At 42.4% G+C, this 71,705-nt stretch overlaps 4 protein-coding genes and 1 pseudogene across 4 annotated transcripts; 4 read left to right on the top strand and 1 right to left on the bottom strand.

Moving 5' to 3' along the window:
• Positions 1 to 5,950: 5,950 nt before the first annotated feature.
• Positions 5,951 to 8,070, top strand: LOC128043283 (gamma-crystallin B). The gene is made up of 3 exons (XM_052635609.1): positions 5,951 to 5,959; positions 6,057 to 6,299; positions 7,795 to 8,070. Exons 1-3 carry the CDS (start codon positions 5,951 to 5,953, stop codon positions 8,068 to 8,070), a joined length of 528 nt encoding a protein of 175 aa, XP_052491569.1.
• A 9,685-nt stretch (positions 8,071 to 17,755) lies between these two features.
• LOC128043288 (gamma-crystallin C) lies at positions 17,756 to 19,967 on the top strand. Its single transcript, XM_052635614.1, has 3 exons — positions 17,756 to 17,764; positions 17,870 to 18,112; positions 19,695 to 19,967. Exons 1-3 carry the CDS (start codon positions 17,756 to 17,758, stop codon positions 19,965 to 19,967), a joined length of 525 nt encoding a protein of 174 aa, XP_052491574.1.
• An 11,466-nt stretch (positions 19,968 to 31,433) lies between these two features.
• On the top strand, positions 31,434 to 33,115 carry LOC128043294 (gamma-crystallin D). The gene is made up of 3 exons (XM_052635620.1): positions 31,434 to 31,442; positions 31,522 to 31,764; positions 32,843 to 33,115. The coding sequence occupies exons 1-3, from the start codon at positions 31,434 to 31,436 to the stop codon at positions 33,113 to 33,115; spliced, it is 525 nt and encodes a 174-aa protein (XP_052491580.1).
• Positions 33,116 to 38,390: 5,275 nt separating this feature from the next.
• On the bottom strand, positions 38,391 to 38,808 carry LOC128043384 (ubiquitin-60S ribosomal protein L40-like; annotated as a pseudogene).
• A 6,864-nt stretch (positions 38,809 to 45,672) lies between these two features.
• LOC128043410 (gamma-crystallin F-like) lies at positions 45,673 to 48,122 on the top strand. The gene is made up of 3 exons (XM_052635753.1): positions 45,673 to 45,681; positions 45,761 to 46,003; positions 47,850 to 48,122. The coding sequence occupies exons 1-3, from the start codon at positions 45,673 to 45,675 to the stop codon at positions 48,120 to 48,122; spliced, it is 525 nt and encodes a 174-aa protein (XP_052491713.1).
• The last annotated feature ends 23,583 nt before the right edge of the window (positions 48,123 to 71,705 follow it).

The following is a 71,705-nucleotide window of genomic DNA, read 5'->3' as shown; positions in this document are numbered from 1 at the left end:
GGTAAAGAATCCACCTGCCAAGCAGGAGACTCATGTTCGATCCCTGGGTGGAGAAGATCCCCTGGAGAATGAAATGGCAACCCATTCCAGTATTCTTGCCTGGGAAATCCCATGGACAGAGGAGTCTGGTGGGCTGCAGTCCATGGGGTCTCAAAAGAGTTGGACACGACTGAGCAACTAAGTAGCAATAAGAGTTACCTGAGGCCTGTTAGAAGCCTCAGTGGAAATAGTGCATTACCTTCCCTGCCACGCAGTCTCATACAAATGTTTTAGTTTGTCAACTGGGTTTTCTTGAAGCATCTGCAGACTCCTTTCTCTGGTGGCCACTGGCATGTCTCCCAGATGAAACCTCTTGAGCTCATTAGCACATCATTGACACGACCCTGCTGAAGGAAGCCACGTCTGCTCTCACTTGAGTGGGTACAACTGAACTTCCAGCATACATTACATCACTTATTTAGCTCATGATGATGAAATAGTAGTAGTTGGTAATGAAAGCCTACCTTATGAAGAGTGTTGTATGTGTTCCAGACATCATACCAGAAATCTTAGAATACATCATGTGGCTAACATAGCACAGTTATTATCAAGAGTTCCCCAAATATTTGAGGGATCTGGGACAAGAGCATAAAGAGCCCCATCACCACTCCATGGCCCGCCCTCCTCCCTGCTCACTCCTGCACATGCCCAAGCTCCATCCACATGTTCCACCTCCCCTCACCCCTGATCACATCCCCCAAACAGGCTCCCTTTTGTGAACAGTGTCCTTGGGTGGGTGGATGAAGATTCTCTTCTAGGTTTTGGAAGCAAGGATGTAAATGGAGGAAATTCTGGAACTCCAGGTACAAGGAGTGTGGTCTCTTAAGAAGTGTGGGCATGTCCCCATTGCCACCAGACATTCCTGTCCTGTGAGCAAGACAGCAGCTAGAGGGCGCCAGAGGATGCTCTCTGAACACCCAGTCCAGGCCAAGATTCCCAAATGACCAAGTCTAATCACATGCCTATCACTGTGAGAATCAAATTTTAAAAAGTACACACAACCCCAGTGTTCATCACAGCACTGTTTACAATGGCCAGGACATGGAAGCAACCTAGGTGTCCACCGGGAGATGAATGGATAAGAAAGCCATGGTACATATACACAATGGAATATTACTCAGCTATTAAAAAGAATGCATTTTTATCAGTTCTAATGAGGTGGATGAAACTGGAGCCTGTTATACAGAGTGAAGTAAGTCAGAAAGAAAAACACCAACACAGTATACTAACACATATATAAGGAATTTAGAAAGATGGTAACGATGACCCTATATGCGAGACAGCAAAAGAGACACAGATGTAAAGAACAGTCTTTTGGACTTGGTAGGGGAAGGCGAAGGTGGGGTGATTTGAGAGAATAGAATTGAAACATGTATATTATCACATGTGAAAGAGATCGCCAGTCCAGGTTCGATGCATGAGACAGGGAGCTCAGCGCTGGGATGACCCTGAAGGATGGGATGGGGAGGGAGGTGGGAGGAGGTTCAGGATGGGGAACACATGTACACTCATGGCTGATTCATGTGAATGTATGGCAAAAACCACTACAATATTGTAAAGCAATTAGCCCCCAATTAAAATATATATTTTTAAAAGCAAAAAATAAAAAGGTGCACACAGCTAGGAAGTAGAGGAACTGGGAACTGAGCCTGACAAATCTGTCAGCCTTGAAGGCCTATAAACTAATTGTTTCTGCATAAAACATGGCTTGTTTTAGAAGTTATCTTTCTAGATATACATATCTTATACACTTCACATAGTAGGTTCAATGTCATCCTTTTTTTTTGAAATTTGTAAAGCTGTGCAACCTCGAGAATCTTTGGCTTTAACAGGAATTCTGGTAAATTATAGTTGCTGTTCTGGTTGCTAAGTTGTGCCCGACTCTTCGCAACCCCCTGTACTTCCCACCAGACCCCTCCATCCATGGGATTTCCCAGGCAAGAATACTGGAGTGGGTTGCCATTTCCTTCTCCAGGAGATCTTCCAGACCCAGGGATTGAACCCATGCCTCCTGCATTGGCAGGCGAATTCTTTAGCACTGAGCCACTCTCCTTCAATTGACATTGTTGCCAGGCTGATTTCTTCAACCTGGCTCTAGGATCTCAGCATTAGCTGACTGTAAAGGGTTCTTTAATCCCTGAGTAACTGATTTGGGTATGGTGGCTCAGAGGTTAAAGCGTCTGCCTGGAATGTGGGAGACCTGGGTTCGATCCCTGGGTCAGGAAAATCTCCTGGAGAAGGAAATGGCAACCCACTCCAGTATTCTTGCCTGGAGAATCCCATGGATGGAGGAACCTGGTGGGCTACAGTAAACAGGGTTGCAAAGAATCAGACACGACTGAGCGACTTCATTTTCTTTCACTTTCCTAAGGCTGCAGTGCAGGGGGCTGGTGGGCTACAGTCCACAGGGTCGCAAAGAGTCGGACACGACTGAGTGACTTCACTTTCTTTCACTTTCCTAAGGCTGCAGTGCATGTGTGCATGCTCAGTCGTCTCCAACTCTTTGGGAGGGACTGGAGCCCACCAGTCTCCTCTGTCCATGGGATTTTTCAGACAAGAAATACTGGACTGGGTTGCCATTTCCTTCTCCAGGGGATCTTCCTGACCCAGGGATAGAACCCAGGTCTCCTATGTCTCCTGCATTGCAGCCAGATTCTTTACCAGCTGAGCCACTGGGGAAATGGTAACCACCTAATCTCTGTCATCCCATAGAGGGTCATGCCAGGGCCAGTATCTGCTGGATACTGTGTTGGTTCTATTCCAGTAGAGGGACCCCCTACCCATGGTGGGTTTCTCTTTTTATAGGAAGAGCCTTAGGTAATAAATCTATTAGATGTTAACATAAATAATGTTTTATGAATAATAACCATGTTTTCCAAAGCAAAAAGCAAGTGATGAAAAGGCTGAAATTGCTTTGCTGCTACTGCTAAGTCACTTCAGTCATGTCCGACTCTGTGCGACCCCATAGACCGCACGCAGCCCACCAGGCTCCTCCATCCCTGGGATTCTCCAGGCAAGAATACTGGAGTGGGTTGCCATTTCCTTCTCCAATGCATGCATGCATTCCAAGTCACTTCAGTCTCTTTCATGTCATACAGCCTCTGGAAAAACTCAACTGCACACTTGTGAAGGAAGAAGAGTGAAAAGGGCAAATAACATCTTGGAGGCTTCCCCAGTGTCTCAGCCGTAAAAAAAAAAAAAAATCCACCTGCAATGCAGGAGCTGCAGGAGACACGGGTTCAGTCCCTGGGCCAGAAAGGTCCCCTGGAAGATTAATCCACTCCAGGATTCTCACCTGGAAAATCCCACAGACAGAGGAGCCTGGTGGACTACAGTCCCTAGGGTTGCAGAGTCTGACATGACTGAAGCGACTAAGTACACATACACACATTGTTATGAAAACTGTTCTGACCATATGAACCCCTTGGAAGTGTCTTGGGGACTTTAGGGGTCCCCGTACTGCACTGTGAAGTCCATACTATGAAGATGCTCTGTTGTCTAGCCTGGGTGCTGTCTAGCATCTCAAAAGTCTGAGAAAGTAGGGGATGTGGCACCTTGAGGGTTTCTACATTACTACTTGCTGTTGTTCAGTCAAAAAGTTATGTCTGATATTTTTGCAACCCCAGGGACTGTAGCCCACCAGGCTTTTCTGTCCATGGGATTTCCCAGGCAAGGATACTGGAGTGGGTTGCCATTTCCTTCTCCAGGGGATCTTCTTGACCCAGGGATCAAATTCACACTTCCCGCACAGCAGGCAGATTCTTCACTACTGAACCACCAGAGAAGCTCCCACATTACTGCTTCAGTTCAGTTCAGTTCAGTCGCTCAGTTGTGTCCGACTCTCTGAGACCCCAGGAATCGCAGCACGCCAGGCCTCCCTGTCCATCACCAACTCCCGGAGTTCACTCAGACTCACGTCCATCGAGTCAGTGATGCCATCCAGCCATCTCATCCTCTGTCGTCCCCTTCTCCTCCTGCCCCCAATCCCTCCCAGCATCAGAGTCTTTTCCAATGAGTCAACTCTTCGCATCAGGTGGCCAAAGTACTGGAGTTTCAGCTTTAGCATCATTCCTTCCAAAGAAATCCCAGGGCCGATCTCCTTCAGAATGGATTGGTTGGATCTCCTTGCAGTCCAAGGGACTCTCAAGAGTCTTCTCCAACACCACAGTTCAAAAGCATCAATTCTTCGGCGCTCAGCTTTCTTCACAGTCCAACTCTCACATCCATACATGACCACTGGAAAAACCACAGCCTTGACTAGATGGACCTTAGTCAGCAAAGTAATGTCTCTGCTTTTCAATATGCTATCTAGGTTGGTCATAACTTTTCTTCCAAGGAGTAAGCGTCTTTTAATTTCATGGCTGCAATCACCATCTGCAGTGATTTTGGAGCCCCCCAAAATAAAGTCTGACACTGTTTCCACTGTTTCCCCATCTATTTCCCATGAAGTGATGGGACCAGATACCATGATCTTTGTTTTCTGAATGTTGAGCTTTAAGTCAAATTTTTCATTCTTCACTTTCACTTTCATCAAGAAGCTTTTTAGTTCCTCTTCACTTTCTGCCATTAGGGTGGTGTCATCTGCATATCTGAGGTTATTGATATTTCTCCCAGCAATCTTGATTCCAGCTTGTGTTTCTTCCAGTCCAGTGTTTCTCATGATGTACTCTGCATATAAGTTAAATAAGCAGGGTGACAATATACAGCCTTGACGTACTTTTTTTCCTATTTGGAACCAGTCTGTTGTTCCATGTCCAGTTCTAACTGTTGCTTCCTGACCTGCATACAGGTGTCTCAAGAGGCAGGTCAGGTGGTCTGGTATTCCCATCTCTTTCAGAATTTTCCACAGTTTATTGTGATCCACACAGTCAAAGGCTTTGGCATAGTCAATAAAGCAGAAATAGATGTTTTTCTGGAACTCTCTTGCTTTTTCCATGATCCAGCAGATGTTGGCAATTTGATTTCTGGTTCCTCTGCCTTTTCTAAAAGCAGCTTGAACATCAGGAAGTTCATGGTTCATGTATTGCTGAAGCCTGGCTTGGAGAACATTACTCCTTATATTAACTCAAATCACGCTTATCAAGGGAGCAGGAATTTATCAAGGTGAAGAGGAAAGACAGATCTTAGGACATTTGAAGGAGGCCAGGAACTCCCTCAGAAAGCGAGCAATGTCTGGGCAGCACCAGCAGAAGGAAGGATGCAGGCTCCCAGGGAGACATGAAGAGAGGAAGGCCACAACCATCTGCTTTCATTCAGGTCAAAGCCAAGGACTGAGGGCCTACTCTGTGCCCATCCCCTGCTCTAGGGCTCAGGGACAGAAAAGAACAAGTATCATTTCCAGCTTCAGGGAGCCCACAAATTTCCAGCCAAGTGTCAATTTCACTCAAGATAGGCCTCCAAACAACAACATTGATAATCACAGAGTCTTGAATTTGAACTAACTTTATGCTTTTCAAAGCATTTTCACAAATTACTTCATTTGATTCCCTCTTCCTTAAGATATTAAAGTTCTCATTTTCAAGAATTTTTTGTAAACACCAGTCCCTAAGCAGAACATGTTTAATTACCTTTAAGGAGTCAGTTAAGCAGAGTAGGCTATAAACTAAAAGCATGGGGATAGAATTTTGCTCATCCTTCTAAAGAGGAAAGACTTTTCATTTTGGTGGCAACAACAGCTTTTGTGAATTAGAAAAACCCGAACCTACCAGAAAGAATGAGAGTAAACATTCAGCTAAGCCCAATGACCAGGGGGAGGGGGAGCGGAGAGCTTGCAAATCCCCTTACTCACCGAAATAGGCCCCTTTTGTGTGATTTCCTGCGGAGGCAGCAGTCAGGGCTGCTATATATACAGCGGCCCTCCCCCTAGTCCCACACAGCACCCAGCGAACACCTCCTGCTCCCTTTCGCCAACATGGGAAAGGTAAGTGCGGGGTACTTGACGCTCCACCTTTGCCCCGTCGCGGCATCCTCAGCGGGGCTGCAAATCGCTTTATGCTCCCACATCTTCCATTCTGCAGATCACTTTCTACGAGGACCGGGGCTTCCAGGGCCACTGCTACGAGTGCAGCAGCGACTGCCCCAACCTGCAGCCCTACTTCAGCCGCTGCAACTCCATCCGCGTGGACAGCGGCTGCTGGATGCTGTATGAGCGCCCCAACTTCCAGGGCCACCAGTACTTCCTGCGGCGCGGCGACTACCCCGACTACCAGCAGTGGATGGGCCTCAGCGACTCCATCCGCTCCTGCCGCCTCATCCCGCAAGTGAGCCTGGTTCTGTCTTTGTCTTCCGTCTCTTTGGACATCAAAGCCATTAAAAAATAGCATTCCTCAACCAAATCGTTCTAACTAGACAGCAGGAAGTGGGAGTGAGCCCAGGGCATGCAGTCCATTCTAGAGGGGTGTCTCAGATGGGAAGCCATTCTTCATGAACTCCGTGGTGTTTTTTTTTTTTTTTTCAAATCACAGATTCCCAGTGTTTTATGTTTTAAATGTAGTCAAAGATAAAAAGACGCATTAAGAGAAAGCATGTCATAGAAGAAACTGAAGTTATCTATTCAAGATATCATTTCTTTTTTTTTAAGTATAGGTGATTTAAAATTTTGTGTTAATTTCTGCTGTACAGCAAAGAGATTCAGTTATACATACAATACATTTTTATATTATTTGCCATTTTGGTTTATCACGGGATATTGTATATAGTTCCCTGTGCTGTATAGTAGGGCCTTCTTGTTTATCCATTCTAAATACAATAATTTGCATCTGCTAACCCCAAACTCCTACTCCAAGATATAATTTTTTTTTAAAGTGGTCATTGCAAGCTGTGTCAACTCAGAAACCCAGTATATCCAAATTTATAAATACAATCTGTCTGTTTAATTGATAAAAATACTTTTGCTTGCTTTGACTTACTTTTCTATTTGATTATCTTCCTAGAGAAGACAGGCCCCCTGGTTTCTATTCTAATTTTGTAATCGGTACCTATTAGCTTGTTTAGGGGTAGGAATCAGAGGAAAGCCTCATCAAAACTAAAGTTTGAGATCCAGTATTTCCCTGAGAGTGATTGCAGGGTTCTTAGAAGTACGTGTGGGAGTTGGGGGTTGGGGGGTGGGATAAGTGTCATCCAAACTTCACAAAACATCCAAGTTTCATGAAGATGATTCCTGCTGCTGGGGGTGTGAGGAAGGGGAGGGTAGGAGGTCAGAAAGGAAGCTTGATTGTCACATAGGTTGAAATTTGAACTGAAAATGAGGTTACAAAGACAGAGGTAGAAAAAATGTGCCATCTTTTTTTTTTTTTTTTTTCACAAGAGCCTCATAATCGTTTGTTCCAAAGTAAACATGAAAAGCAAAACATTGGTCTTACAGAAATAGCTAAATTTTGGTTCCTTTTTAACAAGAGTAATAGATCAAATGAGGCTTCACTTTCCAATGATGCTTACTTTTCTACTTTAAGAGGAACTTTCTCTGATAAGAAGCCCTAAAATAATCAACCTTGTTTTAGACCAACCTTAATTCTCAAGGAGAGGGTGCCACATAGCAACTGAAGGGCTGCTGTACTCTGTTTCTAGCTTAGCCCAGAAGTTGTTAGATTCACAAGTGGGCAATGAGGGCAGGGAATGCACCTTAACCCTGCAAACATGGTTGTTGTAGACTTGGACTAAGAGAGCTCTGGGGCAGGTGTGACCAGGTAGCGCAGGGGCTAGAACTTTGATTTCTCTCTATTTGTATCCATTTACTTTTTCTTTTCTGTCACCCAGCACACTGGCACTTTCAGAATGAGAATCTACGAGCGAGATGACTTCAGAGGACAGATGTCAGAAATCACAGATGATTGTCCCTCTCTTCAAGACCGCTTCCACCTCAATGAGGTTCACTCCCTCAACGTGCTGGAGGGTTCCTGGGTCCTCTATGAGATGCCAAGCTACAGGGGAAGGCAGTACCTGCTGAGGCCAGGGGAGTACAGGAGATATCTCGACTGGGGCGCAATGAATGCCAAAGTTGGTTCTTTAAGACGGGTGATGGATTTTTATTGATGTTTTAAATTCTCCACTTTTCTCCTTTAGAATCTAATAAAAGATTTAGCTTGTGTTTCTGGCACAAATAGAGTCCTGCCTTTCTTTTCATGTATGGGGTCTTCATAAGCAATTAATGGCATTTGGCCAGATATGATGACATGTTTTCAAGATGGGGAACAACATCTCATAAGGGAAATTAAGTAGAGGATATTTCTGCCAGCATTCTTTTAAAGTCTAGACCATGTGAAATTGTAGTCGCTCAGTCATGTCTGACTCTTTGTAACCCCATGGACTGTAGCCCGCCAGGCTCCTCTGTCCATGGGATTCTCCAGGCAAGAATACTGGAGTGGGTTGCCATTCCCTTCTCCAGGGGATCTTTCCGACCCAGGGATTGAATCCGGGCCTTCCACTTTGCAGGCAGATTCTTTACCATCTGAGCCACCAGGGAAGCCCTAAGCTAGACCACGTAGGCTCAAAGTTCAACTCAACTGGGTCAACCCATTTGTGGTTAACCTTACAAGGATATATCTACAGTTATAATAATATTAATAAGTACTTGTTGAAACACTTCAAGTTATCCCTCCAGGTTATCCCACCATCTTCCCTAGTTAATCCAAATTTTACCTAATCAACAAAGTCATCCTTAGCATCTTGACTCTTACTTTAGCTCCATAAACAAACAAACTGGTCATTTCACCTACTTCCCTCCTTGTCTTTCTAACAGCCTCCAACCATTTCTCCCAATTCTATGTCCAATATCTCATACCTCCATGATATTTTCACGGAACTAGAACTCACTGTCTCTTTGCAGTATGTGCTTTGCAGAAATTTTTCAGGATTTTTAGCAAAAACACCAACATATAGAAAAATTCTGCCTCCTATCACTTTAATAGGGGTAAAGTATTATGACATGTGAAAAATAATACTAAATCAAAAATAAAGCACTGGGAACTTCCCTGGCAGTCCAGTGGTTGGGACTCTATGCTTGCATAGAGTCAAGGGTTCAATCTCTGGTGTGGGAACTAAGATCTCACATGCCACTCAGCAAAGCCAAAAAGAAAGAAAAGATGAAAAAAATAGAAGATTGAAATTTTCTGGAGAAGTCTGATTAATTGGAAGGGACATATATGTACTTATGGCTGATTCATGTTTATGTCTGACAAAAAACAAGAAAATTCTGCAAAGCAATTATCTTTCAATTAAAAAATAGATTTACTAAAAAATGAATTAAGGTCACTAATAAAAAATTACAACATAATACATTAAAGAAAGTAAAAATAGATGAATGAGGAAATTTGGTCATAAGAAAAATAAGAGAGAGAAAGAGAGATGGAGCTAAGAGTGAAGCTTAAGCCCAAACTGGGTGTGATAAGGCAATTTGGTGGCTGAAGATAGAGCCAGATTTGGACCCAGCAACCAAGATACAGAGGCAAGTAAGATCACCTCCATGACTGACTGAGTCTATAAAGCAAATAAATTAATTATTCAAAACTAGCCTAATCATGCCCAATAATGAAACCTAAAAGAAGATTTTCTTGTGGGTCCTAGTAAAGACGATATTGAGTAAACAATGTCCTATGATAATTAAACACAGGTCTTAGGACTCTTTTAAAGTTCCTCAGGATTTCCCTAGTGGTCCAGTGGTTAAGAATCCACCCTGCAATGCAGGGCATGTGGGTTTGCTCCCTGGTCAGGAAACTAGGATCCCACATGCTGTGAAAAGGCTAAACCTGTAGGCCACAGCTAAGACCTGATGCAGTAAAATAAGTAAATATTAAAAATAAAAAAGTTCCTCAATGAGCTGTCGGCTTCAGGTCAAAATGCATCTGAAGTATCCCATCCTTTGAGAATCTAATAAACGGCTCAAATCTCATCTTACAGGGGGTAGAAGATATGTACCACTTCTTCCAACACACATATATACCCAACGTATCTTGTCATTCTGGAGAGGAAATGAGTTGTTTATGGTTTCCCCAGTTAGGGAGCTGACTGTGGCTCAGATCATAAACTCCTTATTGCCAAATTCAGACTTAAATTGAAGAAAGTGGGGAAAACCATTAGACCATTCAGGTATGATCTAAATCAAATCCCTTATGATTATACAGTGGAAGTGAGAAATAGATTTAAGGGACTAGATCTGATAGACAGAGTGCCTGATGAATTATGGACAGAGGTTCGTGACATTGTACAGGAGACAGCGAGCAAGACCATCCCCATAGAAAAGAAATGCAAAAAGCAAAACGGCTTTTTTTTTGTAAGGAGGCCTTACAAATAGCCGTGAGAAGAAGAGAAGCCGAAAGCAAAGGAGAAAAGGAAAGATATACCCTTTGAATGCAGAGATCCAAAGAATAGCAAGGAAAGATAAGAAAGTCTTCCTCAGCGATCAGTGCAAAGAAATAGAGGAAAACAACAGAACGGGAAAGACTAGAGATCTCTTCAAGAAAATTAGAGATACCAAGGGAACATTTCATGCAAAGATGGGCTCGATAAAGGACAGAAATGGTATGGACCTAACAGAAGCAGAAGATATTAAGAAGAGGTGGCAAGAATACACAGAAGAACTGTACAAAAAAGATCTTCACAACCCAGATAATCACGATGATGTGATCACTCACCTAGAGCCAGACATCCTGGAATGTGAAGTCAAGTGGGCCTTAGAAAGCATCACTATGAACAAAGCTAGTGGAGGTGATGGAATTCCAGTTGAGCTGTTTCAAATCCTAAAAGGTGATGCTGTGAAAGTGCTGCACTCAAAATGCCAGCAAATTTGGGAAACTCAGCAGTGGCCACAGGACTGGAAAAAGGTCAGATTTCATTCCAATCCCAAAGAAAGGCAATGGCAAAGAATGCTCAAACTACCTCACAGTTGCATTCATCTCACATGCTAGTAAAGTAATGCTCAAAATTCTCCAAGCCAGGCTTCAACAATATGTGAACTGTGAACTTCCAGATGTTCAAGCTGGTTTTAGAAAAGGCAGAGGAACCAGAGATCAAATTACCAACATCTGCTGGATCATCAAAAAAGCAAGAGAGTTCCAGAAAACCATCTATTTCTGCTTTATTGACTATGCCAAAGCCTTTGACCGTGTGGATCACAATAAACTGTGGAAAATTCTGAGAGATGGGAATACCAGATGATCTGACATGCCTCCTGAGAAGCAACAGTTAGAAGTGGACATGGAACAAGACTAGTTCCAAATAGGAAAAGGAGTACATCAAGGCTGTATATTATCACCCTGCTTATTTAACTTCTATGCAGAGTACATCATGAGAAACGCTGGGCTGGAAGAAGCACAAGCTGGAATCAAGATTGCCAGGAGAAATATCAATAACCTCAGATATGCAGATGACACCATCCTTATGGCAGAAAGTGAAGAAGACCTAAAGAGCCTCTTGATGAAAGTGAAAGAGGAGAGTGAAAAAGTTGGCTTAAAGCTCAATATTCAGAAAACTAAGATCATGGCATCTGGTCCCATCACTTCATGGCAAATAGACGGGGAAACAGTGTTAGACTTTATTTTTTTGGGCTCCAGAATCACTGCAGATGGCGATTGCAGCCATGAAATTAAAAGACGCTTACTCCTTAGAAGGAAAGTTATGACCAACCTAGAGAGCATATTAAAAAGCAGAGACATTACTTTATCCACAAATGTCCATCTAGTCAAGGCTATGGTTTTTCCAGTGGTCATGTATGGATGTGAGAGTTGGACTGTGAAGAAAGCTGAGCACTGAAGAACTGATGCTTCTGAACTGTGGTGTTGGAGAAGACCCTTGAGAGTCCCTTGGACTGCAAGGAGATCCAACCAGTCCATCCTAAAGGAGATCAGTCTTGAGTGTTCACTGGAAAGACTGATGTTGAAGCTGAAACTCCAATACTTTGGCCACCTGATGTGAAGAGCTGACTCATTTGAAAAGACCCTGATGCTGGGAAAGACTGAAGGCAGGAGAAGGGGACAACAGAGGATGAGCTGGTTGGATGGCATTACCGACTCAATGGACATGAGTTTGGGTAAACCCCAAGAGTTGGTGATGGACAGGGAGGCCTGGCATGCTGCAGTCCATTGGGTCTCAAAGAGTCGGACATGAGTGAGCGACTGAACTGAACTGAGTTACCCTCTACTCTGAACTCCTGCCTCATGACTGAGTAGATCCACACTGACCTAAATTGGTGACATACTGCCTTTTCCTTTAACTCCTGAACCATTTCTCACATAAAGCAATAATGTGTGCAGCCAGCTTTGTTATAGAGGTTGTGAGGGTGAGATACAAGTTTAGATCATAACAACACAGCAATATCAAGTTTAATATTAAGTGGTCCTGCTCTAGTCTGCCAGAGAAGGCAATGGCAAGCCACTCCAGTACTCTTGCCTAGAAAATCTCATGGACAGAGGAGCTTGGTAGGCTGCAGTCCATGGGGTCGTGAAGAGTCGGACAAGACTGAGCGACTTCACTTTCACTTTTCACTTTCATCCATTGGAGAAGGAAATGGCAACCCACTCCAGTGTTCTTGCCTGGAGAATCCCAGGGACGGGGAAGCCTGGTGGGCTGCCATCTATGGGGTCGCACAGAGTCGGACATGACTGAAGCGACTTAGCAGCAGCAGCAGCTCTGGTTTGCAAGCTCCAACCTGTTCTTGGGTGGCCTGGTCTTTCCCATCCCTGCTCCTCTCTTCTCTGTTCCTAGATATACCCACATGGTGGTTCACTTTTTATAGAGCGTCCTCCCATCCACACCCTCAAGGCCTCCACATCCACTGCCCTAGTGGCTTATTACCAGAGCAAGCATAGAATTTGTTACTTAACCTGAGTCATTTTTGAGAGTGAGATTGTGTTTTATTAAGGACTGCACTGGGGCAAGAGGCATTAACAGGGACTGTTCCAGGCAAACGGGGGCACATGGTTAGGCTTTTCATAAAGTTTCCTTCCCTGGAGGTTGCTGCATTATTTGGTATTAATTGTTCCTAAATTCCAGTTCCTTTAACCTTTAAACTCTTAAGAATTGTGTTGGCTTCCTGGAGATATTAGCCAGGATCCTCTGTTTGCCAATAATAATACAACAAACATGAATGAGAAAGCCAAAAGCTTCTTGGAGTGCTGAGCTTTATGTTATTTGCTTAGTAGAAATAAAATCACTCACTTCACATATGGAAATTATCCTGAAATACTGGAACTGAAAGCACATAAAATTAGAGACACTGCTAATTCCTACCTCAGGACCTTTGCATACAAAGTTCCTTTGGGCTTATAATGACTCCTACATGATCTCTACAAGCTGGCTTCTTTTGGACAATAGGTCCCCGTACAAATATCAACTTCTCTGGAGATGTCATATGACCATTCTATCTGTTGATTATAACTCTCGCTCCATCTGAAGTGGATTACACCCAACTCGCTCCATCTGAAGTGATTTACCTGAAATTTTATCTTTTACTTGTTTAGTGTTCCTCAATACTATCTGAAATGTTCTCTTTTACTTTCTTAGTGTTTCTCTTCATTACTAGAATGTAAAATACCTGTGACCAGCTGCATACCCACTGTCTGAGTGCAATCAAATGTTAATTGAGTGCTGTGTGAATAAATGTGAGAATCAAATGAGGTATAATAAATGGAAATGGTTCTATAAAAAAAATAGAAGTGCTTCACTGAAACCCTTTGGGGACTTTGGAGTTTAGGGGGGCATGAGCCACCTGTCTCCCTGCATGGCCCTGCAATAAACCTTTCTCTGCTCAAAAAAAAAGAAAAAGAAAAAGTTAGAGACCTTGGTTCTCGTTGATCAAGTCTGCAAGTTGTTTCCCTTCCTGAGGTGCAGGCAAAGGGAACACTATCCACCTTCTAATCCCAAAGTAAAGAAAAAGTCAACAATGGGGAGAGGCTGGGGGAAGACATTATGCTCAAACTAACTCCTAATCTACCCTTCCTCCTTCTCTCTGTCCTCTCTCTAAACACTGGGATCTTGAACAGATGAGAGTCTGAGGTGAAACAAAGAAGGGATAATCCTATAGGAACTCACTAACCTTCTCCCCATGAAGATGAACTACCAATTTGAGAAAACATTGATATCAGCTTACATACTCTACACACACAAGTATTTCCTATATGTCCTTGTTTGTAACAAGTTCAGATTTTAAATCTTTTCCTTCTATCTTGTCCTCTTTTCTCCCTTTGAATCCCCAGCATCTCTGGCCTGACTAACCTTACCTTATAAAAGTTCCACCAAACAAATAAACTGAAGTAGCAGCTATTCCAGAAAAGTGTCAAGTCTCAATTTACCAAGCCACACCCTCAAAACTTTCTCCTCTCCACGGCTTCCCTCCCCAGTTTTCCTGCCCTGCTGCCAAGGGGTATGTCCTCATGTTAGCAAGTATCTTATTCCATTCCCTCTGGACTTTTGGAATTCAAATTTTCTTCCTTGTGAAGTCTCTCAGTCGTGTCCGACTCTTTGCAACCCCATGGACTGTAGCCTATCAGGCTCCTCCATCCATGGGATTTTCCAGGCAAGAGTGCTGGAGTGGATTGCCATTTCCTTCTCCAGGGAATCCTCCCGACCCAGGAATCGAACCCAGGTCTCCCGCATTTCGGGCAGCTGCTTTACCATCTGAGCCACTGCAAAACTGATGATCACAACCACCTGTTGCTTAAACAAAATAACATCGTTTTCGTCAATGAAAAATTAACCAGTCAACCTAAGAAGGAATTGGAAAATTTTTGTTTGAGTCAAATTATAACCTGGGAAGAGCATCTCAGGAAGTTCTGAGAATAGTTCAGCCTGTTAGAAGTCAAGACACTATTTATATAAGTTTTCTGAGGCTGGTGCTACGATGATCATCTGTGGGCTCTTACCCAGTCTCCTTCTTTGAGAATGCTTGGTCTTCATGGCCACCAACCAAATGACATCTTCTCATTTAACCAAGCAGGTATACGATACAAATGCTACATTAATTACTAGGAAGAAAGCAGGCGCATGGTAAGGCCAATTGTCGACTGGACTTCAGACACTAGCAAAACCGTGGAGTTGGCCCCTGCTGCTGTAACACTGATGCGGCATCTCAGGAGACACAGCCATTAGAATTATGAAGGAGCGGAGGACTTAGGGGACAACACAACTTTTGTTTTCTCTCTTTTGCTTACTCATTGTGCCTATTATAAAGGGAGTGTGTAGGCCTGTTGTGCTGAGCATTTGAAATAGGTCCTGTGGACTACTACAAAGATGAATTTCAGATGAGGGAATAACATTCATATCCCCCAGACATTTACTGAGCAAACTTTCTGTGCCAGTCCTTTCTGCCAGTTAGTAAGAATACAGAAGTAAAGATGGATAGGGAAGAGGGAGATAAATTAGGAGTTTAGGATAACATATACAGATTAGCACATATAAAATAGTATGCAAGGGCCTAATATATAGCACAGGGGACTATACTCAATAATCCATAAGGGAAAGCATCTGAGAAAGAAGAGATACAAATATACAAATAACTGACTCACTATTCTTAAAACTAACAACATTATAAATCAACTATACACACACAGAAAGAAAGGAAGGAAGGAAGAAAAAGAAAAAAAGAAGGAATAGATCAGAACAGTGTTTTTCAAAGTTTGGTCCAAGAACAACCTGGTGCTGCTGCTTAGAAATATAAACTCCTAGGGTTTTTTCTAGATCTAATAATGCAGAATCTTGGACAAAAGTAGAGCCTTAGCATTTTTAATAAGCACAGTGTGCATATGCACACTGGAGTCTGAAGAGCACTAGGTGATTTCTTTTTTTTTTTTTTTTTTTTGCACTTTTCTTTTTGAATGGGGTTATAGCCAATTAACAATATTGTGATAGTTTCAGGAGAACAGCAAATAGACTCAGCCATATATATATAAATGTATCCATTCTCCAGGAGAAGGAAATGGCAACCCAGTCCAGTATTCTTGCCTGGAGAATCCCATGGACAGCAGGGTCTAGCGTGGTATACAATCCATGGGATCACAATAGTCAGACACGACTTAGCGACTAAACCACCACCACCACCATCCATTCTCCCCCAAGCCCGCCTCCCATCCAGGCTGCCACATAACATTGAGCAGAGTTCCATAGCCTTAGGTGATTTCTAAAGTTCCTTCCAAATCTATACTTTCTTTGTGGTGGAGACGTTTTTTAAGGCATCTTTGAAAGGATTGAACATCTTTGAGAGAGATGAATGGGTTGAAGTCATCCTTAATAATATCTCACTATGACTAATACAAAACAGTTATTCAGTGCTCATTTGTGCCATGTACATGCCCAACACATTAAACACATAATCCCATTTATGCATGTCAATGTCCTTCAGCCAAAGACCACCAGAAACACGTGCATGAAACAAGAGGGTTTGTTACTGGTAACAGCAGCAGAGAGAACATACTCCATGGGGAAGCATGGACCGTCTTTGGAGGCTTAGAAAGAACTATGAAAGGATTTGTACTTTGGTTAGGTGAATTGGGAAAGTGTCTAAAAAACAAGAATTGACTTGATTGGGTGGGGCAGCAAGGGTAATTTTATGATTGAATATCTTAATAAATCTACTCGTGGGGAAGGGAGCAAAAAACAAAGATAAAGCTGCAACTAATAAAGAAGTAGCAGTTAATCGTTTTGACTGAGAGAGGGGGTGCTGGTATGTTGTGGGTGGCACACTGGCTTTGTTTCCACCTATGCTGAGACAAAATTATGAAGTGGCCTTATTTTGTCTCATTTCATCATGATCTCAGGGTAACCTTTCCTGAAATTGGTATTTTGTGAGATTCTTTTGTCTAGCAGGGAAATATGGCCTAGCTCTGAGGGCCAGGCCAGGTCCCAACTATTAGAAGCTACCCTTCCTTCCTTTCTCATTCCACATAGTATATCCCATGAGGTAAGTGTTATGAACTAAGTCCTGCTTTGAGAAGTCGTAAGGCTTGGCCAAGTTCACGTGGCTACTAAGTGGACAGTCCGAGTCCATGAAGTTTTACCACCTTCTCCCGGCAAAGGGGAAGCAATCTGTAAAGCAATATACTTCTCAGCCTTGAACCCAAATGGCCACAAAAACCTTTCTTTTGGTCTGTATCACAACTTGGCTGCCAGGGGCTGGACTCCAGTTATATGAAGTGTACTCACCAAAGAGGAAGTTTAATAGCTATGTCTTCACAGGTCAGCCCAGTCAAAACTAGCAAAAATCAGAATCCAGATTTGTGTCCTGCACTGGCTTGACAAGTGCTGTGAAGAAAGAAGTCTTAGATAGAGTGGTCTCTGTCGTCCAGGAAAGTTAGTGCTTGTGGCATTCTGCTTCACCCACAGCCTCTCTGGAATTCTGGGGGCCCGTCCATAAGGGCATAGATTTTTTCCTAGAAAATACACGGGGCATAACTGAATCATATGTATACAGATGTGAGTCTCAGGTCAAAAGTTCAGCCTGATGTGCTGATAAATTTATAAAACACCAAGAATCCAAATAAAAGCAACTCTAGGGACTCACCCAGAACCCGTACAGGACAGCGTTAGAATATACCAGAGAATGAGGGCAAGCTCGACAGGCATTTCCACTGAATGCAGCACGTAAAAGGGATCCAAAAAATCCCCTTACTCACCCCCCCCGGGGCCCCTTTTGTGTTGTTCTTGCCAACGCAGCAGCCGCCCTGCTATATAGACCCGGCGCGCGGCTGGGGCCTCATAGCACTGAACTCGCATCATCCGTTGTCAATCAGCCATGGGGAAGGTGAATGGAACACAAGGGAAATAAAATGGAGGGGGGGAAATGCCTTTATACAGGATTTATTACGGGGAGCTAATGATTTAATTTTGAATTATTCTTCCTTTGCAGATCACATTCTACGAGGAACGGGGCTTCCAGGGCCGCTGCTACCAGTGCAGCAGAGACTGCCCCAACCTGCAGCCCTACTTCAGCCGCTGCAACTCCATCCGCGTGGACAGCGGCTGCTGGATGCTGTATGAGCGCCCCAACTACCAGGGCCACCAGTACTTCCTGCGGCGCGGCGACTACCCCGACTACCAGCAGTGGATGGGCCTCAACGACTCCATCCGCTCCTGCTGTCTCATCCCCGACGTGAGTTCCGCTTGATTCCAATCCTGCCACCTGAGTGTCCTGCAGTCTATTACCGATGGGTGTTAAGGCATGGAGGTTTCCTTTAAATAAGAGTTAAGTGGCCTTTCGGAAGCTGACAAAGCCCAGTTAGATCTAGGCGCGCGCGCGCACACACACACATACACACACACACACACAAACCAGCAGAGAATTTACGAACGAATTCACTTAGGGAAGGAGTCAGTTTTGTTTTTAATTTTTACTGCCATTAGGTCAAACAGAGCTTGTCTGTAACAAATGTTAATATCACTGCAGGATTTAACACAAGTGGGGAGCCAGTTGGGCATAAGAAGGCAGTATTTCTAACAAATCAGTTTTTAACCTATAGTAAAGGAATTGATCGGAGAAGGCACTGGCAACCCACTCCAGTACTCTTGCCTGGAAACTCCCATGGATGGAGGAGCCTGGTAGGCTGCAGTCCGTGGGGTCACTAAGAGTCGGACACGACTGAGCGACTTCCCTTTCACTTTAAACTTTCGTGCATTGGAGAAGGAAATGGCAACCCACTCCAGTGTTCTTGCCTGGAGAATCCTAGGGACGGAGGAGACTGATGGGCTGCCATCTATGGGATCGCACAGAGTCGGACAGGACTGAAGCGACTTAGCAGCAGCAGCAACAGCAAAGGAATTGATAACGAACAAATTTGATAGTTTCCAGTACACAGACTAATAAATATGGACAAGTCTATTATTAATTAAGCTGTTCAAAGATACTGTCCAATTCTGGGGAAAGTAATTTTTCTTAATTTGGAAAGTCAATTGAATTCTGGTTTCAGACTATTTAAACAAAATTTCCACCAAAGTTGTGGTTTTAAAAAATCTTATTTTAGTGGTAAATTTATGTGTATATGAATATACATTTGGGTTTCCCTGGTAGCCCAGCTGGTAAAGAATCCACCTGCAGTGCAGGAGACCCCGGTTCCATTCCTGGGTCAGGAAGATCCACTGGAGAATGGATAGGCTACCCACTCCAGTGTTCTTAGGCTTTCTTTCCTGGTGGCTCAGCTGGTAAAGAATCTACCTGCAATGTGGGAGACCTGGGTTCGATCCCTGGGTTGGGAAGATCCCCTGGAGAAGTGAATGAGCTAACTACTTCAGTATTCTGGCCTAGAGATTTCTATGGGCTGTATATTGCATGGGGTCCCAAAGAGCTGGACATGACTGAGCAACTTTCACACACTCCCATATACATTTAGCAAATAATACTCATATTAAAATATTAACAAAATACCTAACATTTTCCTCCCAAATATAAATTTGAGTTATCACGTAGGAATCAAGAAATTAGGGAATTAAGTATTAGGAATCAAGATATTTGATTTCTTGATGGAGTCTAATCCAGACCTTGAACCTCTTAAAAATTCCACCTCCCACATTAAAAAAATGGAAAATGAACACACAAATATTTGTTAATATTTGCTAGTAGAATACAGATCACAGCAATTTCAGAGTCTCAGTTCTCACATTGCCCATCTCATGTCCCAACCTGGCAAGTTCATCTGTTTGGTTGCTTTTTCTGCTCCTTCTCTGCTTGGACCAAGCAGACAAGCTCCCATAGGCTGCGGCTGTATGAGAGAGAGGACCAGAGAGGCCTCATGGCGGAGCTGAGCGAGGATTGCGCCTGCCTCCAGGACCGCTTCCGCCTGAGCGAGGTCCGCTCGCTGCACGTGCTGGAGGGCTGCTGGGTCCTCTACGAGATGCCCAACTACCGGGGGCGGCAGTACCTGCTGCGGCCCCAAGAGTACAGGCGCTACCAAGACTGGGGGGCCGTGGATGCCAAGGCAGGCTCTCTGCGGAGGGTGGTGGATTTATACTAAAATAGGTTCACACTACTATTTTCTTATTTTGGAATCTAATAAAGTATTTAGTCTGTATTGTTGGCAATCGCTGGCTTCTGTTTTTCTTTCATTGTGTGCCAGTTAATCCACCTGTAAATGCTCCCTGTTAAAGGTTGAGAAGTGGATAAGGTGTGTGTGTGTGTGGGGGGGGGGGGGGGGGGGCAGGGAGGTCTCTTCCGGGTAGAATGAGTTTTGAACGAGGGTCAAGAGTGGAGGTGGAGAAAGCAGGGAGCCTGACTGAGAAGGAAATTGAAGGAGAGAAATGGGGGATTTCCCTGGTGGTCCGGTGCTTAAGAATCTGCCTCACAATGCAAGGAAATGGGTTCATCCCTGTTAGGGGAACTAAGAGCCCACACGCAGCAGACCAACTAAGCCCTCATAGGGCAACTACAGAGTCCCTGTACCTCATGGAAAGAGCCCACATGATGGCAAGGAAGAACCTGAGTGCCTCAACTAAGACGCAGCTAAAGAAATCAATAAATATTTAAATGAGAGAAATGGGAGGGGGGTGACTGGGGAAAAGCAGCATTCAACGGAGAACCTAAGGAACAGCATTACAGCAGTTTCCTTCTGACCCAAGAAGTAGTTGTGAGCCACAGAGAGTCACAGATGAATGGTGAAGGGCAGCCCATTTGCAAAAAGACTGATTAGACTACATAAGGAATTGTAGCTTTGTTTTACTTTCAAGTAGAGTATTATATAACTAATGCCAGGGCTGCCATCAATCATTGGCATAATTTTGGACTCAGTTGAAGACCCTCCTCCTTATTCCAAAATAACTCCTGATTAGGGTGCACCTCTTGGCCTGTTCAGCTACTGGACCAAACACTGTGTGAATTTCAGAAACTGCACAGCTGTACACAGTGCCCAGCTAATGCAAGTAAATTAATGAGATAGACATTAGCATTCTAAATAGATTTGCATAATATAGTGTGCTGCAAACAAAAAGAAGTTCTTTACCAAAAAAAAGCTCAAATTTAAAGGCACATTAAACAAAGCCATAATTTCTAGTGTTTTGAAGTAACATCTGCTTGCTCTGCATATTTTTACCTATAGTAAATATGCAGCAAAGCCCTGCATCGTTTTTAACTGAAAATACTTTAATCAGAGAAAATTGTTAATATTTTTAATTTGAAATTTTGCCTCCAAAGTGAAAGTCTCTCATAACCTTACTACTTTATGCATCCTATAAAGAAAGTGGAGGAGTCCTTCTGAGTCCCACTTTTCATTCCTAGCCCTTTTTTACACTTAGTGGGTACGCCTCTCAAAATGTTCCCTCATTTATATAGCTGTCTCATGAAGCACATGCTTTTTTTCTCTATAAGAATGAAATTATGCTGTACATATTAGTCTGCAGCTGGCTTTTAAAGTGTAATGTGATATGGATAGCTATCTAGGTAAGCACCTTGTTTTGTTAATGGCTGCATTGTGATCCACTGTTGGAGATCTGCTGGATTATTTAATAATTTATTCATTGGTAACTGGGCTGTTCCAGTTTTGCTTTTACAAACAAGGCTATAATGAATATCATTGGATATATATCTTTATCTATGCATGCATGCTGCATGCTAAGTTGCTTCAGTTGTACCCTTTGCAACCCCAGGGATGGTAGCCCACCAGCCTCCTCTGTCCAAGGGGTTCTCCAGGCAAGAATACTGGAGTGGGTTGCCATTTCCTTCTCCAGGGAACCTTCCCAACCCAGGGATCAAACCTGCATCTCTTTATGTCTCCTGCACTGGCAAATGGGTTCTTTACCACTAGTGCTCCCTGGGAAGCCCCATATTTACACATGCTATAGTTTCTGGAGCACAGAGACCTAGGAGTGACATTGTCACTCATAGCACAAGTTATTTTTTCTTTCAATGGACTGCCCAATTATTAACCACCAGCGAGCCTAACTCCTTGAGTTAGGAGTGTCACTATTTACTGAGCACCTACCATAGGCCTGCTGTGTACAGCACTGGCAATGAAAAAAGAAAGCAAACAGAAGGCATTGTCCCGCCTGCGACAGAACCCTACACAAAAATACTAAATACTAACAATAAACAATTAATACATGATCACTTTTTTTGGTCCAGTGCTTCCCAAGTACTTCCCAAGTGTATTCCTAAATAATACACATACACGTGTAATCACTTATTTAACAAGTACTGTTACTGCCCAGTTTTAAGGCATCCCATGACACATTTCTAAGGGAAAAAATGGACTAATGTTTATTTCTATGTTTTTTGTGATACCTGTTTTTATTCCTTAACATTTGTGGAGGGAAAATATTTTCCTGGTATGATACACACATTTAGAACTTCCTTACATACCTTGGGCTTCACTGATAGCTCAGTTGGTAAAGAATCTGCCTGCAATGCAGGAGTCCCCGGTTCCATTCCTGGGTCAGAAAGATCCTCTGGAGAAGGGATAGGCTACCCACTCCAGTATTCTTGGGCTTCTCTTGTGGCTCAGCTGGTAAAGAATCTGCCTGCAACGCAGGAGACCCCGGTTCCATTCCTGGGTCAGAAAGATCCTCTGGAGAAGGGATAGGCTACCCATTCCAGTATTCTTGGGCTTCTCTTGTGGCTCAGCTGGTAAAGAATCTACCCTCAATGTGGAAGACCTGGATTCGATCCCTGGCTTGGGAAGATCCCCTGGAGAAGGGAAAGGCTACCCACTCCAGTATTCTGGCCTGGAGAATTCCATGGACTGTATAGTTCATGAGGTCCCAAAGAGTTGGACACAACCGAGCCACTTTCACTTTACATACCTTAGCTTTCTGTGACACTTTTTTCTTTTTTATGGAACAACAAGTCCAGTGAAAACAGTTTTCAGTGAATAGGAAAAAAAAATCAGTTTTGACACAACAAACAAAAGATTGCATGGCAGGAGTAGCTAATTCCAGCCTTTGGCCCTTTGGCTACTTCTACCCCCATCCCACTCGTACCTTTCTGACCCTTTTTCTAGCCCACTGGTCTCTTTTTCATAAAGATTTTTGTTTTATGTGGGCCATTTTTTAAAGTGTTTATTGAATTGATACACTATGGCTTCTGGCTTATGTTTGGGGTTTTTGGCCATGAGGCATGTGGGCTCGTAGTTCCCTGACCAGGGATCGAACAGGCGCTTCTTGCACTGGAAGCAAAGTCCTAACCACTGAACCACCGGAGAAGTCCCTAGCCCACTAGTCTTGAGGCACAAACCTCCACTGAAATCCTCCTGTCCTAAGGAGAAATGTTAACAATCCAGAACTGCCCATTTCTTGCGCTAAAAATAAACATGCTTGAGATGCACATATAGCAATTCTAATAATAATCCAAACATTTTACAAATGACTTATTTTCTTTCTTTTTTTTTTTTTTTCCACACAAAATCACAGGGAGCTTACAATCCAACATGAAGTGGACTTTTTCTCCTTTATAAGTCCAAAAGAGAAATGTTGAGGAACCAGGTTTTAACCACTTTTACAGTTGGTTTTGTGTCTTTACTCATGAATCATAGATCTTTATTAAAGGATTATGAGAATAGTAAAAACTCACTATAGTTAATTAGTTTTAGGTGTATAGCATAGTGATCCAATCTTTTTACAGATTATACTGCATGAAAAGTTATTACAAGATAATGGCTATAATTCCCTATGTTGTACAATATATCCTTGTTTCTTCTCTATTTTATATATCGTAGTTTGTATTCTTTCCTTTCTTTTCTTTAGAGCCACACTGCCCCGCATACAAGATTTTAGTTCCTGACCAGGGATTAAACCTGTGCCCCCTGCAATGAAAGCTTGGACTCTTAACCACTGGGCCACCAGGAAAGTCCCACTAGTTTGTATTTCTTAATCCCATACCCCTAATTTATCCCTCCTCCCTTGGAGGGATAAGTTCTGAAATAACTCTAGAATAGGATTTGAAAGTATTATAACAGACTCTTTCACCAGCAATTGCTTGCTGTATTTTTCACATTCTTGAAAACAAGCGGTTCTCAATATTTTAGATTTCTCAGACTAATTTTCTTTAAATGGGAATTAACACAGGATTGCCAATTTTTATTTTGCTGAGCAAGAATATTTGAAATTAAAAACAACAGAAAATCAAAACTAAGCACCATTTATTATTGAATCATTTTAAAAAACACATTTTAAAAAGAATATTTTAACCCCTTCAAATACATAAGTTTCTAATAAAGTGTGGTTCAGATCAAGAAAATATGCATAGGAAGATTGCTTCTATTTATAGGTGTTTTTTTTTTTTTTAATTTGGCAAAAAACTGGTAGAAACTGGGCAGAGTTTGAAAACTCTTGTTTGAGGTTATAGTTCAGTGCCTTCAAGGGACAGGGAGGTGATATAAATACAAGCATACCCCAAAGACATTGCAGGTTCAGTTCCAGGCCATGACAATAAAGCAAACATCACAATAAAATGAGTCACAGGAATTTTTTGGTTTTCCAGTGCATATAAAAGTTATATTTATACTATACTATAGTCCATTAATAAGTGCAATGGCATTATGTATAAAAACAATGCAAAAAAGAGGATACATGTAGATGTATAGTTGATTCCTTTTGCTATACACCTGAAACTAATACAATATTATAAATCAATAAATTTACTATACTCCAATAAAAATTAATAAAAGAAATATACATATCTTAATTTAAAATACTTTATTGCTAATAAAGGCTAACCATCATCTGAGCCTTCAGCAAATCATATTCTTTTTGCTAGTGGAGGATCTTGCCTCATGCCAATGACTGCTAACTGAACAGGCTGGTCGTTGCTGAAGGTCATAGTGGCTGTGGCGTTTTCGTAAAATAAGACAATAACAAAATTTTTTACATAGATTGACTCTGTCTTTTACAAGCAATCTCTGTAGCATGTAATGCTTTTTAATAGCATTTTACCCACAGTAGAACTTTTTTCAAATTCTACCACTGCTTTATTGAATTTATGGTATCAATTTCATATAATAGTCTAAATTCATTTTTGTCATTTCAAGAGCCTTCACAAAATTTTCCCCAGGAGTAGATATCATCTCAAGAAATCACTTTCTTTGCTCATCCATAGGAAGCAACTCTTCATCCATTAAGGTTTTGTCATGCAATGGCAGCAATTCATTTACATCCTCAGACTCCACTCCTAATTCTAGTTCTCTTGCTATTTCCACCACATCTGCATTTACTTCCTCCACTGAAGTCTTGAACCCCTCAAAGTCATCCAGGAGGATTGGAATCAACTGCTTCCAAACTCCTGTTATCACTGATATTTTTATTATTTCCCATGAATCGTGAATGTTCTTCATGGCATCTAGAATGACAAATCTTTCCAGAAGGTTTTTAATTGACTTTGCCCAAATTCATCATCAGAATCACTGTTTATGGTAGCTAACGGCCTATGAAATATATTTCCGAAATAATCCGTGAAAGTCAAAATCACTCCTTGATCCATGCGCTGCAGAAGGGACGTTGTGTTAACAGGAATGAAAATAACATTAATCTCATTGTACGTCTCTATCAGAGCTACCCGGTGACCAGGTGCCTTGCACTGACAGTACTATTTTGAAAAGAATCTTTTTTTGGAGCAGTAAGTCTCAACAGTGAGCTTAAAATATTCAGTAAACCATATCGTAAACAGATGGTCTATCATTCAGGCTGTGTTGTTGTTCCTTTTATAGATCACAGGCAGAGTAGATTCTGAACAATTCTGAATGACTAGGATTTCTGAAATGGTAAATGAGAAATGACTTCATTTAAGATCACTAGCTGAATTAGATCCTAAAAAGAGAGACTGTCCTTTGAAGCTTTTAAGCCAGGCACTGACTTCTCTTTAGCTGTGGAAGTGCTAGGTGGCAACTTCTTCCAACATAAGGCTGTTTCATTTAAATTGAAAATCTGTTATTTAGTGTAGACACCTTCATTAATTATCTGAGCTAGATCTCCTGGATGACTTGCTGCAATTTCTACATCAGTACTTGTTGCTTCACTTTGAAGTTTTATATTATAGAGATGGCTTCTTTCCTTAAACCTCAAGAACAACCTCTGCTAAATTCAAGCTTTACTTCTGCAGTTTTCTCACCTCTCTCAATCTTCATATAATTGAAAAGAGTTAGGTTCTCTTTTACTCTCGTGTAGGTTTTGGCTTAAGAGAATGTAGTGGCTGATTTAACTGTCTATCCAGACTACTCAAACTTTATACATATGGGCAATAAGGCTGTTTCACTTTCTTCATTAGTGTGTTTACTGGAATGCGTGTGTGCATGCATGCTCAGTTGCTCAGTCATGTCCAACTCTTTGCGGCCCTGTGGACTATAGCTTGCCAGGCTCCTCTGTGCATGGAATTTTCCAGGCAAGAATAATACTGGGGCCATTTCCTCCTTCAGGGGATCATCCCCATCCAGGGATCGAATCCATGTCTCCTGCACTGAGCCACCTGGGAAGCCTGTTCACTGGAGTAGCACTTTTAATTTCTGTCAAAAACTTTCCCTTCACAACCACGCTTTGGCTAACTGTTGGGAGCAAGAGGCTTAGCTTTCAATCTATCTCAGCGTTCAACATGCCTTCCTCACTAAGCTACTTAAACTAGCTATACAAATCATTAACCCTACATGCAACAAAATCCAAACCTGAACTAGTCCCTTTTTTCTTCACTTTTGTTTGAAACCATGTGACTACTTATAGAGTGACTAAGGGTACTTCCTGGATCAGAGCCCAGGAAACAGGATGTTTCTTCTTTCTTGCTCTCCCTCCAAAGACAATTCCCAAGCAACTGGTGCAGAGCTCTGCTTCTGGCCACAGGTGCGGGGAGTGTCAGGCCTTAACCTATGTTCACTTAGCATACGACGGTATTGCGTACATTTGCCACTCCTACAATTTTCTGTGAAAGTGATAGTTGCTCAGTCATGTCCATCTCTTTGTGACCGCATGGACTGTAGTCCCTCCAGGCTCCTCCATCCATGGATTTTCCAGGCAAGAATACTGGAGAGGATAGTCGTTCCCTTCTCCAAGTTATCTTCCCGACCCAGGGACTGAACCCGGATCTCCTGCATCGCAGGCAGATTCTTCACCATCTGAGCCACCATGGAAGCTCCAGAATTTTCTGTAGAGCACTGAAATTAAACCACATTTTGGCACAAGATATTTACATTTCAATTGTATGAGAAGTGGTGGGAGGAGGTTCCCTATTTCTTCCCCCAGGCTAAAATAAAGCCTTTCCTTTTCCCAGTTAATGAAAAAAGCCACACCCAAAATGTCCTCATTTTGGTCCTTCAGTTGGAAGTGGAAGTGTTAGTTGCTCAGTCGTGTTTGACTCTTTGTGACCCCATGGACCCCCCAGGCTGCTCCATCCATGGAATTCTCCAGGCAAGAATACTGGAGTGGATTTCCATTCCCTTCTCTAGGGAATCTTCCCGACCTAGGGATTGAACCCAGGTCTCCAGCATTGTAGGCAGATTCTTTACTGTCTGAGCCACCAGGGAAGTCCCTTGGGCTTTCAGTTGGATCCTAAATTTCAGCTGGAGCTGCATGTCAGCTGAGTCACTCGTCCCCACTGACATCCCCATACTGCTTCTCTAGGTAATCTCTGGGACTCCGCATTGTGGTTGTTTCTCATATTTTGCTGTTTTCACCTCTCTACACTCTCCCCACAGAAACAACTCTGAGCAAAATGATGATTAAAAAGGATTTTTCATTTTTATTTAAAAAATTTTTCATTATCATGATGATTTTGATTCTTTAGATTCTGGCTGAGTATACTGCACTAGGCTAACATAAGTAATTCTGCAAACACATGACTTTCATACTGGATAATGAGAACTGAAACATCATATTGTGCTTAAGTGGTATCTGATCCATAAATATCAACTTACAAAGATTTAAGACCCAAAGTAAAGACAAATATTTCAATGAATCAACACAGAACTGTGACTAATTCTTTGAACATGGAAGAGGCTAAAGGCACAGGTCATCTTCCATTCCAGTGCTCTTTCCAGTTCATCAGATTATCCTTTTCCAGACTGATAAATGCTTTTTAAAGCAGAGTCCCAGCTTCTAGATATTTATTCCTCATTCTACCCACACCATTCCAGCTATAGTTCCTCTTTGTGTTCATGCAATTAATTTCCTCTAAGTCAAAAGCTTTGTTTAATCTTGCTCCCCATCGAACAAAAGTGTATCTAGAGCCCACCAGAAACAGGTTTGATAGGAATTTGATTTTCTTTTACAATAACCTAAGGGGTAATCTAGGCCATTCAGGTATGACCTAAATCAAATCCCTTATGATTATACAGTGGAAGTGAGAAATAGATTTAAGGGACTAGATCTGATAGACAGAGTGCCTGATGAATTATGGATGGGGGTTCATGACATTGTACAGGAGACAGGATTCAAGACCATCCCCATGGAAAAGAAATGCAAAAAAGCAAAACGGCTGTCTGGGGAGGCCTTACAAATAGCTGTGAAAAGAAGAGAAGCAAAAAGCAGAGGAGAAAAGGAAACATATAGGCATCTGAATGCAGAGTTCCAAAGAATAGCAAGAAGAGATAAGAAAGCCTTCCCCAGTGATCCATGCAAAGAAATAGAGGAAAACAACAGAATGGGAAAGACTAGAGATCTCTTCAAGAAAATTAGAGATACCAAGGGAACATTTCATGCAAAGATGGGCTCGATAAAGGACAGAAATGGTATGGACCTAACAGAAGCAGAAGATATTAAGAAGAGGTGGCAAGAAGACAGAGAAGAACTGTACAAAAAAGATCCTCAAGACCAAGATAATCACGATGGTGTGATCACTCACCTAGAGCCAGACATCCTGGAATGTGAAGTCAAGTGGGCCTTAGAAAGCATCACTATGAACAAAGCTAGTGGAGGTGATGGAATTCCAGTTGAGCTGTTTCAAATCCTAAAAGGTGATGCTGTGAAAGTGCTGCACTCAAAATGCCAGCAAATTTGGAAAACTCAGCAGTGGCCACAGGACTGGAAAAGGTCAGTTTTCATTCCAATCCCAAAGAAAGGCAATGCCAAAGAATGCTCCAACTACTGCACAATTGCACTCATCTCACACGCTAGTAAAGTAATGCTCAAAATTCTCCAAGCCAGGCTTCAGCAATACGTGAACCGTGAACTTCCTGATGTTCAAGCTGGTTTTAGAAAAGGCAGAGGAACCAGAGATCAAATTGCTAGCATCCACTGGATCATGGAAAAAGCGAGAGAGTTCCAGAAAAACTATTTCTGCTTTACTGACTATGCCAAAGCCTTTGACTGTGTGGATCACAAGGAAATGGAAAATTCTGAGAGATGGGAATATCAGACCACCTGACGTGCCTCCTGAGAAACCTATATGCAGGTCAGGAAGCAACAGTTAGAACTGGACATGGAACAACAGACTGGTTCCAAATAGGACAAGGAGTACGTCAAGGCTGCATATTGTCACCCTGCTTATTTAACTTATATGCAGAGTACACCATGAGAAACACTGGGCTGGAAGAAGCACAAGCTGGAATCAAGATTGCCAGGAGAAATATCAATAACCTCAGATATGCAGATGACACCACCCTTATGGCAGAAAGTGAAGAGGAACTAAAAAGCCTCTTGATGAAAGTGAAAGTGGAGAGTGGAAAAGTTGGCTTAAAGCTCAACATTCAGAAAACGAAGATCATGGCATCTGGTCCCATCACTTCATGGCAAATAGACGGGGAAACAGTGGAAACAGTGTCAGACTTTATTTTTTTGGCGCTCCAAAATCACTGCAGATGGTGACTGCACCCATGAAATTAAAAGATGCTTCCTCCTTGGAAGGAGGGTTATGACCAACCTAGATAGCATATTCAAAAGCAGAGACATTACTTTGCCAACAAAGGTCTGTCTAGTCAAGGCTATGGTTTTTCCAGTGGTCATGTATGGATGTGAGAGTTGGACTGTGAAGAAAGCTGAGCGTTGAAGACTTGATGCTTTTGAACTGTGGTGTTGGAGAAGACTCTTGAGAGTCCCTTGGACTGCAAGGAGATCCAACCAGTCCATTCTGAAGGAGATCAGCCCTGGGATTTCTTTGAAAGGAATGATGCTAAAGCTGAAACTCCAGTACTTTGGCCACCTCGTGTGAAGAGTTGACTCATTGGAAAAGACTGATGCTGGGAGGGGTTGGGGGCAGGAGGAGAAGGGGACGACAGAGGATGAGATGGCTGGATGGCATCACTGACTTGATGGATGTGAGTCTGAGTGAACTCCGGGAGTTGGTGATGGACAGGGAGGCTTGGCGTGCTGTGATTCATGGGGCCGCAAAGAGTTGGACATGACTGAGAGACCGAACTGAACTGAACTGAAGGGGTAATCTGGTTTTGTGTTTCAAATGCATTACCTTTTTTTATTTCCTTGAACTTTTAGACTTTTCCCTTTTATTTTATTTAACTTTTTTTTTATATTGGAGTATAGCCAATTAACAACATTGTGACAGTTTCAGATGGACAGCAAAGGGACTCAGCCACACATACACATGTATCCATTCTCCCCCAAACTCCTCTCCCATCCAGGTTGCCACATAACATGGAGCAGAGATCCCTGTGCATTATGTCCTTGTTGGTTACCCATTTTAAATATAGCAGTGTGCACCTGTCCATCCCAAACTCCCTAACTATCCCTTCTCTCCACCTTTCCCTCCCTGGTAACCATAAGTTTACTAAGTCTGTGAGTTTATTTTGTTTTATAAATAACTTCATTTATATCATAGAAAATTTTCTTTTATTTCTTATTTCTGTTATTAAGCACTTAAAGCTATTCTCACTTTTGAATTATAAGCAGCTAAGATGAAACACCGAATCGTCAGTCTACTTCCATGCACAATGGCAACAAAATTAGACCAAACGTTAAAGACCCGTATATGTTGTTTTTGGTTTTTTACCATACAGAAAGTTTGACATTTTGGGAACTCTCTTGGTAAAACATTATAACTTCTTACACTTTTTAATGAAGAAGCTCTCTTAAAGGACTAATTTGAAATTTTCAATATTCAGTAAAGGCCATTTCTTTCTGATTAACAATTAGCATTCAATATTATGGCACATACTTCTTAGAGCTTAATTTCTATTTGCCATATCAAGACTCTGCTTTTTTTGTTGGGCCACTTACATTTTCTTGTTTTTTTCCCAACTCATAGAAATACACGATTGGAATATATATGAAATGGCTGAAGTTCTACTTCTATTATTAAATAAACAATGTCCCAGATTGCTTTTTTTTTTTTTTCCAAATTGTCTCATTTAGCATCAGCCAGTGATAGAAACTCCAGAGAGAATGGGACCGAACCCCACAATGAGCTCCATGGACTCTGACAGCGAAGAGTAAAAAGAGAACACAAACATCCCCTCCTCACCCCGGGGGCCCCTTTTGTGTTGTTCCTGCCAACGCAGCAGCCCTCCCGCTATATAGACCGCGCGCCAGCCGCACCGCACTGAACTCCATCCCCGCGTCCAGCAGCCATGGGGAAGGTGAGCCCCGCGCCGGCGGGAGGGGCCCGCAGCCCGCCTGGAGGCCAGGCCTCTGAGCCTCTCCTTCCCTTCCTTGCAGATCACCTTCTACGAGGACCGGGGCTTCCAGGGCCGCCACTATGAGTGCAGCAGCGACCACTCCAACCTGCAGCCTTACCTGGGCCGCTGCAACTCCATCCGCGTGGACAGCGGCTGCTGGATGATCTACGACCAGCCCAACTACCTGGGCCCCCAGTACTTCCTGCGGCGCGGCGACTACCCCGACTACCAGCAGTGGATGGGCCTCAGCGACTCGGTCCGCTCCTGCCGCCTCATCCCCCACGTGAGTCCACTTGCGTAGCAGATCCCGGCCTTGTAACTCAGAAGGGATAGTTTCAGGCAAAGGTTCAACATTTGGAGTAGTGATCATTCAGAATAACTGAGTTTGAGAGGGAAAGTAAGCTACTGTATATTGTTGTATATTAGTTCAATATAATTTGCCTGGAACAAAAGCAAATTGTTGCCCAGGTACCATTTAATCAACAAATATGTATTGAGTAAGAATGCATTTGCAGCCCTGAGGATGTATGATAGAGGTCCTGACCTGGAATTATTTACAATGGAGTTGTAGAAAAACCACTAATATCACTAATATTTCAAAGAAAAATAATTAGGTGCTACTTTCTGAGCAGATAGGAGTGGAAAAGGATACTTTTACAAAGGTTAGTTTTTGTAACACCCTTTCACCGTTTTGCTCCCCACTTGTATGTTTCAGTCTTTCCTACCTGTACAAATAAAAGTGCTTTTTGTCAAGGGAGAGTGACACACAGATTTTACATGTGGGCTACACAGAGTTCACATGTGTGTCAAAACACTAAGGTTTTTGAAAAGTTAGTCCTTGGGCTGACTGATTTTTCTTTCTAATTTTTCCTCATTCATAAATTATTAACTGAAAATCAAGCATTTAACTGAGAGACTTCAGAAGCATCTAAGTCCTTGGTGATTTTTCCAAGATTTATTTTAAACTCAATGTAGAGTCATTCATTTCATAAACTGATTTTCCTGTTCAAACACACATGGCTGGAAAACTAAAAAAAAAATCTTCCAAAATGACAAAAATAGTAATAAGCTGTTAAAGGTTTGGTTTCTCTGTGGTACAGTGTCCTGAGCATAGTTAACAGTTTGTCCTGGGAAGTATATGAATATATTGAAGTACAAGAGTTCCTTCTTAATTTTTAGTCACACTTGAAAAGGTACTGAATTTTCACCTTTGAAAGTGAGGAGTATATAAAGATTCAGAAGTAATTCATTTTTACCTTATATTTGAAAATGGCTTGAACCTCACCAAACTGAATGGCATGAATGTGTTGGAATCATTTCATGGTTTGCTTTTCTCCTCTTTCCACCTCTGAATGGGCCAGGCTGGCTCTCACAGGCTCAGACTTTATGAGAGGGAAGATTACAGAGGCCAGATGATAGAGATCACTGAGGACTGCTCCTCTCTTCAAGACCGTTTCCACTTCAATGAGATTCACTCTCTCAATGTGCTGGAGGGCTCCTGGATCCTCTATGAGTTGCCCAACTACCGGGGGCGGCAGTATCTGCTGAGGCCAGGGGAATACAGGCGCCACCATGACTGGGGGGCCGTGAATGCCAAAGTGGGCTCCTTGAGAAGAGTCATAGATATCTATTGAAATTAATGCATCATTTCTCAATCTGGAAACTAATAAAATATTTTGTTTTCCTGGCACTGGTTTGCTTGTGCTTTCCCTTTTGTCTTACTTTTATTTTATTATTTTATTTATACACTCACACACACACAAGATACAAGTAGAAATCAAGGTGTATGATCTTCAGATAACAAAATTCTCTCACTAGAACTATGCTTTCATATGAAGCAGAACTTTACAGCTTGTGAAACATTTTCATAATACATATCTTATTTGATTCTCTGGCCTTTAAACATGTTGCTGCTTCAGACTAGTTTGCTAGAAATCTCGCCAGTTTTTCTTTGAGGTGTGAAGATCTGAAAGTTGAGGTTCAGAGATGGTGTGACCCACTTTTCAAATCAAGGATTCTGAAGCTAGTTACTACAATGGGCTTCAGAAGATTTTTAAATTCCCTACTGCTGCTGCTGCTAAGTTGCTTCAGTCGTGTCCGACTCTATGTGACCTCATAGACGGCAGCCCACCAGGTTCCCCTGTCCCTGGGATTCTCCAGGAAAGAACACTGGAGTGGGTTGCCATTTCCTTCTCCAAAGCATGAAAGTGAAAAGTGAAAGTGAAGTTGCTCAGTCATATCCAACTCTTAGCGACCCCATGGACTGCAGCCCACCAGGCTCCTCCATTCATGAGATTTTCCAGACAAGAGTACTGGAGTGGGGTGCCATTGCCTTCTACATAAATTCCCTAAGTTGTATGCAAAAGTTAAGTTCACACATCTCTGGCAGACTCTCTCTGTTTTTCTCCTTTCATTTGTTTGCTTTTTTTTTTAAGTGTTTGATATTGATTCTGAGCTGATCTCATGACACTTTTTGGACATTGAAACGTAAGTGGACAAATGCTGATGAGAAGAGAGAGGAGATGGTTCTGGAAAAAATATTGTCTTCCTTATGAAAGGGAATAGCTGCCCAAGGTTCCCTCTTATTTCAGGCATTTTACATTCAAGAGGTGACAAGCATGAGGGAAAAGCCACAGTTTCAGAAATGCTGGCCTGGATGTGGTCAAGCCCCTGAACCAATGCTAGTTATTTATTAGTCAGGGCTCTCCAGAGTAACAGAACCAACAGGATCTCTATAGATATGAAAGAAAGTGGAAGTGTTAGTCTCTCAGTCGTGTCCGACTCTTTGCAAGTCCATGGACGATAGCCCACCAGGCTTCACTGTCCAAGGGATTCTCCAGGCAAGAATACCAGAGTGGGTAGCCATTCCCTTCTCCAGGGGATCTTCCCAACCCTGGAATCAAACCTGAGTCTCCTGCATTGCAGGCAGATTCTTTACCATCTGAGCCACTAGGGAAGCTCAGATGAGGAGATTTATTCTAGGAATTGGCTCATGTGATTATGGAGGCTGAGAAATCCCACAGTCTGCAAGCTGCAGAATCAGGAAAGCTGGTGGAATAATTCAGTCTTGAGTCCAAAGGCCTGAGAACGAGGAGTGCTGATGTGTCCGAGAACAGAAGACTGATGTTTCAGCTCCTGCAGGTAGAGAGAGTTACTCTCTCCACCACTTTTTTGATCTATGCAGGCCCTCAACAGACTGGATAAGGCATAGGTAGAGGTGATCTTCTCTACTCAGACTACCAATTCAAATCCTAATCTCTCCCAGAAATATCCTCACAGACACACCCAAAAATAATGTTTTGCCAGCGATCCGGGCATCCCTCATCCCAGTTAAGTTGACATAAAATTAGCCGTCACACAAGGCCAGCAATCCGTTACTCTGAAGCTTCTTGTAATGGAAGCAAAATAAACCCACATTTTTTTTATGCCACTGACATGGGTGTTCTGTTATTTGTAGTTCAATATACATTCCTGGTTGACATAGAGCATATGTACTTTTTCCCAAGGTAAATGCTTAGAACTTTATTCAAAAACTCAAAGGAAATTCCTAATGGAAAATCTCTACCCTTCCCCTACCCCAAAAAGAAGAGAGGGAGAAAGTGAGGGAGGGAGAAGGAGGGTAGAAGGCAAGTCATTATAGAGCAATGAACTCATATGATATTTAACATATTTCAGGCTTGGAGGTTATCTAACTTAGATCACTCATTTTATATAAGGTACACTAAGGTCCAGTTTTAATTTCAAACAGTTAATAATAGAAGTACATCAGAATTCAGAACTCACAGTTCAGAAAATCAGAGATTTTCCATTATGGAATCAGGAAGATTCTTGTCAAAATAATGACAGCACTAGTGTACAGATTCTTACCATGAGGTCATTGCAAGCAGCTAACCCGGAACTGAATTAGATATATAGGATAATCCACAGCTGCGTCCCCTGAATGCGTGCATGTGTCTCAGCCACGTCTGACTTTTTGTGACCTCATGGACTGTAGCCTGCCAGGCTCTGTCCACGGGATTTTCCAGGCAAGAATACTGCAGTGGGTAGCCATTTCCTCCTCCAGGGCATCTTCCTAATCCAGGGATTGAACAGCATCTCCTGTGCCTCCAGCATTGGAGGCAGATTCTTTACCACTTGAGCCATTGGGGAAGCCCAGGATTCTGTCTACTGCTGCTACTGCTAAGTCGCTTCAGTCATGTCCGACTCTGTGCAACTCCATAGACGGCAGCCCACGAGGCCCCACCGTCCCTGGGATTCCCCAGGCAAGAACACTGGAGTGGGTTGCCATTTCTGTCTCCAATGAATGAAAGTGAAAAGTGAAAGTGAAGTCGCTCAGTCATGTCCAACTCTTAGCAACCCCATGGACTGCAGCCCACCAGGCTCCTCTATCCATGGATTTTCCAGGCAAGAGTACTGGAGTGGGGTGTGATTGCCTTCTCCGGTATTCTGTCTACATATATGCAAATATGGTATCCACACAGTTATATACATTTATAGCTGTATGTGTATACTCTCCATACGTATGTGTATATATGTATTAATATATTGCCTGTATAAGGTTATAAGGAAGTATAACATTGTTATCATTTACATTCTCCTGCTGCTTATTGTCTTACTTGCATTTCATTGCTGCTGCTGCTGCTAAGTCGCTTCAGTCGTGTCCGACTCTGTGCAACCCCATAGATGGCAGCCCACCAGGCTCCCCTGTCCCTGGGATTCTCCAGGCAAGAATACTGGAGTGGGTTTGTAGAAAGCAGAAGCAGTGATTATGTTTGTACTCAAAGACTGATCTGATCAAGTCATTTCCCTGAATAAAAACTTCTGATATTGCTCCACTGCCCACAGAAAAAAATTCTACGTTTTCAAGAATCTGGCTACAGCTTATCCACTTCCTCTCCAATTACCAGGCCCTAGTCATCCTTTACTCCATCTTTTCCAAGCACATCAAGCATTTTCACATCTCTTCGAATTTGCTCACACCTTTTTCTCACCCAGATTACTCTTCCCCACCTTCTTCCTGGTGAACTACTCATCCTCCAAAGCTTGATTAGTTGTTGTTATTGTTCAGTCACTCAGTTGTGTCCAACTCTTTGCGACCCCATGGACTATAGCATGCCAGGCTTCCCTATCCTTCACCATCTCCTGGAGTTTCCTCAAATTAGAATGTACCCTAATCCCTTGGCCAAAAATGGATCTGAGTCAGTTATATACATTAGACTGAAATTAGCCAAAACACATACAAAATGGGTAATATGGAAATCTACTCACACGATAGGAAGTCCTAGGGTAGCCCAGGATTTAAGGATGGTTGATTCAGCAGCTCAACACTATCGTCAGAGTGCAAAGTTTTGTCCATTTCCCACAATATTCAACATCTGTATTATCTTGAAGCTGGTGCCCCTGGTACCATAGCTGCTAGCTGCAAATGGGGAAATATACAAGGAAAGTTGAGTGAAGGAAAGAACCTAACAAGTTTTGCCTACAGCACAACTGTGTCCAGAGCACCAATTCCCAGCACTAAAAAAGACCTTGAAATATTACCAGATCTTAAAAGTAAGTTTTGGTGGTGTAAGATAGAATGAAATGAGTAAATGGGGAAAGAGGAAGAAAACCCAAGGAGGGAAAGGTACTAATAAAAAAAAACTTGACATTAATTTTATTAATTATTCTCTTATTATAAAGTAAGAGGACGGTAAGTTAAAATAAACTGTTTTAAATACTTTTTAATTCCATTTAAGTCACTAAGATTTATCTCATTTTAATGTTTTCTTATAACTACAGTAAAAAAAAATTTTTTTTGCCATATCATGCAGCTTGTGGGATCTTAGTTCCCCAGCCAAGGAGAAAGCCCTTGGCAGTGAGAGCATGGAGTTCTAACCCACAGTAGAATTATTGAAATCAAGAAATTAATTTTGAAAAATTAATATTGATTCCCTTTTTTTTCTTGTTGCTAATGGAAGACTTTTTAAATCATAGTAAAATATACATAAAATTTACCACTATAGGCATTTTTAAGTGTACAATTCAGTGGCATAAAGCACGTTTACATCATTGTGCAACCATCAACACTATTCATTTTCAGAACTTTATCATCATCCCAAGCTGTGGTACTCATGACACAATAACTCCCCATTCCCACCTTCCCCCAGCCCCTGGTAACCACCATTCTACTTTCTTTCTTTATAGATGTATTCCAGGTATCTCAAATGCATTGAATCATATAATGTTTGTCCTGTGTCTCACTTACTTCAATTAGGATAGTGTTTTCAAGGTTTGTCCAAGTTGTGAAATTTATCAACATTTTATTCATTTTTAATGCTGAGTAATATTCCATTCTACACATATACCACATTTTGTGTATACATGCTTCCCTTCCTAAAAGGGCACTTGTCTTGTTTCTTCCTTTTTGCTGTAATAAAGAATGCTGCGATGATCATTCGGATACAAATAGCTGTTTAAGTCACTGCTTTCAATTCTTTTGAATACGCCTAGAATGGAAATGTTGAATCGTGTGGTAATTAAATGTTTAATTTTTGAGAAACTACCATGCAATCTTCCACAGTGGCTCTGCCATTTTACAGTCCCATCAACAATGCACAGGTTTTCCAGTTTCTCTGACATCCTCACTAACACTTATTTTCTGCTCTGTTTTTTATAATAGTCATTCTAGTGTGTATGAAGTAGCTATTGTAGGTTTAATTGCATATCCCTAATGATTAGCAATGTTGAGCATCTTTTCATGTGCTTATTGGCCATTGTATTATCTTATTTGGAGAAGCTTCTAATCAAGACTTTTTTTTTTTTTTAACTGCTCCAGTCAATGAAAAGGAAACTTTATTGAGGCCTCAGGGCCTTGGGCCTTGGGCACGAGGCCACCCTGCGGTCAAAGGATAAGTCAGTGGAGGGGCTTTATTTAACCTTCTTCTTGGGGCACAGGGTGTTAGTTTGGCCTCACTTCTTCTTGGAGCAGTTGACGGCACGGGAGTGCAAGCGAGCATAACACTTGTGGCAGATCTTGTTGCAGTTGTATTTCTGAGCGAGCTGGCGGAAGGAAGGCTCAATGATGCTGCCTCACAGAGAAAGCACCATGTGCAGGGTGGACGCTTTCTGGATATTGGATATTGTATTCTGACGGCGTGCAGCCATTCTCCAGCTGTGTGCCTGAGAAAATCAGATGCTGTTGGTCAGGCGGGATGCCCTCCTTGTCTCGGATTTTGGCTTTGACATTCTCAGTGGTGTCACTGGGCTCGACCTCAAGGGTAATGGTCTTGCCCATCAGGGTCTTCACAAAGATCTGCATGTCTGAGTCTGCTGCTTGGCCACCTCATTGAAGAGAAAGGGCAAACCTCTTTTTAAATTGGGGTTTTTCTTTAGGGGGGGTGTTGCTATTGATTTTGCTGAGTTGTATCAGTTCTCTGTACATTTTGAATATCAATCCTTTATCATACATGATTCACAAATAGTTTCTCACATTCCCTGGGTAGCCTCTTCACTCTGTTGATAGTCTCCTCTGATGCACAAAAGTTTTTATTTTGATGGACTCCAATATATCTATGGTCTATGCTTTAGTGTTATATCCAAGAAATCGTTGCCAAGTCTAATCTCATAAAGATTTTCCTTTGTTTTCATCTAAGAGTTTTGTAGTTTTGTGAAGCAAACTCACTTAGAAGGACAGCATGGATAGTGGAGTGCAGTTTATTACACTGGCAGGTCCGAGGCAAAGTTTCCTTTTTAGCCAGGGATCCCGACTGATTTTTGTGACAACCTTTCATACCCAAAGTGTATGTGCCCAAGTCCACATCCCCAAATTCTCTAAAGTCCGCCTGGGACAATGCTAGTAAGAGATGCAATCAGGTTACAGCCATAGATTTACATTCTAAAGCTATCTTGACATACAGTTTAGTTTACATCGTAAACACCATTAAGATTACATAGTGGACATTGCTTTCCTTCTGGCTCTGGGAGATCTGGGTACAGGGTCTGCCTGTTTTGGTTTTTATCCATCTGGGAAGCCTGCTTGGCTGTTAGTATTTTATCTCTATGGCCTCCCTGATACGCAGTCCAAAGTTCACCAAAGTGTAAGATGGAGCTCCTTTTCTTTTAAAAATGGAGTGAGTCCAGCCAGGGCAACCTGCTTCTTTCCTTCTTCAGTTTAGTTCTTGTATTTAGGTCTCTAATTCACTTTGAGTTAGTTTTTGTGTAATACATATTGTAAGGTAAGGGTCCAACTACATTCTTTTGCATGTGGATATCTAGTTTTCCCAGTACCATTGTTGAAAAGACTGTCTTTTCTTCATTGAATGGTCTTGGGAACCCTGTCAAAAGTCACTTGACCATATATGTAAGGGTTTGTGTCTGTGTTCTCTACTCTTTCATTTTGTCTATATGTCTGTCTTTGTGCCAGTACCACACAGTTTTGATTAGTGTAATTTTGTAGTAATTTTGAAATCAGAAAGTGTGAGAATGTCCCAGCTTTGTCCTTCTTTTTCAAGATTGTTCTGGGGAGTTCCCTGGTGTCTGGTGGTTAGAATTTGGCACTTTCACTTGCAGTGCTCCAGGTTCAATCCTTGGTCTGGGAACTGCGTGTGCTTAGTCGTGTCTGACTCTTTGCGACCCCATGGACTGTAGCCCGCAAGGCTCCTCTGTCCATGGGGGTTCTCCAGGTAAGAATATTGGAGTGTGTTGCCATGCCTTCCTTCAGGGGGTCTTCCCAACCCAGGGATTGAACCCAAGCCTGCACTGCAGGCAGATTTTTGACTGTCTGAGCCACCAGGGAACTGAGGTCCTGCAAACTATGTGGTAAGGCCAATATTAAATAAATAAATAAAAATTAAAAATTGCTTCACACACACACACAAAGCTTTGGGTATTTGGGATCCCTTGAGATTCTATCTAAATTTTAGGATGGGATTTTCTACTGCCACAAAAAATATCATTAGAATTTTATAGGGATTACATTGTATCTGTAGACCACTTTGGGAAATATTCATATCTGAACAATATTAAGTCTTCCAATCCATGAACATATGATGTTTTTCCATTTATTTATATCTTCTTTTCTTCAGCAATGTTTTGTAGTTTTCAGTGTATAATATACTCATGTTAAAATATTAACATATGTTGAGTATTTTCCATATTCTTAAATAAATTATTTGTGAATATGATTTTTGGTAGCTGTGTAGAATCTCATCAGAGAGATGCTCTATAATTTACCTAGTTAATGCACTATGTTGGACATTTCATTGGAATCTAATTTTTCACATTATAAAGAGTGTTCTGATGAAATGCCACTGTGCATAACATTCTCATGTACCTTTAGCTATTTCCTTTGGACAAGTTCTTACAAGTGAAACTATTAGATCAAAGAAGTGAAAATTCAGTTCAATTCAGTTGCTCAGTTGTGTCCAACTCTTTGCGACCCCATGAATTGCAGCACGCCAGGCCTCCCTGTCCATCACCAACTCCCAGCATTCACTCAGACTCACATCCATCGAGTCAGTGATGCCATCCAGCCATCTCATCCTCTGTCATCCCCTTCTCCTCCTGCCCCCAATCCCTCCCAGCATCAGAGTCTTTTCCAATGAGTCAACTCTTCGCATGAGGTGGCCAAAGTACCGGAGTTTCAAATTTAGTATCATTCTTTCCAAAGAAATCCCAGGGCTGATCTCCTTCAGAATGGACTGGTTGGATCTCCTTGCAGTCCAAGGGACTCTCAAGAGTCTTCTCCAACACCACAGTTCAAAAGCATTAATTCTTCGGTGCTCAGCCTTCTTCACAGTCCAACTCTCACATCCATACATGACCACTGGAAAAACCATAGCCTTGACTAGACAGACCTTAGTCAGCAAAGTAATGTCTCTGCTTTTCAATATGCTATCTAGGTTGGTCATAACTTTCCTTCCAAGGAATAAGTGTCTTTTAATTTCATGGCTGCAATCACCATCTGCAGTGATTTTGGAGCCCAAAAAATAAAGTCTGACACTGTTTCCACTGTTTCCCCATCTATTTGCCATGAAGTGATGGGACCAGACGCCATGATCTTCGTTTTCTGAATGTTGAGCTTTAAGCCAACTTTTTCGCTCTCCTCTTTCACTTTCATCAAGAGGCTTTTTAGTTCCTCTTCACTTTCTGCCATAAGGGTGGTGTCCTCTGCATATCTGAGGTTATTGATATTTCTCCTGGCAATCTTGATTCCAGCTTGTGCTTCTTCCAGCCCAGCGTTTCTCATGATGTACTCTGCATATAAGTTAAATAAGCAGGGTGACAATATACAGCCTTGACGTACTCCTTTTCCTATTTGGAACCAGTCTGTTGTTCCATGTCCAGTTCTAACTGTTGCATCCTGACCTGCATACAGGTTTTTCAAGAGGCAGGTCAGGTGGTCTGATATTCCCATCTCTTTCAGAATTTTCCACAGTTTATTGTGATCCACACAGCCAAAGGCTTTGGCATAGTCAATGAAGCAGAAATAGATTTTTTTCTGGAACTCTCTTGCTTTTTCCAGGATCCAGCGGATGTTGGCAATTTGATCTCTGGTTCCTCTGCCTTTTCTAAAGCCAGCTTGAACATCAGGAAGCTCACGGTTCACGTATTGCTGAAGCCTGGCTTGGAGAATTTTGAGCATTACTTTACTAGCATGTGAGATGAGTGCAATTGTGCGGTAGTTTGTGCATTCTTTGGCATTGCCTTTCTTTGGAACTGGAATGAAAACTGACCGTTTCCAGTCCTGTGGCCACTGCTGAGTTTTCCAAATTTGCTGGCATATTGGGTGCAGCACTTTCATAGCATCATCTTTCAGGATTTGAAACAGCTCAACTGGAATTCCATCACCTCCACTAGCTTTGTTCATAGTGATGCTTCCTAAGGCCCACTTGACTTCACATTCCAGGATGTCTGGCTCTAGATGAGTGATCACACCATCGTGATTATCCAGGTCATGAAGATCTTTTTTGTACAGTTCTTCTGCATCTTCTTGCCACCTCTTCTTAATATCTTCTGCTTCTGTTAGGTCCATACCATTTCTGTCCTTTATCGAGCCCATCTTTGCATGAAATGTTCCCTTGGTATCTCTAATTTTCTTGAAGAGATCTCTAGTCTTTCCCATTCTGTTGTTTTCCTCTATTTCTTTGCATTGATTGCTGAAGAAGGCTCTCTTATCTCTTCTTGTTATTCTTTGAAACTCTGCATTCAAATGGGTATATCTTTCCTTTTCTCCTTTGCTTTTAGCTTCTCTTCTTTTCTCAGTTATTAAAGGGCTTTTTTTGGGGGGGAGGAGGAATGAAGTCTTTTTTATTTTGGTAAAAAAAAATGAAACACATAACATGAAATTTATTATTTTAACCATTTTTCAAACACATAGTACAGTGAAAGTGAAAGTCGCTCAGTAGTGTACAATTCTTTGTGACCCCATGGACTATACAGTCTGTAGAATTCTCCAGGCCAGAATACTGGGGTAGGTAGCATTTCCCTTCTCCAGGGCATCTTCCCAATCCAGGGATTGAACCCAGGTTTCCCACATTGCAGGCAGATTATTTACCAACTGAACCACAAGGGAAGTCCAAGAATACTGGAGTGGATAGCCTATCCCTTCTCCAGTGGATCTTCCCAATACAGGAATCAAACCAGGGTCTCCTGCATTGAAAGTGGATTATTTACCAACTGAGCCATCAGGGAAACCCAACTCTTTGCTACCCCATGGACTATACAGTCCATGGAATTCTTCAGGTCAGAATACTGGAGTGGGTAGCCTTTCCCTTCTCCAGGGGATCTTCCCAACCCAGGGAGCAACTATTGCTAACTATTCGGATGTTGCTGTGCAAAGATCTCTAGAACTTTTTCATCTTGTCGAACTGAAAGGAGATTTTAAAATACTTGTCCATGGTGATTTTGTTTTTTGATTTTGGTCACCACTTGAGGCATGTGGGATCTTAGTTCTCCACCCAGGGACTGAACCCTGCATTGGAAGCGATGAGTCTTGGCCACTGGACTTCCAGGGAAGTCCAGACAGTGATTTTAAAAATATGGTCCTATGATTTTATTTTTTTCCTCCTTTCTTCTTCTCTATAGTTTTCACATTTCTATAAAATTAGAACTTTTGAGACAAACAATGTGGGAAAGTCTTAATAAACTTTTGTGTTTCAAATAAAATTTTTCAAGGCAAATAGTTTTTTGGCTTTAGGCTTAAGTAACAAAAGTCCAGACTGAGGAATGAAACAGGAAGTATCACAGTTGTATATAATTGAGGACAAGATCTTTCTAAAGCAGTGGTTTGCATCCAGGGTTTATTTTGCTCCCCCAGCGGACATATGACAATATCTGGAGACATTTTTGGTTGCCATAACCATGAGGGTAATGCCAATAGCATGTAGAGGATTGAGACCTGGGATGCTGCTCGACATCCTCAAATACAGCGGACAGACCTGCACAATTGAGATTTTTTTGACCCAAACTGTCACAACAGTATGAGGTTGAGAAAATCTCTTCTAAAGAGTGGAGCACCAGAAGAAGCTGGTGGAGGTGGGGTGGGAGGGGTTTAAGTGAAAGAAAGAAGATTCCAGCCTGTGGAACCAGAATATTAACCAGAGAACAACCAGGCTTGTCCAGGAGCCAGGGGAGGTAGAGAAGGGAGAGTCTTCACAAGACTGTAAGATTATAAATCTGTTATATTTGCATATAACCTTGAATTTGCACACAGCTAGAACTAATTAGGACTTCCCTGGTGGCTCAGATGGTAAAGCGTCTGCCTACAATGCGGGAGACCTGGGTTCAGTTCCTGGGTCGGGAAGATCTCCTGGAGGAGGAAATGGTGACCCACTCCAGTCTTCTTGCCTGGAAAATCCCATGGATGGAGGAACCTGGTAGGCTTCAGTTCATGGGGTTACAAAGAGTTGGACACAACTGAGTGACTTCTCCCATTCACTCACTCAGAACTAATTAGTCAAGGCTATGGTCTTTCCAGTAGTCTTGTACAGATGTGAGAATTGGACCATAAAGAAGTCAGGCCACTGAAGAACTGATGCTTTTGAACTGTGGTGTTGGAGAAGACTCTTGAGAGTCCCTTGGACAGCAAAGAGACCAAACCAGTCAATCCTAAAGAAAATCAATCCTGAATACTCATCAGAAGGACTGATGTTGAAGCTGAAACTCCAATACTTTGGCCACCTGATGTGAAGAGCCCACTCATTGGAAAAATCCTGAAGCTGGGAAAGATTGAGGGCAGGAGGAGAAGAGGACAATGGAGGATGAGATGGTTGGATGGCATCACTGATTTAATGGACATGAACTTGGGCAAACTCCGGGAGATGAGGAGGGACAGGGAAGCCTGGCATGCTGCAGTTAATGGGGTGGCAAAGACTCAAACATGACTTGGACTGAACAACAACAACAGAACTAATTAGGCTTAGCCCCTAATTTGCAAAATTATTGGTTAAATAAAAAGTTAGTGTGTGACTAATAACCACCATGAGCTGCCTCATGAACTCCAGAGTTGGGAGCTTCCTGGGAGACACTGGCTGCATCTGGAGGTGACCCTGGTCCACTCAGTCTCCAGGGAGCAGAGCTGAGCCAGGCGCATGACAAGGGCTTCCTGGGGTCCAACCCCCACTACCTTTCCTCCCTCCAACGTAATGTCTGCTGCACCCACTCCTCAGCCAGGAGGATGGGAGAAGCTTCTCTCAGGGGAATATCCCATCCTCCTTCAACCTCCTTCCTGTGCAGAAGGCAGGTGCCTCTGTGTCCCACATCCTCACACCAAGGAAAAACTCTCTCATCTAGACGCCCCCTGCTGGGGCCCATCCTGACCTCTGACCTGGTCACTACCCCTTGTTCCTCAAAAAGAGATCACTTAGAATGTTTAAAAGATAAATAAAATATTTCATTACAAGTGTTAACCCGGTTAAGCGCTTTTGCTCGCTTCCCATCTCCTGAATAGGCTTCATTTAAAGGCCCCAGAGGCACCAAGTGACAGTTTTACGCGGGTCATCAGTTCGAAAGCTCTGGAGAGTCTAAGAGAAAACATACAGTGAGTCCCCCACCCCACCCCCGCCGTCATTATATAGAAAAGAGACAGAAAGGAAATCCTCCTCACCCGGGGGCCCCTTTTGTGTTGTTCCTGCCAACGCAGCAGCCCTCCCGCTATATAGACCGCGCGCCAGCCGCACCGCACTGAACTCCATCCCCGCGTCCAGCAGCCATGGGGAAGGTGAGCCCCGCGCCGGCGGGAGGGGCCCGCAGCCCGCCTGGAGGCCAGGCCTCTGAGCCTCTCCTTCCCTTCCTTGCAGATCACCTTCTACGAGGACCGGGGCTTCCAGGGCCGCCACTATGAGTGCAGCGGCGACCACCCCAACCTGCAGCCTTACCTGGGCCGCTGCAACTCCATCCGCGTGGACAGCGGCTGCTGGATGATCTACGACCAGCCCAACTACCTGGGCCCCCAGTACTTCCTGCGGCGCGGCGACTACCCCGACTACCAGCAGTGGATGGGCCTCAGCGACTCGGTCCGCTCCTGCCGCCTCATCCCCCACGTGAGTCCGGTCCCCCTGGGCCTGCCGTGGCCTCGGGTCAGCTGTGGTCAGACTGTAGGACGGTGGCCTTCCTTTGCTGGTTCTAACCAGGTTCTCTTTTCCTTTTTAATCTCTCTTAATTGAGAATGCAATGCCCTTAATTGAGATTGCATTTTCCTTTGCTAATATAAACTCACCTCTACTGGGGAAAAGTGGCATGGGATCTGTTCAGAGTGTCTGTGCCACAGGTGATGAACTCCTCACACTCAGGTGGTACTTGGGCTAGTCCCTGGGCTATTTGTCTCTTTCCTCACCTGTAAAATGGGGCTACTAGGACGGCTAATTCATAGAGCTGTGATGAGGCGGATAGGTGATTGCCTGTCACCTGGCAAGCCACCCTTCCCCCTCCAGATATTGACTACTTTGAACAGCCAGGGTCGCTTTTTGATTCAGCAAAACAACTGACCAGCAATGTGACTCCATGAGCTCCTGCAAAGCCACTGCTATCCCAATAAAGCCCAAGCAGCCTGGAATTCCACAGTTAGGGATGCTATAATTTGACTGTGACAGAGTCCTGTGGAAAATGTACCGCTTTGGGTAACTTTGAAAGATGCTCAGAGGATTTAATGCCTTGATAGAACCCAGACTGGCATTAGGAGCCTTGAAATCTCAGCTTCCACCTTCCAGTGCTGACTCTTCTGATTACAGCCTGAAAGCTCTAGTCATTAGTCTCTCATAAAAGAAGACAGAATGGTTGCTCCACGTGTGTCAGGCTGTTGTGAAGATCAAAATTAGGTAATGGACATGTGAACCCTTTGCAAACCATGGAAGGTGCCTTATTAGTAGTTTTTTTATGCCTCAGAAGGAGTTGTTTATGAGAACCTTTGCTAAGGAGGGTTTGATGGTAGAAGAAGGAAGACTGAATACGTACCTGCTGGGAAGAAACAAGCAAATAAAAGCCAAGTGCTCTGAAGAGACAGACAGGATTCACCCAAGACTAACAGCCTCCCTTCCATTTCCCTAAATGTCTTATAATCTATTGATCTAGACAGGCCTGCCTTATGATTTTGAGTTTCTGTTTTTATCAATAACCTTGAAGTGTTTTCCCGAATCATATGTTAGATCTGAGGACTGAAAGCTAACCATTACGATGGCTCTTGCTTTTTAGCACTTCAGAAAAGCAGGACTCAAAGCAGAAAGGAAGGGATTAGGAGATGTCTGGTCTGAACTGCTACCAATCTATGCCTTACTCTGGGGAAATCAATTCTGCTTCCTCTCTCTCCAGCCTCTTCTAAAGCTACTGAGATCCAAAATAATGCCTTTTGCCAGGGATATATTTGCCTTTTAATTTTAAAATCTAATTATTTTTATATCCTGCAAGGAGAACTCCAGGCCACCATAAGTCAATGGTCTTTATAAAGGAGAGAACAAAAATTATATATAAAATTGCTACCCAAAAATGGTACTAAGTAGTTTCTAAATATGGTTCATGTAGGTTGTGGTCCTAGAAAACTCTAGGGAGCACCATGCATATCCTTTTTATTTTGGCCACACCCCACAGCATGTGGGATATTAGTTCCCCAGCCAGGGACCAAACCCACACCCACTTCATTGGAAGGGTGGAGTCTTAACCACTGGACACCAGGGAAGTCCTGTGTATCTTGATCTATGTGAATGGTACTCTCTTCAGTTTTACACTATGCATTCTACCCAACTGTATACAGTTGACCCTGGTGTTGGCTGTCTTTTTGTCATCTTTGATATAGAAAAAAATTTTTAATGCCCATTTCCCCCAGGGGTGTGAGTGATTGGTGGCTAAAGACTAGGTTTTCTGACTTTTCCCATCTGCTGATTGCTGAACCCACAGACCAGTTCCCACAGGCTGAGGATCTACGAGCGAGAGGACTATCGAGGCCAGATGGTGGAGATCACAGAGGACTGCTCCTCGCTCCGTGAGCGCTTCCACTTCAGTGAGATCCACTCCTTCAATGTGCTGGAGGGCTGGTGGGTCCTCTATGAGATGCCCAACTACCGGGGGCGGCAGTACCTGCTGCGGCCGGGGGATTACAGGCACTACCACGAATGGGGGGCTGTGGATGCCCGAGTGGGCTCCTTGAGGAGGGCTGTGGATTTCTATTGAAATATTTTTACTCTACCTTTTTCTCTATCTGGAAGCTAATAAAATATTTCCTGTGTGTTTCCTGCAGTTATGTAGCCGTCTTTTCCTTTCAGACTCCTTGGGTGGACTCAGCAAAATGAAAGCTAGGAATAATGTGGTTTTTCTCACACGTGTCAATAGAAAACATGGCTAGCAGTTAGAGGGTCTGGAAAGAATGTCTGGGTCCAAACACTTACTTACATCCTGGCGTGTGAAGTCAAGTGGGCCTTAGGAAGCATTCCAAAGCTAGTGGAGGTGATGGAATTCCAGCTGAGCCATTTCAAATCCTAAAAGATGTTGCTATTTAAGTGCTGCACTCAATATGCAGGACTGGAAAAGATTAATTTTCATTCCAACCCAAAAGAAAGGCAACTCCAAGAATGTTCAAACTACCATACAACTGCATTCATTTCACATGCTAACAAGGTAATGCTCAAAATCCTTCAAGCTAGACTTCAGCAGCATGAGAAATTCCATATATACAAGCAGGGTTTAGAAAAGGCAGAGGAACCAGAGATCAAATTACCAACATCCATAGAATCATAGAAAAAGCAAGAGAATCCCAGAAAAACATCTACTTCTGCTTCATTGACTACACTAAATCCTTTGACTGTGTAGATCACAACAAACTGTGGAAAATTCTTAAGGAGATGGGAATACCAGAAGACCTTACATGCTTCCTGAGAAACCTGTATGCGGGTCCAAAAGCAACAGTTAGAACCAGACATGGAATAACAGACTGGTTCAAAATTGGGAAAGGAGTACGTCAAGGCTGTGTATTGTCACCCTGCTTATTTAACTTCTGTGCAGAGTTCAGTTCAGTTCAGTCGCTCAGTCATCTCCAGCTCTTTGCGACCCCATGAACCTCAGCACGCCAGGCCTCCCTGTCCATCACCAACTCCCAGAGTCCACCCAAACCCATGTCCATTGAGTCAGTGATGCCATCCAACCATCTCATCCTCTGTCGTCCCCTTCTCCTCCTGCCCTCAATCTTTCCCAGCATCAGGGTCTTTTCAAATGAGTCAGCTCTTTGCATCAGGTGGCCAAAGTATTGGAGTTTCAGCTTCAACATCAGTCCTACCAATGAACACCCAGGACTGATCTCCTTTAGGATGGACTGGCTGGATCTCCTTGCAGTCCAAGGGACGCTCAAGAGTCTTCTCCAATACCACAGTTCAAAGCTACATCATGCAAAATGCCAGCCTGGAGGAAGCACAAGCTGGAATCAAGATTGCCGGGAGAAATATCAATAACCTCAGATATGCAGATGACACCACCCTTATGGCAGAAAGCAAAGAGGAACTAAAGAGCCTCTTGATGAAGGTGAAAGAAGAGAGTGAAAAAGCTCGCTTAAAATTCAGCATTCAAAAAACTAAGATCATGGCATCCAGTCCCATCACTTCATGGCAAATAGATGGGAGAAAAGTCGAAACAGTGGCAGATTTTATATTCTTGGGCTACACAGCAGACACTGACTGCAGTCATGAAGTTAAAAGACACTTGCTCCTTGGAAGAAAAGCTATGACCAACCTAGACAGCATATTAAAAAGCAGAGACATTACTTTGCCAACAAAGGTCCATATAGTCAAAGCTGTGGATTTTCCAGTAGTAACGTATGGATGGGAGAGTAAGACCATAAAGAAGGCTGATCATTGAAGAATTGATACTTTCAAATTGTGGTTATGGAGAAGACTCCTTTGGACAGCAAGAAGTTCAAAGCAGTTGATCCTAAAGAAAATCAGTCCTAAATATTCATTGGAAGGACTGATGCTGCAACTGAAGCTCCAAAACTTGGGCTACCTGATGTGAAGAGCTGACTCGTTGGAAATGATACTGATGCTGGGAAAGACTGAGGGCAGGAGAAGTGGGCAATGGGGTAAGCTAGCCCTTCTAGCATTTTTGTGTCTCACTTTTCTAATTTGTAAGAATGGAAGTAATAATATGTTTCACTTCATAGGAATTAAATGTAGTTTAATGCAGTTTTTAGTCCTAAATCTCTCACGCCGAATGGCTTGCACAAGCACTGGAGTCCTTAAATTTCATTTGCATACGAACCACCTGTGGGGTGGGTCTAGGAATCTGCCTTTTATCAGTTGTCCCAAGTAATTCGATTGCAGGTGATCCTCAACCTACTATTGATACTTTGGAAACACTAATATACAAGGTCCAGACACTCAGTAATAACTAAGGAACACTTACATATAAGTACTTACTGTATAGCAGTTATTTCCCAGGATGAAAGGTGAGGGAGGTAGGGAAGCAAGATGGGGAAGAAAAAGCCAACTCAGCTGGGTCCCTTGAAGTGTCCCAGAGCTTGGATCATACTTCTGAGTTTCTCCCACCTGTGCCGGGAGCCAGCGTGAGAAACTCCGCCCGTGGCAAAGGTCATGAGGAACGAGGCTTGGCATACGCAAAGGCGTGATCAAGCCTCAGGAAACCCCCTGTTCCCGAGCATCTACCCCAAAACCAGAGTCTGTTTTATGCTCTCACCTACACCTCTGACTTTACGGGGGGCTCTCCCCCATAACCATTTCTCTCGGAGAAGGAGTTAACTTGCAGCTCCAAGTCAATAAAAATTCTTGGGCATGACAAGAGTGTTTCAGCTTACGGACTCCTCTGAAGGTTATCTAGCCCACCTGTATAGGTTCGTCTGGCCACATGTGATTGTTTACAGCCTCCCAATCTGAGAGGAACAAGATGTTTTAGACTTACTAAAGGCAAATTATTTTGGGAAGTTAGAAATTATTAGTATAGTGGGTTGGTTAGGAATTATATTGGTGAAGGGTTTTTCATTTGTTGTGTCAATAATTGCTGCTAATTCCCTGCTCTGGGTGGGACAAGGATGTTTCAGGTCAAACCTCTCTGCTGACAGACTAGCTTGTGTGACAGGATTATCCATACTCCTGCCACATGATTGTTTACTACCTCTCAACCATAAACAGCACAGAGAGTTTTGGAGTATTTTGAGAGTCTTAATTAGCATAGGGCTTTTTCTTCTTGTTGAGTCAATGATTGCCGCCAGGCCTCCATATCCTTAGGCACCTGGGAATATATTAATCAATGTATTTGGAATATAGAAAAGGAAATACAGTAGTTTTTGATGTTAGCAATACTAGACTTTTTGAGTTAATGGATTTTCTCTTTTGTAATAGATCACTGTGCTTTGTTATAAATCACTGTGTCCTTGCTATGTAAAAATGTAACTTTATCACTATCTTAAGACTAAATAGATCTTAAGGGGAGCATTGGTGAAAGGATTTTCATTTGTTGGGCTGATGTTTGCTGCTAAATCTCCATGTTCCCTACCCTTATAATGAATATAACTAACTTATAGGAGAAATAAGTATTAACCTTTAAGCATATAGGAGGAATAAGTATTAACCTTGAAGATTAATCATGTTAACCTTGGGTTAAATAAATTCCTTTCTTGATTGTAACTCACTACACCCTCATCCTATAGGAATGTAACTTCATTTGGAGGGTGGTGCCTGGGTTAAGAAAAAACACCCTTGGAAGAAATAAGTTTTTTGGTTATCAGAAAGAAAGGATCATAAAATGTCAGCAAGTCTCACTCATGGCCAGAAGATGATGTAATATTCCTAAGACCTTTTTTATACATTTATGTGAAGCACCTGATTTTGATAAAGGTCAGGACTGCTGACTCCCGCGTGACTCTATATTCATCCCTATGTGTAACAAAAGGTATATAAACAAACCCCAAAATAAAGAAATCAGATCAGTTTCTGGAAAGACTGATTCCCCCATGTCACTTCTTTCTTGCTCCCGTTTTTCTGGCTGAATTCCTATCTGGAGCATGGATGCTATTCCACGTAATCCAAGTTATTCAGCCTCTTTTTCTCCACTAATCTTCCTACTACACTATCCATTTCTAATCTCTCTATATCTGTGATTAAATATGTATTTTTCCAAAGACGCCGACTCCGTCCCCACCTTCGAATCACCCTGGATCCACCGGGGCTGGACCCTGGCACACCTGGAGGCTAAGGATCTGGGGGCTGGTATTCCCTTTGTCTCCGGTCATGGGGCAAAGGAGCCATAAAACTCTCAGGGCCTTGGGACTCTATGGGATGGTGAAGAGCAATCTTCAGAAGGCATCAGGGCCAGCATTAATTAGTTCAAAGCCTGCAGAAGCTGGAAGGTAAGCACATGAGCTGGAAAGAGGGCTGAGGGGATCTCGACAGAGTATGCCTTGTTGGTACAGTAGGGACAGTAAAAGTGTCCCCCTTGTATGTTGTGAGGTTAAAATGATATGATGCCTGTAAACACTTTAGTATAGGGTCTGACACATGTAAGTGCTCACCAAGTGTCTGCAGTTATCATCACTATCATTACCACCACAGTCATTAGGTTCTATAGATTTGATAATACTCACTCAGTCGCATCCAACTCTTTGCAACACTATGGACTGTAGCCCACCCAGCTCCTCTGTCTATGAGATTTTCGAGGCAAGAATACTGGAGTGGGTTGCCATTTCCTTCTCTAGAGGATCTTCCCAGCTCAGGGACCAAACCTGTGTCTCTTGCATTGGCAGGCGGATTCTTTACCACTGTGCTACCTGGGAAACTCTAACGGATATAAATGCGGTGCGAATGCCATGAAGTAATCATGTTCCACAGAAAGGAAGAATGACATACGAGAGGAACAAGGGGGAATTCGAGTTGATTGAAGCATGAGAGACCCAAAGAAGTAAGAGAGAAAGAAGGTAGTTGGATGGTAAAGCCAGATCTGGGAGGGAAACAGCATCAATCGTCAGACCTTGGTGGGGACGGGAGTGATATTGTTAGAAGGCTCAGGACCAGCATCTAGAATCTGAATTCCAAATCGAAAATGGTTTTAAAAAACAAAAGGAGAGCAATAGAAAAAGCAAAACTATTTCAAATCTACATAAACTAAAATCAGTAAAGGTAGGACTCCCTTGTGGTCCAGTAGTTAAGACTCCGCCTTCCAAAGCAGGGGCCATGGGTTTGATGCCTGGTCAGGGAACTAAGATCCCACATACCATAGGGCAACTAAGCCTGAATGCCACAACAAAAGATGGAAGGAATGAAGATCCTGCATGCGATAACTAAGACCTGACATAGTCAAATAAATAAATAAAGATTTTTTAAAAAGACAATAAAAGAGAAGTGTTACTACAAAACACTAACCCATAAAAAGGAATGCATTGACTCAGTTCTAATGAGGTGGATGAACCTAGAGTGAATATACAGAGCGAAGTTGGAAAAAGGAAGCTAAACATCGTATATTAACACATACATACGGAATCTAGAAAGATGGTACTGATTAATCTATCTGGAGGGCAGCAATAGAGATGCAGACATAGAGAACAGATTTGTGGACACAGGAGGGGAAGGACAGCGTGGGACAAATTGAGAGAGCAGCGCTGAAACATATGCATTACCACATGCAAAATTAGATAGCCCATGGAAATTTTCTGTATGGTGCAGGGAGCTCAAATCCAGTGATCTCTGACAACAGAGCGGGTAGATAGGGTGGAAGTTGGGAGGGTGGGGACATATATAAACCCATAGCTGATTCATGTCGATATATGGCAGAAACCAGCACGATATTGTAAAGTGAAGCTGAAAGGGAAAGTTACTCAGTCGTGTCCAACTCTTTGGGACCCTATGGACTGAAGCCCACCAGGCTCCCCTGTCCCTGGATTTCTCCAGGCAGGAAGACTGCAGTGGGTTGCCATTACCTTCTCCAGGAGATCTTCCCGACCCAGGGATTGAACCCAGGTCTCCTGCACTGCAGGCAGATCCTTTACCCTTTGAGCCACCAGCGAAGCCCATGAGCCAGTTAAAAATATGTAAATTAAAAAACTACTAACACTACGGCTTCTTCCACAAGCCATGTGACCCCATTCTCCCCCAAGAGGTCTCAGCTACCCAGCCACTCAGACCTCTGAACTGGAAAAGCTAGTCTTATAAGAATCAACACAAGCTATTAAAAACCTTTCCATGCTCACTGCCACTCCTTCTCTCATTACCTTTTATCAAAACTATTCCAATAACTTCTTAATTTATTAAATAACTTATTTTTACCTCCGCTTTTCCGGCTTTCTTTAAAAAGCATTTTTTTTCCCCTCTGAAAACAAAACTGGAATATTGAATACATTATTTTAGGATAGGGATTGTTTCCGTTAGGATTAATTGCTAAGGTTATTTCAAGAAACTTTAAAAAGAAAGAGGAAGGGGAGAGGAAGCAAACAGAGAGACGCCAGTGACGAGAGGACTCTGGCTCAGGACATGGTGTAGCATTTATGGAGGTAAGAAGTGGTGAGATTCTGAAGACAGAAACAACAAAAACTCTTGCTAGATTCAACTTGGAGGTGAGAGAGAAATTTGGTTTGAGCAACTGGAAGAATGGAGTTGCCTTCAACCCGGACAGGAAGAACTGCAGGGGAGCAGGTCTTTGGAGGAAAATCAGGCATCCCATTTTGGGCAAGACAAGTTTGAGGTGTTAGTGAGCATTCAAGTGGAGTCATTAACCAGGTTACTGATTATATTAGCCTGGAGTTCAGGAGAGAAGCTGGGCTGGAGATGCACGTTTGCAAGTCATCAGTGGGTAGACAGTATTGAAAGTCATAAATCTGAACACAATGCCCAAGGGAGTGTGTGTAGATGCAGAAGGTGAACCCTAGCTTTAAGGGCATGAAGCAAAGAATGAAAGTATAGGTCAGGAAAAGCTAACTTCTGTAACAAACACCACCAACAGTTTAGTGACTTACACAATTAAATTTTATCTTTCACTTAAAAAATTATAAATTTTTAAACAATAAAAAGGGTTTTTTATTTATTTTAAACATAATGACTTTTTAGCTAGTTCTTCAGACGAGATACATCCAGAAACATTAGTCAGGAGGAACAATGCCAACATTTTTAGAGAAATGGAATCCAATTGTTTTACATCACTTTTAACTTCTTGCCCATTATACTAGAAAGCACTACCTACAAGTTCATTGAGGAAATTTGGAAAATCGTAATGAAGACTTAAAAATACCAGGGTGCATATGCACCCACATTTAGATTTATTAACAGATTACGGACTTCAACGCTGTAGTAAGTAGAGCTACAGAGGCCTGGTGCACAGCTGCCTAGATGTATTTTCTCTAGGTGACAGCGCCACCCAGTGCTCACTGGAAGGAAGGCCCATATCGTTCAAAAGCCTTTCCCTGACTTCACAGATGGTATGAGATTGTTGTGCACCCTTTAAATACACTGAGTTAAGCCACGAAGGCAAGGTAAACTTCTAACTTAGCTAAAGGTCTTATTAAGTAAGTGTAAATTGTACTCAAATAGCAGTGTCTGAGAGTTTTGTGACATCGCATAAGCATACAGTAAGAGAAGGTGGTTTCCTAAGAGAAAACAGGACTGATGGATGATCTGTGTTCCCCTGAGCAGCTGTGGCCCTTCTCAGCAAGAAATCCAGCACTTGTCTGTGTCTTCTCACAGAGCCTATGTCTACTCCTCCATCTCTCAACATCCAACAGATCCACTTCTAATTTATGAAACTGTGAGTTCATGAGTAACATAGTTCATGTGTGTCCAACTCTGCACCATAGACTGTAGCCCATCAGGTTCCTCTGTCCATGGGGTTCTCCAGGCAAGAATACTGGAGCAGGTTGCTGTTTCCTACTCCAGGGGATCTCCCTGGCTCAGAGATTGAACCTGTGTCTCCTGAGTCTTCTGCACTGGCAGGTGAAGTCTTTATTGCTGAGCCACCAGGGAAGCCCAAAATAGATCCTATAGCATAGTTCAAATACTTCCTTCACTTCATCTTCAAGCTCAACACTTACTCGCTTATGATTTCGCAACCAACTCCTTTACATATTTTCTCTTGTACCATTGTATATAAATAGTTCTTTCACCAGAGCATTGATTAATCTCTATTAGAAAAAAGGGGCAGCTATGCCAAATCTCACTGGCTGCCTCTCTGTTTCTCTCTCCCTCTCTCAGTGTCTACAGACATAGACAGGGTTATTCTTTTTGAAAATATTTGTTTATTTATTTATTTGGCTGCACTGAGTCTTAGTTGTGGCATGTGAGATCTTAGTTCCCTGTTGTTTAGTCACTAAGTTGTGTCCAACTCTTTGCAGCCTAGGGGCTACAGCACGCCATGTTACTTCCCTAACCAGGGAAATCACCTGAGCGCCCTACATTGGGAGCTTGGGAGTCTTAGCCACCGGACCACCAGCGAAGCCCGCATACATGGTTATTCTTATTGCACTGGTCTCACAATGTCTCAGACAAGTCTAGGTGTATTCAGAGATAATGGAGAGCTCCTTGTCCAGCTCCTCTGCCAGCCCTTGCAATTTAAAGCCACTCTCTTGGCTCTTTGGAACAACAACCAAGCTTTATGTCTGGAGGCTGTTTTGAGGAGTGTCTTTTCCTTCCTGCCTGAAACCTCCCCCTCCCAGCCTGTGCTGGTCTCAAAGCTGGGAATTGCTAATTGTTGATAAAGCTTAAGAATATAGTTCCTGTTCTCAAACTGCTTGGGCTTTGTTGAAAGTGCCAGAAAAGCTCCACCAAACATTTCACACGGAAGGGTGAGTGAAAGTCGCTCAGTCAAGTCGGACTCTTTGCGACCCAGTGGACTATACAGTCCATGGAATTCTCCAGGCCAGAATACTGGAGTGGGTAGCCTTTCCCTTCTCCAGGAGATCCTCCCAGTCTGGAGACTGAACCCAGGTCTCCCGCATTGCAGGTGGATTCTTTACCAGCTGAGCCACCAGGGAAGAGGGGGGACACTGCAAATCAGCCCAAATCCTACTGGTTCCACTGCACTCCCGCTTGGAAATGTAACCTCTCCCACTCACTTGGACTCTGTGGCCACCTGCCTCACCTCCCAGGGTCCTGGCTTGGAAAGTAAGATAAATTCTATTTGACCTCATCATCTTTTCTTTCCTTGAAATCAGACTAGTCCATTCTAAGCTAAATCTTACCAGATTCTTCACCATGGTTTCCATGTCCTACAGCTCACTTCTTAAGCGTCTTTTGTTCTTGAAAACTCTTCCTTTTAATATTTATTTAATCAGGCTCTATTAAAAATGTTTCTTTTCCCTCTTCACCATCCATTATAACCTCCATTCAATACTTCATGATACACAATTTTCACGGTATGCATTTAAGAAGCAGAAGGTAAAAGAATCTGCCTGCAATACTGAGACCTGGGTTTGATCCCTGGGTTAGGAAGATTCCCTGGAGGAGGGCATGAGAACCCACTCCAGTATTCCTGCCTGGAGAATCCCATGGACAGAGGAGCCTGGTGGGCTACAGTCCATAGGGTCACAAAGAGTCCGACATGACTGAAGAGACTTAGTACATAACCATCTAGCTGGTTTTCTGATGGAAGTATTGCTTCTGCATTTTCAAGCGCTAGTTTTGGGAATCAAACTTTGATACTAACATTACCATGGACTAGTTGTGAGACATTAAGCAAGCACTTAACTGCTCAGCTGCAGTTTTTACAGCTGCCCAGTGGAGCTAATAATAGTAAAATGCTGTAAAATGCCTGATATATAGTAACTCATTAGATGTTAGCTATTATTGTTACATTTTGTTTATCTTTTTATTGCCCTGACTATAGTGTTTTGTACTTGTTGTGGAATTTTAAAAATTATCAAGAAACTCTAAGCTTGGCTAAAAATAATGTAATTATAAGTGTATATAAGGGAGCTATAGCACCTAGAATACAGGAAATAATATATCTAATGTTCTCCAAACTAGTCAAACAAATTTCTCATCTCTAGGCCATACATCATAAAGGTATCTTTACTAAGATGTCACACTTTTTAAAGAGAATACCAGAATTGTGAAGAGTCTAAAAACCATTTCCTAAGAGTGAAGAACCTGGGACTGTTGAAACTGGAGAAGAACTAGTAAGTATTTTCAGGTATTTGAAAGGGTCCCGTGTGAAAAAATAATCTAGATTAATTTTTTAAGAAGATGGAGGCAGTCTCTTAAGACTGAACCCTTAACCCACAGGATCTGATGCTGCCTACCTCTAGGTAGATAGTGTCAACATTGTGTTATATTGTACAACACCCAGTTGGTGTTGCAGAATTGCTTGATGGGAGGTTGAGGAGGAGGGAGGAAGCTCCATACATTTGGGGGACCAGAATACAAAGCTTTCAGGGTATTGTGTGTGGTATAAGGGAAAACAATTGTGTTTTTCTTTACATCTAAGAATGCTTTTTTAATAAAAGGAACCAGGGCTCCTAGGAGAAGTGATTAATTCCGAGGCAAGAACAGAGAAAATAAATATGAGTATGGAACATTTTGGGATACTAGAAAATAAGAAAATACTAAAAAATAAATAAATAACAGAGAGAGTCACAGGAGCCACCCTGACGGTGATCCTAATGACAAAAGCTGGAACCATTTAAACTGCGACATCTCAGCTTGATTTTGGCTAGTGAAGATTCACTGAAACTGCTACCCTACAGGGAGCTTTTTAACATGACCACATGGTGGGAAGCCGACTTTTCACTGCACGCTTTCCCCTTGGAGCTTTCAGTTTTAATATCTCCATTAACTCAGAAGCAAACAAAAAAATTCCCCATGAGGTATAATACACATTATTAGAATTTTAGAGATAAGATGTAATCGGCACTGTTCAGATAATTTTCCATTGATACTTTATGACACAGGAAATACTGAAACTCCTTAAACATCTGGAGTACGTGTCCAGACATGGAAAGCTGACTAGTGTAATATAACTCCCACATCAGCGAACAGGGATCAAGCAGCTTCTGAAAGGACAACAGTGTCAGAAGGCTGTCCTGCTGCTTTGCCAATGTTTCTTTCTGCCATGTAGCCAATAATAACTGACGACACTTATAGTGTGTCTAGGGTGGCAAGCATGTACCAATCACTTCACATCCATTTGCTTGTCCAATCTTTTTCACAGCCACCATATGAGAGGTATTAGCAGTATCTGCACTTAACAAGGATGCAAGTTCAGAGCAATTAAATGATTAATCTAGGGCCACATACACACAGAAGGAGCAGAGCCAGGATGTGAAGCCAGATTTCTCTGACTCAGAATCCTCAAAGTTTACCTACCTACCAACAAGCAGTGTGTTATCCTGCACACCGCCTCCATGCAGGATAAGGACATGCTTTGACAAAGGAAGGCTGGGGGGAGGGGATAAGAGGGGGCCAGAAATATGTACAGTCAACCCTCAGAATCTGCAGGGAATGGGTTGCAGGAGCCCCCAGGGATACCAGGATGCCCAGATACTCAAGTCTCTTCTATAAACGGCTGGTAGAGGGACTTCCCTGGCAGTCCTGTGGCTAAGACTCTGAGCTCCCAACACAGGGGGTCCAGGTTCAATCCCTGGTCAGGCAAATAGATCCTACATGTTGCAAGTAAAGATTTTGCATTCTAGAAATAAAGAATGCTGCAACTAAGACCAGATGCAGCCAAATAAACAATTTCCTTTTTAAAATGATTGGTACAGTTGGCCAACTTCATCCTCTAGTTTGAGATCTGAAGATTCAACCAACCGTGGGTTGATGCTGGAGGCCCTGGACGGAACCTGTGGATGTAGATGGCCAACTGTATGTTTATCGAAGAAAAAAAAAATCCACCTAGAAGTGGACTCAAACAGCCCAAACCTGTGTTAATCTAGGGGCAACTCTGCACTATTTCCTGGACATACCATTTCCAGCAATAATTTACTTGAAAGATATAATCTCACCCAAAATGAGAAGAAGAGGCAGAGAAAGAAACAGGAAAAGCACCCCACCTAGAGGACTGAAACAGAGGAAAGAGGGATCTTTGCACCTAAAAAGTGAGAGCTGTTTGGGGACTTTTCAGGCCTGTAACTCTCATGAAACCAGACTGGATGCTCTAACTTCTGTCATTTCAGACAAGTGCACCAGTGAGACCATGAAGGAGAGTGTGACTGCAGGGTTCCCGGTGCCAACGGACATTCTTGCAACACATCTGTGGGCTCCATAGTGAGACAGAGCGGGACACTATGGTCCTTGCCCCCAGTGTCCTCTGCCTGCCTTTTGTCTGTGGAAAATCTTTAGCCAAAGAATAAGTTTAGGGACTTCCCTAATAGTCCAGTGGTTAAGACTCCATCCTTCCAATGCAAGGGGCACAGGTTCAATCCCTGGTCAGGGAACTAAGATCCCACATGCTGTGGGTGCAGCAGTAAAAAAAAGAAAAAGAAAAGAAAGAATTTAATCAGCAAAATGAGAAAATACAGAAACAAAGGAAATCAGTCCAACAAGACTGAATAATAATAAAGTCAGTAAACACAGTCGAGGGCTTTTAGTTCCTCCTCAAAGGCTATAGATAATATTCTGAACCATATTCTGTGAGCTGTCTTAGAGATACTAAAACCCTCACCAGGTGGAAGAAGTTATCTGCGTGATGACCAGATTGTAGCCATGACATAAACGGCCACAGTTCTGAGAATTAGCCTCCAGGAAATGGGAACAAACTGACTCTGGAACCAAAGATTAATTGTACTTAAAATAATCAAGATAATGCTGGCCAGAATACCACAGGACCAAATTCAAGATAACTGTCAGAAGTGAACTGTCAGAAACTGTGCTGGTTCTACGTGTAGCCCCTCCCTTTGCCCAGTGATTGTCAGTGGTGGTGGAGTCGGCCTTTGGACAGGAATCTAACCCTCCACTCCCGTTCCTGGCACCAGAAATAAAGCAAGCTTTCCACCAAACTTGCTTCTCTATTGACTTTTGAATGGTGAGCAGCCAAACCCCCACTTTCCATTACAGTAGTGGTTTGCCCTCCATGACAGTCCTGCCTTTATCTGGGGGGAATGGGTTTGATAAGCCACCACAGGTCTAGGGCACGATACCACAAGTTACTGGCAGGTGGTTAAACAAGGGGCCGGATGCCGTGATCTTCGTTTTCTGAATGTTGAGTTTTAAGCCAACTTTTTCACTCTCCTCTTTCATTTTCATCAAGAGGCTCTTTAGTTCTTCTTCACTTTCTGCCATAAGGGTAGTGTCATCTGCATATCTGAGATTATTGGTATTTCTCCCAGCAATCTTGATTCCAGCTTGTGCTTCAAAAGCTGGATTCCAGCCCGGCATTTCTCATGATGTACTCTGCATAGAAGTTAAATAAGCAGGGTGACAATATACAGCCTTGACATACTCCTTTCCCTATTTGGAACCGGTGTGTTGTTCCATGTCTAGTTCTAACTGCTGCTTCTTGACCTGCATAGAGATTTCTCAGGAGGCAGGTCAGGTGGTCTGGCATTCCCATCTCTCTAAGAATTTTCCAGAGTTTGTTGTGATCCACACAGTCAAAGGCTTTGGCATAGATGATAAAGCAGATATAGATGTTTTTCTGGAACTCTCTTGCTTTTTCGATGATCCAACAGATGTCGGCTGTTTGATCTCTGGTGGTTCTTCTGCCTTTTCTAAATCCAGCTTGAACACCTGGAAGTTCATGGTTCATGTACTGTTGAAGCCTGGCTTGGAGAATTTTGAGCATTAATCTGCTAGTGTGTGAAATAAGTGCAATTGTGTGGTAATTCATGGCAAATAGATGGGGAAACAATGGAAATAGTGAGAGACTTTATTTTCCTGGGCTCCAAAATCACTGCAGATGGTGACTGAAACCATGAAATTAAAAGATGCTTGCTCCTTGGAAGAAAAGCTATGACCAACCTAGACAGCATATTAAAAGCAGAGACATTACTTTGCCAACAAAAGTTTGTCTAGTCAAAGCTATGGTTTTCCCAGTGGTCATGTATGGATGTGAGAGTTGGACTATAAAGAAAGCCGAGGGCCAAAGACTTGATGCTTTTGAACTGGAGATCCAACCAGTTCATCCTAAAGAAAATCAGTCTTGAGTATTCATTGGAAGGAGTGATGCTGAAGCTGAAACTCCAATACTTTGGCCACCTGATGCAAAGAATTGACTCTTTGGAAAAGACCCTGATGCTGGGAAAGATTGAAGGCGGGAGGAGAAGGGGACGACAGAGGATGAGATGGTCGGATGACATCGCCGACTCAATGGACATGAGCTTGAGTAAACTCTAGGAGTTGGTGATGGACAGGGAAGCCTGGAATGCTGCAGCCCATGGGGTCTCAAAGAGTCGGACACGACTGAGCGACTGAACTGAACTGAACTGAAGAACTGAACCATTGAGAAAAAACAGACAGACATGGATGCACCAAAACAGCAAGAGAAAGGCGTGAACACACAGAGGGGTATATGGTGTCAGGTATATGGTGCATCAGGCGGACAGTGAGGAGCCCAACATGGCCAGAGGACAGAATATAAGGAGTGGGTGGACATAAAGGCCAGAGAATATACTAGAAAGATGGGGTGGAGCAGCATAGGAAGTGCTTTCAGGTAATAGGAAACCTGGAAGGCATTCAGCAGGCTTCATGAAATTGGATCTGTGTTTCTTTAAAGTCAAAGGACAGGCAACTGGGAGGAGGGATAGAAGCAGGAAGCCAGGGAGCTACAATAGCATTTACAGAGAACTGGTCCAGCTCCAAGTGGACCTGCCCCATCAACAGAGGGCAGCCAGACAAAACCTCTCTCCAGACAGTCCCTCTTTCCTAGGGAAAAGAAAGGCCAGGTGGCCAGATCTTCCCACTTTTCATGAAAATCTAAAACTGTGTCAGTACATTCAACTATCCACGCACCAGCCTGATTTGTAATACTGATTTAAACTTTAAAAAATCATGGCAATCAGGCAAGCAAAATATCCTCTCAGTTAAATTTATGCACAATGAGGAACAAAGAAGGGATTAGAAATCCAGACAGCAGAGTTTGGTAATTAAATCCTGCAATCAGACTGCCCTGGACTTGGATTCATATTTTCCCAGGAGGCCAGGAGTAAGTAACTTAGCCTCTCTAAGCCTCATTACACAAGATGATTGATGGGATTGTTGTGAGGGATAAATTAAATAATGCATGTTAAGCCTTTAGTGCAGGATTGAGAATATAGTAAGTGCACAATATGTAAGCTTCCTTTGTTGTTATATCGAATGCATTATTATTCTCTGTTGTATTTTTCTGTAGTTAGTGGATTATTCTCATTTCATAAGTTGAGTTTAAGATTCAAAGCACCACAAATAACTACTACAATCTTTAAAAAAAAAAAAAAAAAAACCTATTTCTCTAGTTTTGATACCCATAGTAGTAAGAAAAGTAAGAAAAAAGGTAACTGGCATTATTCATCCTCCCTTTGAAAACAAACCAGAAGTTATGGCCCTGAAATTCATTGAGCCTTTCCCCCAAGAATACGAGGCTCTCCCTTCTCTTAAAGTCTTGTAAGTAAGTTTTTAACTTGACAGACATTTTCCAGCTTACATTTTCAACACTAGAGTTTTGTAGACATTTTAAAAACCTAAACCTAAACTTTAAATTAGAGGCAAAGTTGACTATTTAAAGAAGCCTATATGAATAAATATCTTACTTGCTAAAGATAAGGGTTCAGTGATTTACACTTAATCCCCCAAATGTTGTGGATCCAAGTTTGCTCAGAGAGCATTTAGTAGAAGATTAGCAGCAGCTGTTTTGTCTGACCTGTTCTTGGGTTTCATGTCTGTCTTCTAGCAAAATAGGAAAGGAAAGATTAGGCTACAGAGGGTCAGAATGCAAATAACTCTGAACTGAGATCACTTACATTGCACTGGACAGAACTCCTCCAACTGCAAATGTCTGCAAACTAACCCATACAAGCTTTAACTGAAAGGATGATCTATAAGCCTTGGGCATGGCTGGGTGCAGGGGTTCAAGTAAGATTATCAGGAGCTGTTCTTTGTAGACTTCCGTCTTCCTCGGTCCTGTTTTCCTCTGTGTGGGCTTTGCTCTCACCAGGCTCTTTCCATATATGGTGGATCTCCATAGCTACAGGTGTACAGCATCCTGTAGCTAAGAATCCCAGTGGGGAGTTCTTAGAAAGTCTTGGCATTGAGTCTCCCTGGCCTACTTTGAGTTAATTTCCCTCTTCCTGGGTTGATCACCGTGGCCAGTAGAATAGACTATTCTAAAGGGTTAGGATGAAGCCTGGGCTTATTCCTGGAGTTAGGGATAGAATGAGCTAGACAGAAGCCACCTGGCTCGAGAATGAGGAAGAGATGTTCCCCTAAGGCAAAAGGGATACTGGAAAGTGGAATGGATTGAAAGCAGGGAAAAGTCCAGATGCCTGCCTCCAAGGTGCCAGTGCCCTCCACTACAAAATCCAAAGAAAACTGGTGACTTGATTTGTGGCCCAACATGTAGCGAACAGTTCTGCTAACGCCTGCAAACCAGCTACAAGATAATCACCACCAGGAAGACAAGCTGAGAGTACAGTCTAGCTAGCACCTCTGCTTTCTCAGGCAGTTTTGACTTTATGATGCAAAATATGATCTCTTCCTCCTTGGAATTTAGAGTGCTTTTTTAAAAATTTGCTATTGGGAGGATTTAGAGTCATGTAAGAAATCCCTGATGATAAAACCAAGTGGACCCTGGCATGGAATTACTGGTTGAAGTTAAGACTGTTCTACCATGAACTATGTAAAAAGTAGGGCCAATGAACTTGCTGATTTCCTAAGGGCAAGACTTAGATGGAACTGCAAATAATCACATTTCTTTGAATGGCCAAGTCTCCTCACCGCCATAGCATCTATCTAGTCTTTAAGTCTGTTATCTCATTTTTGAAAACCAGACTTTGAACTGCTATAAATTTCCTTGTAAAACTCCCTCATATAATTAACAGTATGATTGTGCAGCAAGAATCGATTAAGATTTGGGATCAAAAGCTTTGACTTCAAGTCTCCAGCGGTCTTCTTTTTTGGCCTCATATGTGTTTTATTTTAGTTTTTATCAAGATATAATACTTGATACAGAACATTATGTCAGTTTCAGGTGCACAACATGATGTGAAATGATCACCACAAGTCCAGCTAACATCCATCACCACACACAGTTACAGAGGCTTTTTACTGTGGTGAGAATTTTAAGATCTACTCTCTTAGCCCCTTTCAAATACACATGTGTCCGTGCATGCTCAGTCGCTCAGTCCTGTCCAACTCTTTGCGACCCTATGGACTGTAGCCTGCTAGGCTTCTCTGTCCAGGGAATTTTCCAGGCAAGGATGCTGGGGTGGGTTTCCATTTCCTACTCCATTCAAACACACAACACAGTGTTATTACCTGTAGTCGCCGTGCTGTCCACTACCTCCTCAGCCAATGTCCTTCTTGCCAGTTGCACGGCCTCATGTTCTGTGAACCTGTTTCCTCTTCTCTCAAATACCCATAGAATTCCTGCCCTATCTACCTCGCCAGATTTTTATGAGAAGCAAATATGATCATGTTCAGGAAGCCAATATTTAAACTATCAAGTGTTCTACTTTATTGTAAGGTAGACACATGGAGTTATTCTATAATAAAACTGCTGCTTACAGAGCCACTCAACTTCAAACACATTCCTAGACTCTCCCCAAAGTGGGCAGCTATTCATATTTGAATATTTCATAAATGTGGATGGAAGCTTTTTGGAGGCTTAGGCTGCCTTCCTTTGAGAGAAATGAAATCTTATTTTCTCCTTTAATATAATAATTATGGCTTATTTGGTGGATTTTTATTCCTTTGTAATTAATCTATTTTTCTTTTGGATTATGGAAGTATTTCTTGAGACAATATTTGTTTCATCTGTATGTCATTTCTGGCTGCCATTTTTTCCATCTTGGATCCCTTTTCACTTCCTTCCCTTATGTTTAAACTCTGTTTCACGGTTCCCACCTCAACCATCCATCCACCCTCAAGCAGGAAATGCGATACACACACATACACATTCACACAAAGAAGAAGCATATAGGTAAAAAAAAACAGGAAGAAAGTTAGGAAAAATGCAAAATTCATGGGACTTGGAGAAGGATGTGTACATTAGTCCAAGCATTTGGACTGGGAAAAAAAATTGCCATGAAGTTTGGGATACAATGAATTGAGGGGAGGAACAGAGAGTTCTAAGTCATTGCTTTAAAAACCTGGGTCTCATTTTTATAGCTTGTTTTTTGGCTGCCCAAATGTTTGGGGGACTACGTTCAGCTTAGGAGATATGGCTGTGCCACTTATGACTGCCATTTAGGCAGTCTTTTGTAACTTTTCTGCACATGTCATTTTTGATGTTTGAGACAGGTTTTCAAAAAATAATGTGGATGAAACTCACCAATGTAATACATTGTAAAAGAAGCCAGATACAAAAGATCCATACTGTACAATTCCATTTTTTATAAACTAAGAAAACAGGCAAAATGATTGGATGATGTTGAAAGCTGAGCTTGAGTAGTGACGAGAAGGGGCACCGGTAGGTGTCTAGGTTTCTGCTAATGTTCTGCTTCTTGATATGGGTACTGGTTACAGAGTGTGATCAATTTGTGAAAAATCACAGAACTGTATACTTACAATTTGGCATATATGTTATACTTTAATTTAAAAATTTCTGCGGGCTTCCCTGGTGGCTCAGAGGTTAAAGCATCTGCCTGCAATGTGGGAGACCTAGGTTCGATCCCTGGGTCGGGAAGATGCCCTGGAGAAGGAAATGGCAACCCACTCCAGTGTTCTTGCCTGGAGAATCCCTTTAAATAGCATCAATTGCTGTGAGAAAATATCAAGCGACTTCCCTGGTGCTCCAGTAGTTAAGATTTCACCTTCCAATGCAATGGGTGTGGGTTCAATCCCTGGTCAGGGAGCTAAGATTCCACATACCTCATGGCCAAAACACCAAAACATAAAATAGAAGCAGTATTGTAAAAAATTCAATAAAATGGTCCACATCAAAAAAATCTTTAAAAAGAAAATAGCAACCACAGAGATCTTGAACTTATTTCTCCTAATTAGTGAAGTTGGCTGGAGTGAAGAAGTAGGAAAGGTTCTTGACATTCAGGCTTTTACTGCTCAATTATTCATTCATTTAATACATGTTTATTTAAGAATGGGGTCAAGAACTAAAGGCAAAGAGAGGTCCTTGCTCTCACAGAGTACAGTCTAGTTAGATGGGGGAGGAGATAGCTGTCAATCAAATAATCACACCAATCAATTTATAAGAGACAGAACGGAGGGAGGAGGAACCATGGGGAAGTCCTCCTCTCTGAGACAAGAAGGGTGAGTGGCCCTTGGTAGAGGAATAGAAGATTGGTTATGTGGTATTTAAATGTTAGGCTTAATTAGACCACTAGAGGGCGGCCACAGACAGGTATTTGCGGCAATTCGTAAACCGGTGGAGAAAAGAGTCTAAAAGTTCTCATAGCTTTTGTTCAGCTCTCCTTCATGGTGTTGCTGCTGCTGCTGCTAAGTCGCTTCAGTCGTGTCCGACTCTGTGCGACCCCATAGACGGCAGCCCACCAGGCTCCCCCGTCCCTGGGATTCTCCAGGCAAGAACACTGGAGTGGGTTGCCTTTTCCTTCTCCAATGCATGAAAGTGAAAAGTGAAAGTGCAGTCGCTCAGTAGTGAACCCATGGACTGCAGCCCACCAGGCTCCTCGGTCCATGGGATTTGCCAGGCAAGAGTACTGGAGTGGGGTGCCATAGCACAAAATATCTAACAGAAACTAATAATCAAGTGTCAATTTACATATGTTCATTTGGCCGTGTAGTCTTGCCTAACAATATAATACAGATTCCTACCAAGCACCTAGTTGCCTTAAAAGAATAAAGTTAAAAAATCAAAAAGGAATGGTTAAAAGAGCCACCCCCAAGTCACAGGTATGCTATTACTATTGCTTATTCATTAGCACCCCGAAGTCCCTCACACCTACAGCATCCCAGGCCCCCACAGAAAGTACTTCACTGCATGATATTACCTGTTTCTCACTGAGGCAACGAATGAGCTGGTAGAATTTTACGTGTTGCCTTCAGAGAAACAAAGGAAGAATAAGCAATAATTCACCACATCCAGTTAAATGATCAAGGATGAAATTAAGGTTAAAACCAAGTCAGTACTAGTGCACTAATGAGTAGATCTCTTTAGCACCTAAGCATTCCAGTAAGCATTTAAGGCATGGCTCTCCCTCCCTTAAAACTAATTTCTAGTGCAATTGAAAAAAAATTTTTATTTTAATTGTTTAAAAATGAAAGCAAATCTATCCTGGTGACAGGTGAAGGCCTGTGTGGTCCAGACATTGCCCGTCTCCGGGACCCCTTTCCTCTCCTCCTTTCCTTACTTCTTCCCAGTCTCAGTTGACTTGATTCCATGAAGTCAACAAACATTTCATATTTTCCATCACTTCTCTTTCACATTTGCTGTTTCCTTTGCCTGAGATGTCTGTTCTCATCATCACACAAGAAGCTTTTTGTTCTTCAAATTCCAGTGAATTGTCACTTCCTAAAAAGACTTCGTAAACCATGCACTCCTGGCTGTCCCTTCCCATAGAACCTCGACCTTTAGCCGGCACCTCGATGCCCAGTATGCTGGTCCATATTTCCTAGCTGTGCTAGCGGCTGAATGTGGCCACACGTCTGGTTAATGGTTGTAGGTGGAAACACTGTGTGAGACTTCCTAGAAGCCTCCTTAAGAGCAAGCAGAGGGACTTCCCTGGTAGTCCAGTGGTTAGGACTTCACCTTCTAATGATGGAGTGTGGGGTCAATCCCTGGTCAGGAAGCTGAGATCCCACATGTCTCATAGCCAAGAAACTAAATCATAAAATGGAAACAATTCGTAGCAAGTTCAATAAAGACTTCAAAAAAAATCCATATAAAAAAAATCTTTAAAAAAAAGAAGAAGCAGAGAAGCCCTTACTTTCCTCTCTCCTGCTGTCTAGAATGCCAATATAATAACTGCAGCTTCTAGAAGCATCTTGGACTCTGAGGCGGCAGTGAAGATGGGAAGAAGGGCAGAGAGGAACCTGGAAAACTAATGATACCATGGGATGGGAGTGGGATAGGAAGTACCAGCCTCTAGGTATCTTTTATATGAGAGAGAAACAGACTGCTTTACACCACTGCTCCTTGTAGCTTTACTGCTACCTGGCACCACACCTCAATACTAACAAACACACCACACCCGTCCCCAGACACACCACCCTATTGTCTTCAGCGCCCTTTCACTACCTGGAATAGCTCATTCATGTGTGTTTACATGAGAGCGGGGGCCTATTCTGTCTTGTTCACTGCGGTAACCCCAGCATCTGCTGTAGTATTTCTATTCCTTTCCAGAAATTCTTGGAATTTTGATATTTTTCCGAATTCTAAGAAAATCGTTTGAGAAAACAGAGGAAAATATTATAATTCTTCCTACAAGAAATAAAGATTAATGATCTGCATGGAGCTGTTACTGGTTTGTCTGAATCCCCCAATATCAACAACTAATGATGGCGTGGCAGTCATGAAAAAAATCTGGACGGTTTCCAGCAGCTGTGCTACTTCACTATGCTGCACAAGTGTTTTACTCAAAGCCTGGAGAGGTGAAAGCTTCAAAAACCACTAGCAGGAGGCATACACAGTGCAGATTCTGAAGGTGAGAAAAACGAAAGCAATGAGCTCAGATCCAGACGATGCGGCTGGGCTAATCATTATGATCTGCAAAATGATGTCCTCCTGACCGTTTTTCAAATAAGAGAAATTATAATACTGTTCACATTTTCTCCAGTGGAAAATTCTCTTTTGCAACAAGAATGGGGAAAAAAAACTTTTAGGCTTTTTGAATGGCAAGGCACCTTGAAGCACACAGAAAAAAATAATAATTGAGAGATTTTTAAAGACCCCAAATGAGAAAAATGATTTTATGCCCACTGAAGTTGGGACACTTGTTTTCAAAGAGGAATATTACAAAATTGTGAGAGGAATATTAAATTGCTTGAAACTGGCTTGATTAGCAGTTGAAACAATAAGTAACCATGATGCAATTCTTCTAAGCAAAAACAGAATTCTGATTAAAAAAAATTAGAATCAAATTGCTTAGTGAAAGTGAAGTCGCTCAGTCGTGTCCGACTCTTTGCGACCCCGTGGACTGTAGCCCACCAGGCTCCTCCGTCCATGGGATTCTCCAGGCAAGAATGCTGGAGTGGGTTGCCATTTCCTTCTCCAGGGGATCTTCCGGACCCAGGGATCTAACCCAGGTCTCCTGCATTGCAGGCAGACGCTTTAACCTCTGAGAGATCGAACCCAGGTCTTCTGCATTGCAAGCACACACTTTAACCTCTGAGCCACCAGGGAAGCGTAGGAAAAAAGATCTAATATCCCTCATTAAACATTTAAGCAATGTTAATAGTTTATATAAGGGGGACAGTGTCTTTGCTTTGGCAAAGAAGAACAAAATCATTTAGTTAGCAAAATCATTACTGGAAAGATTCTTATGAAGGAAAATATGCCTTATCAGAGGAAATGTGAAGAAGAGTAAATGTTTTTGTGGGCTCTCCATTGTGAAATCTGAAACTGGTCTAAAATCTGAATTAGCAAAAATAATATAAACTTTAAGAATGAAATGAAAATCAGAGAAATACAATATTTTAATCATTTTTAAAAGGGATACAGTAGGAAATACCACAACATTGTAAAGGAACTATACTCCAATAAAAATTAATTTTAGAAAGGGGATGAATTTATATAAACTACATGTATCTTAACAATCAGCTTGAAGACACTTCTAGACATACTCTCAACAATTCAACTATCCACACAAAATTAAAGAACAAGGCCTTCCCTGATGATCTAGTAGCTAAGACTGTACTCCCAATGCAGGGGGCCAGGGTTTGATCCCTCGTCAGAGAACTAGATTCCACGTTCTGCAACTGGGACTCCACACAGGCAAATAAAATTACCAATTTAAAAAATAGATATCAGAATGAAAGAATATTCAATATCTGAAATATTTGTCATAAAACAAGACAAAGATTAAGACAACCAAAGCAATTCATGCTCTGCTGCTGCTGCTGCTAAGTTGCTTCAGTCGTGTCCGACTGTGCGACCCCATAGACGGCAGCCCACTAGGCTCCCCCATCCCTGATATTCTCCAGGCAAGAACACTGGAGTGGGTTGCCTTCTCCAGTGCATGAAAGTGAAAAGTGAAAGTGAAGTCGCTCAGTTGTGTACGACTCCTAGCGACCCCATGGACTGTAGCCCACCAGGCTCCTCCATCCATGGGATTTTCCAGGCAAGAGTACTGGAGTGGGTTGCCATTGCCTTCTCCGATAATTGGGTGCTGTTAAAAGTTCATTTTAAGAATGGTAACTTTTAACAGAAATAGACGCACAGACATAGAAAACAAACTTACAGTTATCAAAGAGAAAAGGGGATGGGGGAGTGATAAATTAGGAGTTTGGAATTAGGAGATACACACTCCTGTATATAAAATAGATAAACAAGATGGTCCTACTGTATAGCACAGGGAAAATTATATTCAATATCTTATTATAAACCGTAATGGAAAAGAATATGAAAAAGGATATATATATGTATAATTGAATCATTTTCCATATGCCACAAACTAACACAACATTGTAAATCAACTATACATCAAATTAGAAAAGAATGATAATTTTTAAAATTTAAATGTCCATGGTATTATTTTTTAAACTCTAAGACCACTGTACTTGGCACTTGTTTGTCTTT

Source organism: Budorcas taxicolor, chromosome 2, assembly GCF_023091745.1.
Source record: "Budorcas taxicolor isolate Tak-1 chromosome 2, Takin1.1, whole genome shotgun sequence".
Classification (NCBI taxonomy): Eukaryota; Metazoa; Chordata; class Mammalia; order Artiodactyla; family Bovidae; genus Budorcas; species Budorcas taxicolor.
This window is presented reverse-complemented; position numbering and strand designations above follow the sequence as displayed.

Bases quoted from the DNA above. Each gene is read 5' to 3' on its own strand.
- LOC128043283 (XM_052635609.1), top strand. The intron at 6,300-7,794 runs GTGAGCCTGGTT...TCTGTCACCCAG, and splicing joins CCTGCCGCCTCATCCCGCAA to CACACTGGCACTTTCAGAAT.
- LOC128043288 (XM_052635614.1), top strand. The intron at 18,113-19,694 runs GTGAGTTCCGCT...TGGACCAAGCAG, and splicing joins CCTGCTGTCTCATCCCCGAC to ACAAGCTCCCATAGGCTGCG.
- LOC128043294 (XM_052635620.1), top strand. The intron at 31,765-32,842 runs GTGAGTCCACTT...TGAATGGGCCAG, and splicing joins CCTGCCGCCTCATCCCCCAC to GCTGGCTCTCACAGGCTCAG.
- LOC128043410 (XM_052635753.1), top strand. The intron at 46,004-47,849 runs GTGAGTCCGGTC...CTGAACCCACAG, and splicing joins CCTGCCGCCTCATCCCCCAC to ACCAGTTCCCACAGGCTGAG.